This window comes from Monodon monoceros, unplaced genomic scaffold, assembly GCF_005190385.1.
Source record: "Monodon monoceros isolate NGI ecotype Baffin Bay Population unplaced genomic scaffold, NGI_Narwhal_1 Super_Scaffold_21, whole genome shotgun sequence".
Taxonomy (NCBI): Eukaryota; Metazoa; Chordata; class Mammalia; order Artiodactyla; family Monodontidae; genus Monodon; species Monodon monoceros.
The window spans coordinates 74,408,498-74,465,304 of NW_021703778.1; the positions used below are offsets into that span (position 1 = coordinate 74,408,498).

Genomic DNA, 56,807 nt, shown 5'->3' on the forward strand with positions numbered 1-56,807 from the left:
GAGAGAGAGAGAGAGAGAGAGAGAGAGAGAGAGAGAGAGAGAGAGAGTGTGTGTGTGTGTGTGTGTGTGTGTGTGATTAAACTACTAGGCAAGAACTAGTTGGACCCCAAAGAGCCTAATGTCTGCCTGTCTGTCAATAATGGCACCTGGAAAACTACAAATCTGGGTTTGTATTTGCCTTTGGGAAGATCAGAAGGCACCAGGGGGGATAAATGTAGGCCTAGGATCAAAGAATTGGGCAATATTTATTTCCAGAACCTAATAAATCAATGTGCCCTTCCATAAGAGCAAGGACTTGGGGCCTATTAGCTCTGACTCTGCCTCCTTAGGATAGGGAATAAGGATAAGTGTCGAAGAAAGTAAAGATGGAGAGATTAGCATACATTTCTCCAAACATGTACCATGCGCTAGGTACTGTGTTTTACATAAAGGATGAGATATGACTACTGGGTCAGGAGTAGAAGGGTAAAGACACATAGGGGACAGGACCATGTGGGTGGTATTAGTAGTTAAAGGTACAGAATTTAGAGGACCTAGGAAGAGGATAGAATAATTTACATAATCAAGAAAGTGGGGTGGAGGCTTAGTTGAGATTACAGTGATTAGAGATAATCAGCTCATGGAGAAACTTACTTGGGGATGGGTGAGAAGATGCTGAGGCCAGCTCGGAACTTCTTGATGGTACCACTTGCCTTGAACCAGCTGTGCCTCTTCTCCTGCTGGGTCTTTAAGAAATCGTTGCTGAGATGTTTCCATTGTTGGGATGTAAACATACCCAGGATCCTAAAGAATTAAAGAGCGACAGGCTTAGAGAAGCTCAGGCAGGGGAAGCCCAGGTCAAGAAATAGGACTATGAAAGGCAACTAATCTAAAATTCAGACCCAGGGACTGCAAAGCTAGTTGTTGTAGGGGAAGGTGTGTCTCAAGACCCCATTGATAATAATCTTAGCACCTGGAAATGTACTGTCCTAAAGTACCTCTTTACCTTCGTGGGTAAATTCCCACTCCCTTACCTAGTCTAATGGACCAGAAAAATTCTTAGATGCTTTGCCTTTAGAGGGCGTTCTCAAAGGTGAGTCTTCAAAGGCTGTGAACCTGGCAATTTACTGCCAAGAAGAGCTATACTGAAAGTGGAACAGAAGTGGTGAGTACCACCCTCTGCCTTATGAATAGTGAAGAAAAGGACAAGGGACACGAAGGGTATGACATTGTTAGGCAAAACATTACATCCCCAAATTTATGGTTTCCAACTTGGGCTGGGCCCTCAGCTAGTCTTGTCAGTCCTTTCACTTGTCCTTGATCAGTTCTCTCTAGTATCACTCTACCTTATTATTCTAAATCCTTATCACCTTCTTTAAGCTCCTAACTTCACCTACAACTGATAATCTCTCTTCTCAATAGAAAAAACTGAAGGCATGAGATATCATCTTCCATAATTTTGCAACCCTACTACAGAATCCATTTCCATTTCTACCCTTACTTGATCCCTCCATTCTCTGGAGACAAGGTGACCTTCCTATTAAGGATCAATTGCTCTATTTGTCCTCTAGATCTCAGCCCCTGATGGGACCTTGATCTGTCAATCATCCCCCTCTCCTGTCAGTTCCTTTACTGAAGTCTACAAAAAGTTTCAAGTTTCTTTACCTCAGCCTAGCTACCTCTCCCTCTTCCCCTTATATCCTCATCCAAATTTCTTAATCCACACTTATTGTTTCTATTTTGTTGCCAATCACTCACTTCTCCAGAATACTTACTGTATTCTGGTTTCTACCCTCACCACTCCACTACAATTGCTCTCACCCTGATGCTAAATCCAACATAAACTCCTAAGTTCTCCTCTTACTCATCCTCTCTGGCATCTGGCCCTCCTTGTAGAAACGCTCCTCCTTGCCTTCTCTGACTCTATTCTCTTCCCATTGTTCTCCAATTTCTCTGACCTACCTTCAGTGTTTCTTCTTCCTCTACCTACTCCTGCTGTTTTGTCTGGGTTAAAGGGTGTTCTGCCCTTGATTTTATTTTCTTCTCATTCTATCATGCTCTCCTTTAGCAATCTCATATTCTACACTGGGTGCAAGTCTCACCCATACACTGCTATATAACTTCAACCTGAACCTCTCTTGGAAGTATCAAATCTACACATCTAACTCTGTATTGAGCATCTCCACTGGAATATCCTAAAGTTAACTTTAAACAACATGTTTAAAATGGAACTAACTATCTGTCCTCATCCCACAAACGTGCTCTTCTTCCAAATCCCTATATAAATGAGCGGTATTATAATTTACCCAGACATCTAGGCTGGAAACCTAAGAGTAATATTCCACTATTCCTTGGCTCTTATCATATACAACATACCCAAATCATTCTTCAAGTCTTATTGATTTTAAACCCTGCAAATTTCTCTAGTCTATCTCTCATCTCTAATCCTACTACAGTTGTACTTTGGTTCAGGCTTTCATCATCTCATGTATGGACTTCTACAAATGCCTCCTATTAAAACAGTTCTGGTCTCTTATCTCATCCCTCCTACCTATTTTGCACAGTGCTACCAGAATGGTTTTTTTTTTTGCAGTACACGGGCCTCTCACTGTTGTGGCCTCTCCCGTTGCGGAGCACAGGCTCTGGATGCGCAGGCTCAGCGGCCATGGCTCACGGGCCCAGCCGCTCCGCGTCATGTGGGATCTTCCCAGACCGGGGCACGAACCCGTGTCCCCTGCATTGGCAGGCGGACTCTCAACCACTGTGCCACCAGGGAAGCCCTAGAATGTTTTTTTAAAAACGAAATCTGACCATGTCCTTTCTCTGCCTAAAACCTTTCAGTGCTCCCAAAAGCCCAATATCCTCTCTGATTTGGACTCCTTCCTGCTTCTCTGGCTTTAACTTTAGTTCCTACCATTCTCCCCTTGCATTTTACTAGCAATACATAACTACTTGAAGCTTCCTACACACATGCTGCTTCACATAACTATGCCCTTGCAAATGTTATTTACTCCATTGTCTACAGGGGCAACTCTTATCCATCCTTGAAAACCAGTAATCATCTCCCTTTCATCTTTCATTCATCCACCTGCCACCAGACTGAGTTACACCTACATCTTCCTCTGTGTTCTTTCTAAATCTTACATATTCACTTGTATTAGAACATGTATCCACTGGACTCTATTTGGAACTTGACAGAGTTTACTTCTCAGTATTGTATACCAAATACTTAGCAAGGTGCTCAACACATTCAATAAATTAAAACTGTCTGAAATCCTAGAGCCCCACTCTGAGGAAATGTGATGAGCATGACTCTAATTCCAGGGTTGCACCTTTCCTTAAATGCTAAGTACTGATGAGTTTCACCTCTCACCTCCAGGAAGCCTCAAGGCCAGATACCCCAGAAACACAAGCTCCCTTACCTAACCATAAATTTGGCTCCCCAAATTTATTTTAGTCTTTCTTGGGCATATCTCAGAAATACACTTTTGGAAGGAAACATTCAAGAGTCTGCCTGTCCATCCACATGTCCATTTCTCTTTCCCTCAATGTTCATAACCAGAAAGATCAAAGTTCTTACTTTTTCAACTGAAGACCCAGCCCAAATCCTTCCTTATTTGATGGCTGGAAAACCTCAATTGATGGTTCTGCAAAGAGAAGAGAAAGCTCCTACTATGTATCCATGTCTATCCTCCTGGGAGTCTAAAGCCCCAGTTCAGTGGATTAGCTTCCTCAGATTCTAAGGGTACTCTAAACAATAATGATGGACAAGGGAAATATCTGAGGCAGAGGGTAGATTCTGGGAACTGTCTGACCAATTTCAGATAGCCTCAACTTATACTGGAAGTTGAGGGGAAGGGGAGGAATAAGTAATATCTGGGAACAGAAAGGCCTTTAAGGCATGACTATCAGGCAATAGGGTATGAAGACACCAGTGAGAAGAGACTGAAAAGCTCCTACCAATGGCCTACAGATTACACCAACAGGTCTTCCTCCTAGTTTTTCTCTACCTCAGTTAACTTAGGACTTTGGAAGAGACCACACACAGAGCACCCACATGCCCAAAGTCACTGCCTTTACCCGGTCCATCAAGGTACTGGGAGAGCGAAAATCGCAGCCTCAACACAATAGGTTCTGTCCGGAGGACCTTCCAGGCTGTAGAAACTTCCTCCTACAAGAGTAAGGTCAATAGTTTCTAGTTTAGCAACAGAGAGGAATGGACTTGAAGTTTTCGCTATATGATACACACATGCACACAGCACTGTCTGCTGAGGATCTAGGAAAAACAGGCATGAATGATATGTGCTTCAAATACAGCAGTCAGGAACAAGACTCCAGGACTACATGGCAAAATCCACAAGCCCCACTAGACATGCTGTTGGCAGGTACCAGCACCACTTACATCGAGGAAGCTGATGTTGATGTGCAGGTCGATGTCCACGTCATCAATAGTTCCATATTCTCTATAGAGATACAGGCAACCATAAGTGAGACTCATTAAGGGAGAAAGAAGGGAACAGAGACTGAGGTGGAGGGAGAACTGAGCCTGGGGATAAGGGAGAGGGAAGGGTGGAAGGCAGCTCTGTATTTAGGTTCTTAGCTACAGCCTGAAGCCACTTTTATGATCTGGGCCTTTGCCAGGCCAGAAGCCCTTCTTACCTCAAAGGTGAAACTATCAGCCTAGAGGAGTCTAGGATACGAGGGAACTTCTAAGAAAAGTGGCTCTACTCTCCTACTTACTCCTGTCAGCCAACCTCAAGTATTCCCAACAACTCCCACCATCATTAAGCTCAAAACTTATCAAGGTCCACTGACCACCCGCGTCCCTATCATACCATAAAGAAAAAACCTCTATCCTTTTAACAACTCAGAAAGAAGTGGCTGAGTCCCCTGCCGTCCCTGAAGTAGAGTCCCACCTGATGGATACAGAGTTTTCACTGTAGATCTCCTTCACTGCTTCAATGTCTGCATCAAGCTGTGGGTGTCGATATAAGTCAGCTGCACAGCTCCCCTAAGTCAGGAGGAAAAATGGTGGAGGGGAAAGACAGAGGGGAAGAGATGAAAAACAGAACATGACGAAACATCCAGAACAGGGATATCAAACTACAGCAATACATACAAGCAAAAGTTGCTTATGTGAAGGGGCTTTTGGTGGTGGCCATAGTTGGGCCGACAGACAAGTCTCCCTCCATCACCACTCTAGGAAGTTTTAGGAGACCAACTGCAGGCTTTGCTTAAGGAGTTCACATCCTTAAGCCTCAGCTTCTTCTCTCAACCCTGACCAGGACACTTAGGGATCCCTTCTGTAAGAACTCAGAACAGACTGAAGAGTACAGAATTTAACTCAGATTGGTTCTGTCTAGAGTCCAACATTCCTGCTCAGGATCATGCCCTAGGCAGTGATAGCATTAAACAATCATTGGCAGAATAATCTTTTAAAATTTTGACCCTAATGAATGAAACGACCCCTGCTGGCTAGTGAGGGAATAGCCAGAAAATAATGTTTTACAACTAAGAACATATGGGTCAGCGGTCCCCAACCTTTCTGGCACCATGGACCAGTTTCCTGGAAGACAATTTTTCCACAGACCAGGGTGGCGGGGGTGGAGGGTGGGGGTGGGAATGGGGATGGTTCGGGCAGTAAGGCGGGCAATGGGGAGCGATGGGGAGCAGCAGATGAAGCTTTGCTGGCCTGCCGCTCACCTCCTGCTGTGCAGCCTGGTTCCTAACAGGCCGCGGACCACAGACCCCTGATATGGGTAACCTCCATGTACAGAGGGTGTAGTTTACACTGGGAAAGATATGAGTTCCAGGCAAGAGCAAAGATATGAAATCAGCATTGACAAGACAATCCTCAGATTACACTGACGTTGTATCTTCATCTCTACTCCAAAATAATCTTTCATTCTTGATGTATCCAGAGAAAAGCACACATTTAGACCATCCAACACGGGTTTTGGGGGCTGTAATCTCACCTGAACTCCATAGAGAAATTCCTCTGATTCATTATCTCCCTCCGAATCATCATCATTCCAGAACTGGCCTTTGATGTCCTAATGATGAGAAATAAGGATACAACCCTTTGTTGTGTCCCTGTTATCCCACGGAACAGAGTGGGGTTAGGATGGGAAACAGGTTTCCACAAAGAATGGGAGGTCCCTTGGGATAGAATAACTGAGGCCCTAATCCCTTTGCTCCCTTCCCCTCACCCTTTGGGAGCGTCTCACTCTCTTCCTGAATCTGGTCGTATCCATGGTCTAGCACTGACTTGGTGTCATGGAGGAAAGCAGTAGGGAATTTTAGCCTTCTTAGGTATGGGGTATGATGATTGAGGCTCTGGTAGCCAGTGGGGGAGGCATGAGGAAGATTTCAATGTCAAGGTTGATTCCTAGGCATATCTAAGTTCTAGTACAAGCTGGCCTCTTCTGGATCATTACCCAAGGTGGCTCTCAAGCATACCTAGCTCTTTTGTCTCATAACTCCTTTTCTAACCCTTATTTAACTCTCCCCTTCCTTCCCAAGAAAACTCCCTATACACACACCAAGTAATACTGTTTCCATGCCCCTTCTCCTTCCTTTAACTTCAAATAGCCACTCTATTTACCAAAAGGGTAGGAGGGAAAACACCGGGAAAACGTGAGGTCTGCACTTTGTTCCATCTACCCCTGGATGATCAGTTGGAGAGTTGGGCAGTCAGTTCTCACCATTGGGTCAGTGGGTCACACACACTCCCAGGTCAGTGCTAGGCAGCACCCCTCCATACCACCAGTTGAACCCAGGCCAACGAGATGGGCATTTAGGAGGCCACAAAGGGAGACAAGGGAGGGAGGGGGAGATGTCAGGGGCTGACTGGAGATCTGCTGAGGAAGGCAGGCTCTACTGTTGTGGTGGTAACAAGTCACTGTCCTGTAGAAAGTAGACAACAATTGATCTCATCACCACTTAATAACTGGGTGGCATATACACAAGCACACATTTATGGGTACACTTTTATTATACATATGTACAGACACTTGCACACAGAGACATACTTGCATGCATGTACACACACTTGTACACACAGTTCTTTAAAAATAATGAACCGTGAAAGCACTATACAAACATAAGACATTATTGTTCTCCAGCTGGAGAGTTGTGATTGAAGCAAGTTCTTGCTCTAGTTCATAATGCTATATCAACCCCGAAGCCAAAAATGATGACAGTGGGACCAGATGCTTATGCTACTCAGTCTAGTCAGTTCATTTTAGAATATTCTTCATAGCGCCAACCACCATCAGAAGCAGACTCTTTTTCTGGATTCTTTACCTCTAGTTACTTCTCCAAATTGAGTCATTATCTCTTTTAACACTAGTATCCATAAAAGCCTTTATATAACAACCATAGCTACGTTTAAAAGTCCTCAACAACACTGATCATTCTCCGGTAGACACAGTCTGAGTTGTCACAGCCAAAATAATGCCCTGGATTCCTCCTGGAACCTACTCCCCAAATAATGTAATAATGATCCTTAGAAATGCTCAGAAAAACACTAACCCCTACCCCTTTCACAAGATTAAAAGCCACTGTCCTAGGCCTTCTTGGCTCTGCATTTATCTCAGTTTCATCCACTCCAACCTTACACAGAGGTGTTCTTGGTCTTTAACATGGTTCTATTTAATCTTAGGTTTCTAGATCAGTGGTTCTCCAGTAAGGTCTGTGGATGTGCAGCATCAATATCACCTGGGAACTCGTTAAAAATGTAAAGTCTCAGACCCCCTACTGAGACCTACTAATTAGAAACTCCAGAGGTCTAGTAACCTGTTTTAACAAGCCCTCCAAGTTATTCTGAGAACCACTGTTCTAAATCCTTGCGTGTTCCAAGGGCCTATGGTCTGTTCCTCAGATAACAACTTAAACTTGGTAACTGACGCAGAATGGAGTTATAAAGCACAATGCCAGGGCAAACAGCACAGCAGTCCTCCAGCTGGCAGTGCTGACTGACCCATCAAAAACAATATGCAGGAAAAAAAAAATGCAAAAGGAAACTGCAACTGAAGTTTAGAGGTGAAATGGCCTGATATCTGAGATTTGCTTTAAAATACAACTCCAGCACAAAAAGTTGGGGGGTGGGGGGGAGATGAAATAAACATGGCAAAATGTTGATTACTGACGAAGCTGAATGATGAGTACATAACGGTTTCTTACACTCTCTACTTCTGTATATAGTTGGAAAGTTTCATAAAAAGGAAAAAAAATCAGAGTCTACTCTTGTACTCTTGTAAGGGCTCTCTCTAAAAAGTTAACTCTAAATGTGAACAGGAAGATTATCACTAAGACTCCATAAATGTCTTCTTGCTGTTCTTCAAACATATCAAGCATATTCCCACCACAGAGCCTTTGCCCCTGCTGGCCACCCTTCTTGGAATGCTTTTCAACCAGATACCCACATGGCTTACTCCTTTACCCTTTCAGATCTCTGCTTGAAGGTCACCTTGACTATCCTATATAAAACAGCAAAACCCCAACACACAACATACTAGCACTCTCCATCCCCCTTCCTTGCTTTTTTTCCACATCACCTACCACGCTCTGACGTACAAAATGTTTGTTTATTGCATTTATCTCCCACCAGAATGTAAGCTCTATGATGGTAGAGGCTTTGACTCTTTTGTCTATAATGTCAGCCCCTCAACACACATTTATTGAATGAGTGAATGAATGAATGAACTGTCTTCTGGAGACATAAGCCAAAGGGGAGAGACATACAAGAACTTAAACACATCTACGCAGACAAAAATCATACAAAAATGATTTTAAAAAGCAAGGCTCCATTCACCTTCAAGAGCAGCCGAGAACCAGAATATGAAGATCTGGCTGCTGTGTTTGTGAGATTTGAAAATAAACAGTCAGGTGCTGATCTGGATGATCACAGAGGAATAAAGAGGGAGGCACTAATGTCCAGCCTGGGCTGTCTTGGGTTGGGTGGTAGGATGATGACAGCGTAGGCCAGAAGTACCAACTTTCACAAGCTCTCTGTCACTGTGGAAGTCAAGAAAACTTAGTCTCTCTCCAAGGGCTGTTGCTGCTTGGTTTCTGTTGTTATCACAAGAAGAAAAAGGTAGTTCAGAGGAAATTTTTCCTGTCCAGGCAAAAGACAATTCAGAAACTACCACCTTTTTCAAACCAGGCTGTTTCAGTGAAAGGGACTCCCACCTTCTAATCTCAAGGCTCATTTCTCTGGAGAGATGGAGAATGGGTTTAAACAGTGAAGAGTGGGAAAAGGGGAATGGTGGGTAGTTATGGAATTCATGGAATCACAGACATTTTAAAGAGAAATAAGCCTGAAAGATGGTCTATTTCAAAGCTTTCATGTTATGTACAGAATAATCAGGTGTAGGGAGGTCAAGCTACTTGCTTAGGGTCAGGAGTAAAGTGGAACTGGGACTTACGCACATCTGACAGGTTCTAATTACAGCCACTCCTCCTGTGATTTGGTTACAACCACTTAAGGGAGTTGTTAATGAATTAAGCAAGAGAGACCTATCTAACTTATCCAAATGAGGTAAAGCAGGGAACCTTTCAAGAAAGGCCAGGCCAAATACAGACTGTGTGAAGAATGCCCAGAGAAGGGTGTCTGTTGTTCAGTGCTTTGGATGATGGCAGCTAACGGAGAATTTGCACGGGGACAGGCCAAATGTAAATAAGCCTCAAGTCCGGATGACAAAGGTCCTGGCCTAGGCCCAAGGGCGCTTCCCCGGTGTGACAACTTTACATCTAGTCAAAGCCTCCGATCTCAACGTTTGTACTCTGGGTTTGACTCCCAGCTTTGTGGTACTGGGCAAGCAGGTTACTCCGCTCTACAGCGAATGCTCCTCTCAGAAAGCCTAGGCCACGTAACAAAGAGTGCGGGGGAGAAGCCACAGACCTGCGATTCCCGCTATCCAGGGTACCCGGCGGAGGCAGAGGCCGGCGTGAGCCTCTGAACACTGGCTGCCACCGCGCTCTCAGGACAGGCCGAGGCCTCCTTTAGAGGAGCAATTAAAAGCTCTTCTCCGGTTTCCTCCGGAGACCCCAAAGACACCCAACACCTGCCTCCCGGGGAAGAAGCTCTGTGCCCGATCTGTGTCGCCAGCAGCCTAGCAGCCCAGCCTTCAGCGAAGCCTGTCAAGGCCAGGAGGGCCCCTCAGAGCCACCCGGCGCAAGGCCCTCACTTTATCCACCCCGGCCGAGGCGGGGCGGGCCCCGCACCCTTCCCGCGGCCCGGCCGCCCCGCCCCGTCCCCGTGGCGGCCGCCTCACAGGCTGGCCTCGTGAGTACTCACGGCGACCCCGGGCCGCGCGCGGCCGCCGCCGAGGAAACTAGCGGCCCGGGACGCCCCGCGGGGGCGGAGCGGCAAACCAAGGGGCGGGGGCCGGGCCGGGCGGACGAGGTCGCGCAACTCCACGCCTCGTCGTTCCGTCACGGCCGCGCTCAGCCACTCTGCGCACGCTCGCGCGGCGGCACCGTGACCACGTGGCCCGCTTCGGACCAACTGCCACGCGACCTGCCCCTAGGCCCACCACCTCCCCCGACGCCTGGTTGGGGCGCCTGCGCAGTGATCGCTGGTTGCGAGCGGGGTGCGGAGCGGAGGGTGGCGCCTGCGCCATGGGGCTGGGCGGGTGCGTGGAGAAAGAAGAGAGGCCCGGCGGGTGCACGGAGGGCCCCCTGAGCAAAGCTGTTGGCGTTTGGCGCCCCTTATGGTTGGGAGGAAGGAGAGGGGAAGGCAGTTCCGGCTACCTCTCTACTTTAGAACCCGGGTGGCGGATAAAGATTGAGACGGTCCCCCTGAGACCCTGCTGACTCCAAGAATCTCTAGTTTGTAACACCTTAGGGTCTTTTAATTCTTCTTTTGTTTTTAATTTTTTTTTCTTTTTTGGCTGCACCACTCAGCATGTGGTATCTTAGTTCCCCTACCAGGGATTGAACCTGAGCCCCCTGCACTGGGAGCACAGAGTATTAACCATCGGACCGACAGGGAAGTTCCAGCGTTTTTTAATTCTTAACTCTTTTGCTCCCCTGGTAGCTGTGGTGTGCTGGAAAGCACTCTGGCCTTCTATTGGGACAATCTGGGTTCAAAGCTTGGTTTCAGCACTTACTGTTTGTTCAGCCTTAAACCAAGACTTTCACTTTCTGAGTCTTAGTTTTCTCATCTGTAAAGTGGGGACAATGATATCTGTTTAATGGGGCTGTTGTGGTGAGGATGAAATGAGATGGTATGTCGAACCCTATGAATGTGCAGGTATTTGACTCTTTGTATTTTACAAAACAGAAATTTCATATGGTTCAACCTAACACATATAAAGTAACCAGCAGAATACCTGGGACTAGGAAGTCGTCCATAAATGGAAGCTGTTAATCGTGGTTATTATGGTTATTCCCCTGAGACGTGGCCAGCGCTCCCTTCATCCTTATCAGAATTGGGTGTCTTGGAGCTCCCATGTGCCCCTCTTTTCCATCAGCACTAATGGGGAAAAGTTTATCTTATATCTACTTACCTTCCTCATTCCCTCTTTTTAGCTAGACACAGCGTACACAAGGAAGGCTTTGGCTCTGAGTGATGTAAACACGTGACATATCTATCCCTCCGGAGCTGGCCTCAGTCAGAATTTTTGCAGTGAGGGACTTCCCTGGTGGCGCAGTGGATAAGACCCCGTGCTCCCAATGCAGGGGGCCTGGGTTTGATCCCTGGTCAGGGAACTAGATCTAGATCCCACATGCATGCCACAACTAAGAGTTCACATGACCCGGCACAACCAAATAAATAAGTAAATATATATATATATATATATATATGTATATAAAATTTCACAGTGATTTTTTTACACTTGGATAACCTCAGCATCTCCCTTCTCACTCTCCCTCCTTTTGATATGCCTGCTCTTCTCACCTGGCCTCTGAGCCTGGGCTTCAACACTGTCTTAATATTAGTTTGTTACACCCATTGTGTATAATAACTGAAAAAAGTGAGGTATATAAAATAACAGGACTTGGAGTCTTAGTGGCAGAATGTAGAAGTTCAGAGTCATTGGGGAAGGAGTTGGCTCTGCTCCCTCAAACAACTCACCAGCAAGGGCCCCATAGCAGCTTTGGAGAGCCAAGCATGTGTGGAAGTGTTCGAACAGAAGCACTTTGGGTAAGCACGGGAGGTCTGTCCCCATGAGTGAAATGTCAAAGTCCAGTATTCCATAACCTTTCAGGATTTCCCCTCCTCACTTCCCCCCAACTCACACCACCAGCTCTTCTACTCATTATGAATCCCATAAATCTCAACTGCCTCATAGTTGATCAGTATTTTCCTGGCTTCACTTTTTCCATCCAGTCTAGATCCTATGGTCAGTTACTTTAACCACATTTTTGCTAATATGCTTGCCCTTAAAATCATAACCACAGACATTCCAGCCATCTACCTTCTCTATTCTCCTATCCTAAACCAGGATAACGGAAATCACCCAGTCCCGCAGAATTGAGCTTGTGAGTGGACACTGTTTTATGTTAGTCCAGCCCACGAGCCCTATTCTTTGGGAATTAAGTTTTCCACACTCTCTCTCTAGATCTATAGGCTCCAGGGCCATGTTTGTCTTCTGTGACCCCTGGCATTCTGGCTGCAGTTTATCAAACTGTGAGTGGATTCCTAATGTGAGCTGAGCTAAGCAAATGTTCTCTCCTGGGAATCTTGGATTAGGGCTGAGAGATTATGATTCTAACTGGACTGGTTTCTTGAGCAGAAGAGTTATATAAACTCAGGAGCTACGGTGCATCCACCTTCCAGATACTATGAGGAATGAGGAATGGAGAGAGTTTATTTGCAGAGAGAGAATGAAGCCTGGACGGGCAGAGACCAGAAATCATGAGACTGCTGTCTGATTCCTGAAAGTTTCCCAGACCATTTCTGAGGCCCTCTGACCTTAGAATCTATGAGTCACCCTTATCTAGAATAAATCGTTAAGAAAACTTACCCTGGACCCGATATAGAGCTACGACAAATTCACAGTCTCCTCAGCTAGGCCCTGAGTGTACCCAGCAATCCTTCTACACATCAGCTTCCGCCACCATCCCCTCTTCTGCTTCACAGAGAAAATAAAGGCAACGAGGAGGAAACAGCTTTAATGTTCAGCCCCCTCCAAACATTTGAATCTCTCCCTCCCTTTCTTTCTCAGAGGTAGTGAGGTCTCCCTTCAAATCCAAGCTTAATCGTTTCACTGCAATTTGTTTTTCACTCTCTTTGTCTCTTCAGGAAATTTGATCCTTTATTTTCATCTCTCTTTCATGGATAGTCAACTTTTTCCTCTCTCCTACTCTTCGATCTCCGCATATAAACTTGATCAACTAGCCCAACCTAAAAAAAAAAAATCCAATTTTAATCCCACACATTACTGATTATTACACACTTTTTCTTGCCTTCAACCAAGCTTCTAGGGAGTGGTTTACACTCTCCATCTCTACTTTCTTACCTCCCATGTGTTCCTTAAATCTAGTGCCATCTTACCTCTCCCCCAAATCTCTATTGAAAATACTTTCACCAAAGTAACAGATGACTTCCGAGCTGCCGAACCCACTGGAAAATTCCAGGCTCAACTGATTTGACCATTGATGTCAGTTGGCATCGTTGATCAGCAGTCCCTGCATCCCTTTCCTCTGTTGGCTCCTATGGGCTATGTTCTTCCAGTTTCTTCCTAAACCTCACAGGGCTCTTTCACAACTTCCTTAATAGACTCCTTTTCTGTCATTCATCATTTAAATAATAATAATTTTTAAAAAACAGTTCAGTCAACACCCATTTCTCATTTCATCACTCTTTCCAGTGACTTCCCAGAATCTGATTCACCTTCCTGTGTTACAGGTCTTGGAGGTAAGCAGAGCCCACCTTCCATGACAGATATTGAAAAGGTTGGGTCTTTGCTTTCCCAGCTTTTTGGCATCTAAGACAGAGGTAAGTGACCTAAGCTTGGCCAAGTAGCCCCCAGAAAAGTAGATTCTGGAGTAAATGATTCAGAGAAATAGGACCATGGAGAATTCATCTTGGTGGCAGTGGCCACAGTGCAATCAGCTCTATCCTGTGCTTGGGGGCTGTAGTGGTGTGGGTACTGGTGGTGGTGACATCCAGTGTCCAATGGTGATGACAGTGGCAATATTCTCACGGTGCTGGTCTGACATCTGATTTTGGCTTTTGCTCTGGTGGACTGGCCTCCCATTGTTCCCAGTTGTTTTTCAAGCTTGCATGTCCTGCTTGGCAATCCCGTGACCCACCCAGTGCCGTTTCAAGAGACGGCTTTTCTAGAATTTGAAGAATAGATACATGTATATGTTACCCAAAAAAACAAAAACAAAAAATAATAAGCCTGGGAAATCTTTTTCTTAAAATGAGAGAAGGGTAAGTGAGAACACTTACACAGCAAAAGTGTTTCTAGTTCTTTGCTAGCACTAAAAGAAAAAAGTGGCTTTTCTGTTTAAATCGTCCCGTGTGACACACTGACTGCAGGTGACTGGGACTCCCGAATATACATCTCCATCCTTTACCTCTTGCATTTCAAGTTGCCTTTTAGACAACTCCACTTGTATGTCTCACAGGCAAACTCTTCTTCTTCCTCTCAATCTGCATTTTTTTCATGACCCTAGCTTAGTAAATAGCACCTATGACTTGTTCAGCCGGAACCCTGAGAGGAAAACATCTTAGACTTCTCCCACCCTCGTGTGAACAGAACACATGTTACCTCTTATTACATCTTAAATCAATCCTTTTATATTCCTACTCTTCCTCACCAGAACCATTGTACTAGCCTCCCAACTAGCCCAGTATCAACTCTTCTGATCTCTTCTCCACTTAGCTGCCTAGGGGAATCTTTCTAGAACCCAAAGCTGATCATGTCATTCCTCTGTTAAAATTCTTCAATGGCTCCTTACCAGCTCCAGGATAAAATATGTACCCCTTCTATGGCTGTGGCTCCTACCTGGCTCTCAGCCCTCCCTCACCTGCATCCTACGCTCCAGCCAGGTCAAACTACATGTTTTTACAGACCATGCAGGACATGTCTTTACATTCTCTGACTACTTAGTGGGGCTGACAGTCACAGTGCCACCTCTGCTCCCTCCCGTTTTCCACCACCCAGAGGTGGATACATGACCCATCGGGCCAGGCAGGGGACTCCATGCCCCTGGCCAAAGTGATTAGTTCAGGTAAGGGTTTGTCACCTAAGCAGAGCCAATCATAACCTTCCCCTTAAACTCTCTTGCTTTTGAGGCCATGGTGCCAGGAGCATATGAGATTGAAGCTGCTCGCACCCAGCTCTCTATCACAGGGAGAAAGTATATTTATGGCAGGAAAGAGAAGGGAACAAGGAACGAAGAGAAGCAGAGCCCTGAGAGATGAAGTGAGAGAGGTCTGATGACATTTGTTTGAGCCCTTGAATTCAGCCCTGCCTGGTTGGTAATAGCACTACACTTCTCAGCTCCCTTCTTGCATAAGCTGGTTTGGGTTCGTGTCTGTCGCTTGTAATTAAACCAGACCTGATACACAAATGGAATGGTGTGTGCAATCAACAGACTCTAGAATGTATATCTGGTGGAACTGAAGTGAAGTGGAGGCAGTGTGGGGATCTGCCCATCCTTGAGTGGGAAGTTAGAAATCCCTGTTATGTGGTATCAGGTCAGGTGGTTACATGATCTTCTTTTTTTTTTGTGGTACGCGGGCCTCTCACTGTTGCCGCCTCTCCCATTGAGAGCACAGGCCCCGGACGCGCAGGCTCAGCGGCCATGGCCCACGGGCCCAGCCGCTCTGCGGCATGTGGGATCTTCCCGGACCGGGGCACGAACCCGTGTCCCCTGCATCGGCAGGCGGGCTCTCAACCACTGCGCCACCAGGGAAGCCCCATGATCTTCTATTTTATGTGGAGCTTTGGGTCAGGCATCCATCCTAGATGGAGACTCCAGGGACACACTGGACAAATGTCTAGATGTTGGCGTATGCTGGCCTCTCGCAAGATTTCTAGCAAGGAACTGCAGTTCAGCTTGCTTCCATGCTGGCAGAACCAGGCCATATGCAGCTTTGTTTAGAGTTGCCTTTATTGCCTTTGGCCTACTAGCTAGACTGCCAAGGGTCAGATAATCATGTGTCTTACAGATTATAAAAGCCAGACCCTCTACCCCAAACTAAAATGAGTGAGAACAAAGGCAGAGAGGTGGGACATCAAGCAGGAGATACTGAAGCTTAGGGCCTGGGAAGTTCTAGAGCAAAAGCCTGATCCTCCGAGCCACACCTGAATGCATCTTTTTTCTCCCAAATTAAATAATGTTTATTTTACTTAAAATTCAGACAGTCCTGGGGGGTTCTGGTGCCTGGGGACCCTGGCTGTGAATCCTGTGGGAGAGAGTGAAATGTATTGGTCACAACCCTCATGCACCTTTCTGGGCTTCCTGGGCCACCTCCGTCTTTCTTTCTCTTGGTTGGCACCCCACCCGTGCCAAGTAGCCCCTCCACTTCCACATTTGTCGTAGAAATGCCACACGGAAGGCATGGGATCTAACCTCCCAAGCAGCCACCCAGAGGGTGATGCAACTCAGAAATGCAGTGGAGTTAGCTCTCCGTGAGGTGCACCTTGGCCAGTAGAAAACAGGAGATGAGAGGGGAACAGATGGGAAAATTCCCTCTCAATTCTCCTCCTGGTGAACGGTTCTAAGGTGCAGTTTCTCCCTGCAAACACCATGTGCTTTAGCAAACAGTCCTGTTAAGTCACCTGTTCTCTCCTCACAGGTCATGTGAAACAGTGGCCACCACAGTAATATGTTGTCTTGCATTGCTTCACATCTTTCTCCCCTGCCACATGTCTCTTCTCCCCTCTCATTATCCTGGGCTTCCGTCTCCCCAAAGAGTGTGAGCACTTTAATCCTTGCCTCAGAGTCTGCTTTCTAGAGCACTTGCATTAAGATATGGAGCCGCAATCAAAGCCCCCATCCCAACACTGAGTCCCAACAGTGGGGTAGCAAGAAGGTCCTGAGGGCACAACTGATTTTTCCTGCTCACATGCAGGAAATCCAGCCCAGGCTGCTGGATTCCTGTCAGAGGCCCGGTGGCAAGGGTGCAGGGTCAGCCCATTTCTGGCATACTCCCTAGAAGAAGCTGAGGTTAATTTTCTCAGGCTCTTTCTGTGGTTCCCTGCATTTTCTCCTGGGTACCTAAGACTTACCTTTGGAAGAGTCAAACCCAGGCTTGCAGCTTGCTCTGCCTTCTGGGTCTCTGTGCTCTTAGGCCACTAGAGGGCAGCAGGCTAGAGCATGGAAGTTCAAAGTCCCCTCTACAGACGGCCAATGAAAGGCTCTGATCAGCCCAGGCTGCCATACTGTGATGGCAGTGTCTGAAGCGGGGTTGGGGAGAAAAAGAGTAGCTCTCCACCCTTTCTGAGTTTGCACTTGGCGCAGACTTGGTCAACTCTTTGTGGACCTCACGTGGCTCAAGCTCGAAGGGCAGCTACAGAATCCGCTTTGGCTCTGAGCTTCCTGAGCCCATGAGGTTTATTCCTTCATTGGTTCTCCCAAAGAACACAGGACTGTGTAACATGCTTGAGCAAATATACTGGCTGAGGGAGGCGCACAGGCCCAAGACAGCCTCTGAATCCCTGCTGGATTTGGCTGTGTCACAGTGAAGGCAGGTACAGTGAGGACAGTGGATGCCAAAGATTGCAAACAAAGCTGGAAAAGATAAAGAGAGATTCTGTGACCTCCCTGACCTTAGTACCCTCTTTTGGAGGGTATTACATGCATGTTCCGTTCCACTGAGGCAGAGGTGAGACCCCGGTCTGGTCAGAGCACACAGTAGATCCAGAGCTGCTCTGAGGTCAGAGGTTGTCAGTCCCATCTCAGACCAAAGGTCTTTTCTCTCTGTATCCAAGACACCCAGGTTGCATCCAGAGAGACAGAGAGAAATTCCGGGGGCCCTCCTGAAGGCTGAAGACTCTGCCCACAGTCCCCAAGTTAAACAAGTTCTCAGAGGGCCCCCCAATTCAATGTCCACTGACAGACTCTTCTCAGGAGTGCTTTGGTGATGTGGCCTTAGTGTAATAATGGACCATACCAGAGGGCGAGGAGTGGAGCAAGCTGAAGATTGTCCAGAGTGAGTGCTTGTGTGGTTGCCTCACTTCCGTCCTAAGCATTGCCTTGGGGCTGAGACCTAGGAGCCAGTACCACTTAGGGACTTTGACTATCTAGTCAGGGTCACTGGAGCGTGAGCCAGCCAAGTGTTATATAGGTAATCTCTCTCTGAGGGCACTGAGCAGATTAAGGTTGACTTATTATCACAGACAGGCTATTGTGGAAACCGTGAAGCTGAGGGGGAGGGGAATGGGCTAAGTGTGACCTGTTGCTAAGAGACAGAAACCACAAGGGCCAGATCCAGACTCAAGGACAAGAACTCAGCAAGATTCTTGACGATGGTTACTAGCTCACAGAGAGCCCAGGAATCAAATCACTTGGTTTGAAAGGAATTGTCCAGAGAATCCTCACCAGGCAATTGGGGATCTGGGAAGGCATAATCTCTAAGGCAATCTTTAGGTCCAAACCCATGTCTAAAGGGAGGGTGGATGATTCAATTCCAGAAGAGGTATCTTCTCAGGGCTGTCCATAAAGGAGGGAGATACTTCCCAGTGGAAAGGACCAAGAGCGATTAGTTTTGTTGATGAAGAAACTTGCTCCACTGTCCAGAAGGATGTGCTATATGCTATAGATTAGTGACTATTGTTTTCTCTTCTCCCCTATTCCAAATTGGAAGGGGTTTTTTTTTGTTTATTTTTAAATGGTTACCCTATTTCTCTCCATATTGGTTATGTAGGGGTAGCTAAATTTATCTTTAAGCCAGAGATTGCAAAATCACAAGAAATTATATCCAGACCTGATCAAGAATTGCACATCACCTTTGTCCCTTTGGACCCTGGACTGAGGGCTCAGTAAAGCAACTGGGCATGATTCTGTTTTGTCTCCTATTCAGAAGTGGGTGACTGTTTTTTGTTGAGCCTAGGAACATTGCATTGTTAGGCAGGCATATTTTTGAAAGTGTATGTTTGTCAGGAAAAGTATAGGTGGAAGGTGAACAATAAAGGGGAGGAATACTGAGGATGCAAATTGCTTATCTGCCCATCATCCCTTCTTTTGAAGACCCAGTTCTCCCCTCCACACAGTCCTTGTGAAGTTGTCAATTACGGTGGCCTACTCTTCCACCCTAGAGGTAGCCACATGTCCATTCTGGCCAAAGTCCTCCCAAGGTCTTTAGAGCTGGAACTAGCGAGGCCACTAAATAGAAGGGAGCAGAGCCGAGAGATGGAGACATCATCATTTGAACCCCTAGATCAAGCCATGCCTAAAGGTAGATACATCCTTTGATTTATCAATTAAGTAAGCCAACTAATTTCCTATTGGCTTAAACATGTTTGAGTTGGGTTTTTGACACTTGCGGCTGAAAGGATTTGGACTAACACATGCACACACAACAGAGACACAAACACCATTGTTGCTTAAACTCATTAGACATTATACACGTCTTCCATGAGCTTATAGGGATCAGCAAACATTTTATCTAAAGGACCAGGTAAATCTTTTAGGCTTTGTGGGCCACATATGGTCTCTGTCTCATATTCTTTTTTGTTTTATCTTTACAGCCCTTTAAAAATGTAAAAAAACATAATTTGTAGGCCATACAAAAGCAGGCTGTAGGCCAGATTTGCCCACAGGCCATAGTTTGCCGACCCCTGATCTAGATCCTGCCAACCTCTGCAGCATTTATACATGGTCTGCCAGCCCCTAACCATGAAACAAGATACTTCAAATGCCATTTTGGTTTGTGTCTTGACGTGACTTGATGAGTTAAGGTTCAGGGTAGAGTTAGAAATGGGAAAGGGTCTTATCTTGGTGCCCACTGTCTGCCCCATAATTGGCACTGAATAAACGGTAATCATTATGATTTCTTGCTAATAATTTATCAGCATGATGCGGCTGTCCAAATGGCTTTGTGCCTATGTGCCAGTTCATTCTCGAAGACCCTTCCCCTCCTTCATCTTCTTCAGTAAACCTTTCTCTGACCTGCCTTACCAGTCAAGTCTGAATTCGGTACCGTTCTTGCTATCACAGACTCTCTGGGGCCCTCCATTATAACTACATTATCGGACCGTCCTTCCCCCAACTCTGAGTGCTTAGCACCTAGCAGTGATGGGTCTCTATGCCTCCATGTGAACAGCTGTTTGAATGTGCAGGTGTTAACATTCCCATCTGTGTCCAGGGTGGTCAGTCTACGTGTCAGCCCTGTGAACTACCACACCTTACCTGGCAATGTTATTTTTCATTCCATTCCCTCCAAAAACGAGTCAAAGACAGAGGAACAGGTGGGAACAAATTTTCTTAGAAACTCTTATTAAGGAGGAACCCGCCGCCCCCGCCCCCACATGCTTTATTGTCTGATGTGATATCAGATCAGAGGCCTCCAGTCTCAGCAACATCTAGGGACCAGAGTGCCCACCACACAGCTGGGGCCCCAGACTAGTTTGATCCAGGTCTGTGGGGTAGAGGGAAAATTATCCTCCTAGGAAAAGTTATGTGCAAGGCCCTGCAGGCCCAGGAAAGGCTGACCAAGGCAAGTGAGTCATGGTGCTCTAAGCTGAATCTTTTGCCCATCTCACAGAAGCAGGCAGGAAGCACCACCATCGATCAGCTTTATATGGTACCCACTGTATACAACAGACAGACAAAGACAGACAGACAGAGCACACACCACTTCTAAGCTGAACACTGCTCACCATCTAGAAGCACCTTGGATAAGCACATTGAGACACTCTTGCATAGGAAAGATGTAGTTTTTAAAGGAATGATGAAGTATTTTGGCAAAACATCTACTTCCCTCCCAGGTCCTGGGTAAAGAGGGACCTCTAAATTCTGAAGCTTCTACATATTGAAAATTATCCCCTTCTCAATGGCAGTATATACAGTAGCGAACCTTCCAAGTCTGTTGTCACAGCCCTCTACATATATCCTGAATCTACTTCACCGGTGGGCAAACTTAGAGACAGAAGGTGGTCTAGAGCAAGGGGACACTGGGGCTGGCTCAAGGTGAGGGGAAACAGGAGGTGTCTCGGCTCAGCCAAAGGCAGGGCCTCTGTCTAACTGGATGGGGAAGGGAAAGGCTGGGGCAGTCCAAACTCCCTTTCTTCCTGCCTGAGGAAGCAGTGGTTCCACGGGAAAGGCTGTCAAGAAGGAAAGGCAGGTTCCCACCCCTGCTGGCTTAAGGGGTTTTTCGGGGTGGCAAAGAGCAGGGCAGGCCAGAGCTCCTCCTTGAGGCCTCTTCATGGATGCTCTCTGAGTTTGGGAACTGTGGGTTCACTGCTTCAATAACTCTCTTGTTACCTGCATATGAGCCCAGACCTCAAGTCCTTCATTATTTTTAAAAGGTGGTGAGGTGGAGGTGGGGGGCGTTAAGAGGGAATGAGACACAGAACAATCTTTCCACAGCCTTCCTCTGCCTAGGCTGGGGCCTTCAAGGGTCTCCTTCACCCTGCCTCCTAGGGATATTTAAAGGCAGCTTTTATTAGACTCTATACTGTCTTTTTTGTTTCTCTTGTGATTTTTTTCTTTGTTTTAATTTATATATATATATATATATATATATATATATATAAAATTCTTTAAAAAGCAATAGTCCTTTGGTCCCTAAACTCTAAGGAATGATATGATTTTGAAAGAAGTAAATCTGGGCTTCCCTTGTGGAGAAGCCCTTGGCACCCCCCAAGGCCCTCTGCTGGTTCCCCTAGACAGTCACTCCTCAGCCAGCCCCAGCTGCCTTGCCAGCCTGAGCTCTACATCACAGGCACAGAACAACCCACTTGGTGAAAACAATCCTTAAAGTGGCCTGAGCCCAGGCACTGGCCTTGGGTCCACCTCCATCTGTGGCTGCTCCTTCAGGAAGGGCTGCTCAAGCATTTCTGTGCTTTTCTTTTCCTTTCTTCTCACTCTTCAGTTTCCAATGTTGGGTATTAATTGATAAGGAGAGAGAAAGGGGAAAAAAAGGAAAAAATCACTCTGGAGGGCAAGACAAGAAGAGCAGCTTGCCCTATCCGTGACAGGTGAGTGGCTGGACCTCAGGCTCAGGTGAGTGGCTGGACCTCAGGCTTCCACTGAAGCCAGACCCTGGGTCCTGGGCAGATGACCTCAGCCCAGCACCCCCTCCAGAGTGCTCCCTGGGGGTAGTTCAAGTGAGGCAGGGTCCTGTGGATCTTCTGAGACAGCAATCTCTAAAAGTCGCAGGCAGCCGGCCCTGAGAGCTTGTCATAGCCCTCCCCATCACCACCACACCCTGTAGATCCTGCATCTTCAGTGTATTTGCTTCTCCCCTCATCTCCATGTTCACTGCCATTATCCCAGCCCTTACATCCTGTCCCTTCTTTGCTTAAACTCCTCAGTGGTCCTCTACCATCTTCAGGATAAAGTCCAAACTCATGGCCTTTAAGACCCTTCACAGCTAGCACAAACCTACTTTTCTAGTCTCGTTCTCCACCCCCCTGCCTTCCCCACACAGGAATTCTCTACTATGGTCCCCTGTGGCTATCTCTGGAGTGGAACGAACTGGTTGGATCTTACTGTAATTGTCTCTCCCAGACTGTGGGGGCAGGAATGTTGTCTAATTTATCTCAGTCCTTAGACTGAAGGAAAAACACAGCCTCAGACTGAGGATTCCTCCTAACTCCTGGCTCTTCTCTCCCAGACTTTTTCAGGGGTCAGTGCCCCCAGCATCCCAAAAGGAATATCAAAGCTGAGAGCGCCTCCATCACTCAGGCCCCATCTGCCGGGGGTCCACTAAGGACTCACCTTTCTGTGGCTGGTCAGTGAGAGTAGATCAGTAAGGCCGGTTGGCATCCTTGGGCCTCTTTAGCTGGACCTTGAGCCTCTTCATGCCAATCTGAAAGCCATTCATGGCCTGAATAGCTGTCTGGGCACTGGTTGGATTGTCAAAGCTAACAAACCCTGGAGGGTGTGTGCAGAGAGGTTAGCTGGGAACTCTGAGTGGCAGGGCCTCCTTTCTCTATGACCAGCCCCTTCTCCTTGCCCCCTCAGGCCAGTTCCATCAATCAGTACTCCTCCACCCTCCAGTGTTTGCACGTGTGCACACACACGGACACATGCTCGTACTTACACAGGCAAGTGGCCTGAGTTTCCTAAACGTGTGATTCTTGGAAGGACAGGAGGTAATTCTGAGTGTGTGTATTGGGGAGGCAGGTAGTGTGTTGATGGGGTGTTTCCCTGTCTTTCCCTGGTGTGGGAAAACTCTCTCTCTCCACAGCCCCCATTCTGGTCCTCTGAATTGCAGTTGGAGGGGATCTCTGGTCCCAGACCCAGACTCCACCTGCCCTGGCTAGACTCTAAAGCCTAACCTGGTTGAAGATCTACCAGACACCTGACCTTCCCAGGTGAACCTGAAATAGACTTGTCCCTTGTCTGGGCTTAGCCTCATCACTGGTCTGTGACTGTTGAGTGCTATACACTCAGTTTCTAGGAGTCACTGACTTCCGGAGGTACAGTCTTAGGGTCTGTAAGGAATCTCGAAGTTGGGAGTGGGAGAGGCCTAGCGATGGGGCTCAGCTCACCGAAACACTTGCTCTGGTTGGTGGCTCGATCCACAAAGACTTTGGCAGAGACAACGGCTCCAAAGGGCAGGAATGTCTGGATGAGTTCTGCATCACCAAACTCCTGAGGCAGGTGATAGATGAAGAGGTTACAGCCTTCGGGGCCTGCAGGAACAGGAGCAGGCTGGTTCAGGGGAGGAATCCTGAGTCCAGCCCCACCAGGCCCTGATCTCCAGACCCCTGTCCCTCACCTTCTCTTTGCTGCTGGGGCAGGCCTGAAGGCTGCTGGGGAAAGGTTGTGCTCACTGGGGCATAGGCCGACGGATAGGCTGCTGGAGACAGAGGTGGGAGTGGGCAGTGACCCCCAGGAGCCACCCCCAATCAGGGCCCCATCTGCCTGGCCACCTTTGACCAACTCAGCCAGTGCACAGTAACCCTCACCCCTAGAAAGGTCGTACTGGGTCCAAGGGTGGGCGAAAGGAGGGTCGGACTCCTTAGCACAGAGCCTAACCCCCCCACCCCCAAATCTCCCTATTACTTTCTGGGGCCCTTCAAACCCCCCAGGCCGCGTAGCGCCAAGTGAAACCTGCGTAGTGGTGCATCCCAGCGTAGGCCTGCTGCAGGGGGTCAGCCACGCCGGGACTCTGGGCTGGGGAGAGAGGGGCGCAAGGCCCACAGTGAAGGTGGGCTGGCGGGCGGGCAGGGTAAGGTGAGAACGCAGGGAGTGTAGAGGGAGGCTGTGAGAGGCAGCAGGGAAGGAGGAGGAGTCCCTTCTCAAGGAGACCAGGCCCTGCCACCCGCCCCCACCCCGACCCCCGCTCCCCACTCCATTTTGGGGGAGATTTGGGCGGAGCGGGTGGGGGGGGGCCCACCTGGGTAAGGAGAGAGCCCGTTATTGTAGAGACTGTCCGAGCCAGGTTGCCCGTTGGTCTGGGGGGTCAGGGGGCCGAATCCATTGACCCCGATGGGCGCCGGGAGACCCGGAAGCGTGCTAGGGCCGCCGCCCTGCGGGGAATTGGCTGCAGGTGTCGAGGAAGTGGAAGAGTCAGGCCGCAGCCCCGCCTCGCCCCGCCTCGCCCCGCCCCCGCCGCGGGCCCCGCCCCCTGCGCGCAGTACCTGCAGCCGGCAAAAGCGGCGCGGCTACCAGGCTGAAGGCCGCCACGTGCTGCATCTGTGCCGCCACTGCGGCCACCGGGCCGAGGCCCGGGCCCTGCGCCGCCGCCAGTAGGGCCGCCTGGTGCTGCAGGATCTTTGGAAGGGAAGAAGGCCGGGTGTGGAGGGCCCAGCGGCGGGCATCTGCCCCGGCGCCCCATCCCCCGTCACCCGCTGCCCGCTCGCGCCCGCCGGGCCAGGCGCTTACAGCGGTGGTGTAGGCTCCGCAGGCCCCCAGCGGCAGCGGCGCCGGCTGCAAAGCACTCAGCTGGCCCGCCATCTGCTGCATCCGCCGCAGCGCGCGCTCGCGGTCCGTGTCCGCCAGCTTGACCACGAGGCTGGACGAGGCGCCCTGGGTAAGGCAGGGAAGGCTGCAAGGACGGGTCTAGACCTCAGCCCGGGCCCTGGGCCGAGGGCCTTGCTCCTCAGGCCCTTTCCCCGGCATGTGGGGAAGAGGAGCCAGTCCCCAGACCCCTGGTCTCACCCCGGGCCCCGGCGCCCGCCCTCACCGCCATGGTCCTGCTGCCGTGCAGACTCTGGATGGCCGCCTGAGCTTCCCCTTGACTCCCGAACTTCACAAAGGCACAGCCTGGGGCAGGATAGAGGTGGCTCAGGTCACAGAGGCCAAAGGGTCATGTGGTCCGGAGTGAGGCGGGGTCATCAGGAAATCCAGGGGTCAGCTCAAGTCACCTTTACTGGTGCCATCGGGGCTCCGCAAGACGGTGCACTCCTCGATGTGGCCAAAGGGCTGGAACAGGCGTCTGACGTCCTCCTCACCCTGCTGCTTGCCCAGCATACCCACAAACAGTTTTCGGTCCTCTGGGGACAAATCCAGGAGTCACCTGGGAACCCTAAGGCCTCTTGGACTCCCCAGAGTAACATGAGGAGCCTAGGAAGGTAGTTAACCACGGTCTAGCTCTGGGAAGAGGTGAGTGAGCAGGCCCTACTCACTTGGGGCCACAAGGTTGGGTTTCTTTGAGGGGCAGGATGACCTACAGACAGATCTGGAGGAGAGAAACTCCAGATTTCCATCAGGAAAACCTGGGTCCTGGAACTCATTGTTGCTCTTGTGGGAAGTGATTCGGTCCATATTTTTGGTTGGATAGAGCCCTACATGCATCATTTTATATGTTTGACCTTTCTGTTCTTAGAGTCTGGGAAATGCTATTTTGGACCATTTCAGCCCTATTAAGGGAGGGGAGTCCTCAGAGGAGTCCTTGTATTCATACTGGGTCTGGAGAAGATAAGTACACCCTCCCGATAAGCCTGATGGCAGTGGCTAGAGTCCAGGATTCTGGGTCAAAAAAAAAAACAGCACAGAAAGCAGTGTCTCATTGCACTGCCTCAACCCCAGACCATGAGCACTGGAATGATGAATCCCCAACTCCAGCACCCAACTCAACCTGCGTGCCCCTCCCAAAGGCCTAAAGAGAACAGGAAGCTTGGGTTCCTGATCCTCTAACATTGGCATTTTGCCCACTATGCTTACTGAACTCATGACCCCTTTCCTTACCTCCCTTATTCCCTCACTGAGCTTCCAGGGCCCTCACTGAGCCCTGCTGCCTCCTCTCTGACTTCCCCTGTTTTCCTGCCTTGATCTCTCCCCAGGTGTTCATGCTATGGGAGAACAGGTTCTGCCTATAGACCTGGATGGCCACCTGAGGATCCTTCCCTGTGTCCACCCTTCCTATGGGAATGGTAGAGGTGCCCAGAGAGGGGCCGTAAGCTGGGCCCCATGACCTTGGAGAAAGCTGGAGAGCTGGGGCTGGAAACCAGGGCTTAGCTGTACATCCAGCAAGTCGAGCCTCAGGAGCACTATCCAGGAGTGTGTGATAGAGGAGCCCAGCCCACAGGTCCTGCTGTCAAAGCCTCTCTCATCTGCACCAAGGTAAGTCTCTGATTTTGAGATGGGGCTTCATCGGCGTAATAGAAGTTGGGAGAGAAAGAGTGGGTGGGAATCTGGCTTCAGACTTCACCTCTGAGATCCTGAAGCCCAAGAAAACCCATCCCAAACTCCTTCACTCTTTGACAAGCTTGGCCAGGCTGATGGGAGTCCTTGGATCCTGAGTGCAAAGGAAACAAGGCTGGTGAAGGTCATAGACTGAAGCCTGGGTGACAGTGAAAAGGAAAGTGAAAAGGCCAAAATTAGCGGTGGAGGGAATCTCCAACAAGGCTATGTGTGTGCGTCCATATTTCACCTGGATGGTGTGGGGTTCAGCTTAGGCTGCCCTGGGTACCTTGGTATCTGTCGCCTGCCTGTTAATGCTGTGTCTGTATGGAGAGCAGGAGCTGTGGCTTATATGGGACAGACAGAGTGTGTTTCAGCAGAATCCTGCCCTCTGTCCAGAGGATTACTGCCCAGAAATCCTGATGGGGAAAGGATAGATAATGTACTTGTGGCCAGAATTCCAGTAGAGGTACCAACCTTCTGTGGTGAGAGTACAAACCAGTGGGTATACTTCACTCCTGGGAGGGTTAGCCACAGAATAGTGCCCTTGGAATGGATCACTGGTTTCCTAACCTTTTAAAACAGCTGTGAAATCCATTGTTCTAACAAAAATATTAGGATGAAGCTCAAAAGGTAAGAGAAAAGTAGAACTGCTTGGAAAAGCCAGAAAAGTAGGAGGAGGGCTGGAGTTCCTCTTGCTTCATCTTCCCCTGGTACTCCCTAGAGGGGGCTCCAAGGAAAGTCCTTTGTAAACCACTGACCTAAAAGATAGAAAATAGAATTCCACATGGTGTATGAAGAGGCATCTGAGATCATTCTCTTCAGGAACCTGAGAAGTCAGGAAAGGTCTTTCATGATTCTCTTGACTAATCTGATGGTGGCTTTGCCTTGACATTGGAAGACAGGCCCTATTTGGTCAGGGAATCAAACTCTCTGAGATTGTTATTGTTCTGAGCTATGAAACTAAATTATGCCCATGCGTCTACAAGAGGCCCAGGAGGGGCTGGAGAAGATCCTAGGGTCTCCAGAGTCTCAGAGCTTCATGATGCCCTAATTTATAGTGCAGCTGTGACATTGGGTAGGGTCTGCAAGATGATGACAGCACCTAGGTAAGCTGTCATGCCACATGGAACAGCATCCAGGTAGCCCTAGTTAGGAAGAGAGAGGTCATGGCTGAGATGGAGCCCCCAGGACAGTAAAGAGGTTTGTGTGAACAGTGGTCCGATCCTTCATCTGCTCTTCCTCTTTCTGCTCTTTTCTGATGATGGTGGTCAGTCACAGCTCATGTCACAGACCATGAAATTCTCTGATCCTTCTGTTCCAGTGAGAGTCTCCCAAATTAAGAATTTCCATTTCCATGATAGGGCACTGACTCTATGGTTCTAGATTACTGGGCTGTACAGAATTTGAAATTGAAATGAGGTTGGGCTATGGGCTAATCTCTATGCTGCCCATTTCACAGCTGTCACCTTGAATCCTGGTGTCCTCTTTGCCACTTTACAGGGACCTTCATGGTGTTTGACAGGAGGATGATCTGGGTCACAGTGAATATAAGCATCAGATGATCCTGAAATGGTGGGATAAGTTTCTTAAGAGACCTGGTCAAAGAGAATTACAGGCTAGACTCCTGAGAGTAGCCCGCAAATCCACACCCCTGAAGATTTTCAGGGCCGATGCATGCTCCCAGAGAGATGGAGATGATGGGATTTAGCCCAGAAAATGCAATATCCTCTAGGTCAAACTATACCAGTTTGGTAGAAAAGGATTCTGTAAGAGGTAGGTCAGAAATGTCTGAATAAAATCATTCCATGAGTGGTGGGTGGGTCCCTAGAAAGATGGAAATTCAAACTGGGAGGCTTAACTTTCCTGGAGTGGATGAAATTGGAAGATAGCATCAGTGTGGAGTTGAGACATAGTTGGAAAGACACACAGTTGAACGGTGTAACTGCATTTTCATGATGGCCACTTGTGTATACTCCTTGCTCTTCTACCAAATGCTTTTTGGAACCCCAATCAAGTTGTTTGGACCCTAGAGGTTCATCTCCATAAAGCTGTCTTGCGCAGCTGATCATACAGGGATTCTAAGGCAGCAAATGATGGGGTTGGAAGCCCAGAGTCAGAGTCAGTCCACTCCATCTTCCTCAGGAAAGGTATCAAGATGCTGTTCTAGAAAGAAGGCTCTGCCCAAGTTGACCCAAAGGAGTCCCAAGCTTCTGGCTTCTAAGCCCCCCCACAACCACTCACTTCCATGTTGGTGGGATATCATGATTGTAGAAACAGTGCAGGGACAAGAAATCGCATTGGGGTACCAACCATCAGACACATCTTAAAATTACCAGTCCACCTTTCCATCCAAATATCAACCCAGGAGATCCTATTGATGGCAGCATTTGATGCTCTGACATGCTCAGTGATGACTGCAGCATAAGGATCCAAGGAAGACTAGGAAATGAGTGAAGGAAATATCCAGGGGAAACAAAGTCTCCTGATCAGATCTGATGAGTATCAAGTAGGGCTTTTTTTTTTTTTTTTTTTTTTTTTTGTGGTATGCGGGCCTCTCACTGTTGTGGCCTTTCCCGTTGCGGAGCACAGGCTCCAGACGCGCAGGCTCGGCGGCCATGGCTCACGGGCCCAGCTGCTCCGCGGCATGTGGGATCTTCCCGGACCGGGGCACGAACCTGCGTCCCCTGCATTGGCAGGCGGACTCTCAACCACTGCGCCACCAGGGAAGCCCAAGTATGGCTTTAATTCCAAAAGAAAACTATTAGAACTAAGAAACAAATTCAGCAAAGTTCTCCTATTAAAAAAATCAACAGGAACTTCCCTGGTGGCGCAGTGGTTAAGAATCCGCCTGCCAATGCAGGGGACATGGGTTCAAGCCTTGGCCCAGGAAGATTCCATGTGCCTCAGAGCAACTAAGCCTGTGTGCCACAGCTACTGAGCTTGCACTCTAGACCTCACGAGCCACAACTGCTGAAGCTCGTGCATGTAGAGCCCATGCTCCTCAACAAGAGAAGCCACCGCAATGAGAAGCCCGCACACCACAACAAAGAGTAGCCCCCACTCGCCGCAACTAGAAAAGCCTGCGCGCAGCAACGAAGACCCAATGCAGCCAAAAATTAAAAATATAAATAAATAAATAAATTTATTTTTTAAAAAAAGAATCTGCCTGCTAATGCAGGGGACATGGGTTTGAGCCCTGGTCTGGGAAGATCCCACATGCCGTGGAGCAGCTAAGCCTGTGTGCCACAACTACTGAGCCTGCACTCTAGAGCCCACGAGCCACAACTACTGAGCCCGCATGCCAGAACTACTGAAGCCTGCGGGCCTAGAGCCGTGCTCCACAGCAAGAGAAGCCACTGTAATGAGAAGCCCGCATACCATAACAAAGAGTAGCCCCCGCTCACTGCAACTAGGGAAAGCCCGCACACAGCAACAGAGACCCAACGCAGCCAAAAATAAATAAATAAATAAATTTATTTATTTTTAAAAATCAACAAAAAAATCAGTTGTGTTTCTATAGACTAGCAATGAACAATCTGAAAATGAAATTAAGAAAACTATTTCACTTAGCATCAAAAAGAATAAAATACTTAGGAATAAATTTAAACAAGGCTGCAAAAGACTTGTATCCTGAAAACTACAAAATATTGCTGAAGAAAACTGAAGAAGACGCAAATAAATGGAAGACATCCTATGTTCATGAATTGAAAGACTTAATGTTGTTAGATGTCAGTACTACCCAAAGCAATCTACAGATTTAATGCAATACCTATCAAAATTTCAGTGGCATTTTCTTAAGAAACAGAAAAATCGATCCTAAAATTCATACGGGATCTCAAGAGATCCTGAATAGCCAAATAATCTTGGGGGGGAAAAAGAATTTTGGAGGTCTCAGTCTAACTGATTTCAAAACTTATTACAAAGCTACAGTAATCAAAGTGTGGTACTGGCATAAAGAGAGACATTTAGACCAATGGAGTAGACTAGAAAGGCCAGAAATAAGCCCTCACATATGTGGTCAATTGATTTTCGACAAGAGTGCCAGTCTTTTAAACAAATGTTGCTAAGAAAGCTGGACATCTACATACAAAAGAATGAAGTTGGACCCTTACATTGTACTGTATACAAAAATTAAATGAAAATGGATCAAATGTAAACATAAATGCTAAAACTATAAAACTCCTAGAAGAAACAGGGGGAAAGCTTCATGACCTTGCATTTGGCAGTGATTCCTTGGATATGACACCAAAAGCACAGGCAACAAAAGTAAGAATAGAAATTTTGGACTACATCAAATTTTAAAACTACTGTGCATCAAAGGACACAACCAGAGTGAAAAGGCAACCTACAGAATGGGAGAAAATATTTGCAAACCATATATCTGATAAAAGTTTAATATCCAGAATATATAAAGAGCTCCTATGACTCAACAATAAAAATAATTCAATTTTTAAAAATGAGCAAAAGATCTGAATAGATAGTTCTCCAAAGAAGATATACAATGACCAACAAATATATGAAAAGATGCTCAAAATCACTAATAATTAAGAAAGTGCAAATCAGAACTACGAGATATCAACTGACACCCATTAGGATGACTGCTATTTTAAAAAAGTGGGGGGGAAATAAGTGCTGGCAAGGATGTGGAGAAATTATGTATGTATGTGCACTAATGTTGAATGGTACAAGCCGCTATGGAAAACAGTACGGCGGTTCCTCAAAAAATTAAAAATAGAATTACCATATTATCCAGCCATACCAGTTCTGGGTATATATCCAAAAGAATTGAAAGCAGAGTCTCAAAGAGATATTTGTACACTCACGTTCACCTTAGTATTATCCACAATAGTCAAAAGGTAGAAGCAACCTAAATGTCTTATCAACCAATGAATGGATAAACAAAATATGGTATATATGTACAATGGAATATCATTTGGCTTTTAAAAGGAAGGAAAAATCTAAAAAAAAAAAATGTTCTGAAGAACCTGGGGTAGGACAGGGATAAAGAGGCAGACGTAGAGAATGGACTTGAGGACACGGGTAGGGGGAAGGGTAAGCTGGGACAAAGTGAGAGAGTGGCATGGACATATATACACTACCAAACGTAAAATAGATAGCTAGTGGGAATACATAGCACAGGGAGATCAGCTCGGTGCTTTGTGACGACCTAGAGGGGTGGGATAGGGAGGGTGGGAGGGAGACACAAGAGGGAGGAGATATGGGGATATATGTATATGTATAGCTGATTCACTTTGTTATAAAGCAGAAACTAACACACCATTGTAAAGCAATTATACTCCAGTAAAGACGTTAAAAAAAAAAAAAAAGGAAGGAGATTCTGACACATGCTGCAACATGGATGAAACTTGAGGACATTATGCTAAGTGATATAAGCCAGTCACAAAAAGACGGTTGCCAGGGGCTGGAGGGAGGGAGAAATGGAGAGTTATTGGTTAATGGGTACAGACTTTGAGTTTTGTAAGATGAAAAAGTTCTGGAGGTTGCACAGCAATGTGAGTATTGCTAACAGTATTGAACTGTACTCTTAAAAATGGTAAAGATAGCAAAGATGATGTTATGTCTGTTTTACCCCAATTAAAAAAAAATACAGTGAAGGAGGAGGCCTGAAAAATAGGGACTTAGATTAAGAAAGAACAGAGACTCCACTGTTCCTTCATCCTGATCCAGGAGAGCCAGGAGGTGAGTAAGAAAGGTAGACCAAGCCTGGGCTTTCAGGTTCCCTTAAGAGAGAAGATCTCAGCCTCCGGAGATGCATTTTTCTTTTGTGGGCTACACACTTGTACCTGAAGGGCTTGTCGGAGGTTCAGCCACAGCCATGGCCTAAAAGTGTTACAACAATTAGCTTTGGGTGATCCACTCTGAGTCAAACTGAAGGAAAGCACCACTCTTTTCCTTCGAAGGTAGAATGCATTTCAGGAAGTGAAACATTAACTTGACATTACCAGGTCTTATGCAGTACTGTGAGCCTTATCCAGTCAGGTTTTAGTTGGAAGAATACTTTTTAGAATTAAATCAGTGTGAGGATCAAAGACAGATATGAGTGTCAACTGACTAATAGAACAGTTGTTGCTAAGATCCGTGTCTGATTTAGGCCAGAGAATATGTCCCAGTATTAAGAAATTCTGAAAATTCTAGCTCAAAATTTAACTTTAACTTAAAGTCTGGTTGTTAAACACTGAATAGAATAGAATCCTAGAAAAAAAATTGGAAAAGATGGCTTACTTAGTTAGATAGTAATATATGTTTATTACTCAAAATCCAGGCTGATATTTAAACAAACCCTTGCAAATTCAGGCAGAAATTAAACAATTATAGAATGGTTATAGGAGGGTTGATGTGATGACAGATAATTGGCTTTTGAGTTAAACCAAATGTGAAGATTAAAAAACAGAGGCATTACCTCAGAGAAAGTTTTACATTTTAAAGTAAAAAAAAAAAAAAACCCTTAAAGTGAAAAGATTGCATGGATTTATTACTTAAACTATTTCTGTACCGTAGGCATCTTGGATCTGTAAATATTTGCTAAGTAAAAAATACAGCCAAGTTGGGGAAAGAGCAATCACAATTGTGACTTATGAATTTATTGATTTTATGTTATAAAATTTGAAAGATAGGAAAGAAAATACAGGAGTTCAGTGATTTTGAAGATTTTGCCTTAGAACTAAAAGATACGTTCCCTATATGATTGGTACTTACAGTTCAACTTATTTTTAGTGTTTCCATAGTAGAGATAATCTAAGTTAGGAAAAATCAACCACAGTCTCCATGCTGAAGAGCAGATAAAATAGATCTATTTAGTTACCATTGTCTGAGGGATTTAGGGATCCCTAGCTCTGGCCTCATGTAATTTGAGGTTAATTTAACATTTTGAAATACATGAACTTTGAATTTTCATTCAGGCAAACATTTTAATGTTCACATTCAATTAAACACAAATGCTGAGGGAAAAGTTTTTGGCACTATGTATATTTAATTAGAAATGGGTGCCATGGGCTTCCCTGGTGGCGCAGTGGTTAAGGATCCACCTGCCAATGCAGGGGACATGGGTTCAAGCCACGTGCCACGTGCCACGTGCCACGGAGCAGCTAAGCCCGTGAGCCACAACTACTGAAGCCCGCGTGTCTGCAACAAGAGAAGAGCCCGTGGTCTGCAACAAGAGAAGCCACCGCAGTGAAAAGCCCGCACACCGCAACGAAGAGTGGCCCCCACTCACCACAACCAGAGAAAGCCCGCGCACAGCAACAAAGACCCAATGCAGCCAAAAATAAATAAATAAATAAAATAAACAAATTTATATATAAAAAAAGAAATGGGCGCCTTTAGTATATTATGAGATAATTTCACTTTGGAAAATTAGATTAATTTTCCTTTAAGAGTGTACTGTTCAAAGGACTTCCCTTGGTGGTGCGGTGGTTAAGAATTCGCCTGCCAATGCAGGGGACACGGGTTCGAGCCCTGGTCGGGGAAGATAGCACATGCCACGGAGCAACTAAGCCCGTGCGCCACAACTACTGAGCCTGCGCTCTAGAGCCCACATGCCATAACTACTGAGCCCACGTGCCACAACTACTGACGCCTGCGTCCCTAAATCCCACGCTCCGCAACAAGAGAAGCCACCTCAATGAGAAGCCCGTGCACCGCAACGAAGAGTAGCCCCCACTCGCCATGACTAGAGAAAGCCCGTGCTCAGCAACGAAGACACAACACAGCCAAAAATAAAGAAATTTATTGAAAAAATTAAAAAGTGTACTGTTCAATGCCACAGGATGTAAAATATAGGCACAGAGCATGGAGTATATGAACAGTGTGGGACTTGACTGCAGAATTTATGGGAACTGGAATACATTAAACATATGTATAAATAGGTATGTATAAACATACACATAGGGCTGGCATACATTAAAAGGCTACTATAATATAGTCCATGAAGACTTGGATGCACTCTGAGTGCCACCAAGGCTGCAAGGGATGACCATGAAAGAAGAGGGCCCCAGACCTTCTATCGGGCAGATCTTGTGTTGCTATTATTGCATTGTAAGCATTGAATGTGCAAGTGTTACCAGTAACTTCTAAAAGTAATGCAACATACAGTGTGTTTAAAATATAGGTTATTTCGAAGTGCCTATGAGGGGACTCCTAGTCAGACGGGGAAAGTCAGAGATGGCTTTGCCCTCAGAGCCTCTGTTTCCTTATTTGGAAGCTTGGAGGAAATAGCTCTTCCTGCCCTACCTATTCTAGAAGCTTGTGGGGGGAATCAAGTTCATGAGACTATCTGTGACCTGTAGAGCATGGTTATACAGAGAGTCTTATGATCTTTCAGATTTAGGAGGAGCTGTTTGGTCTCCTCCTAGGAACAAATGGGTGGTTTTAAGAACAATGATGTTGTAGGTAATGTTATAGCGGGAAGAAGACAGGATGTCTCTGTACCTTTCCAAGGTGTTATGAAAAATATTTTTATAAATTTGCTTTAAACATTTTTTTTCAATGAAAACAATTTTACTTCTATTCAGGCTCTCCCCTGCTGTGCTAACACTTTGATTTCTACAACATTGGCTGGAAGTGAAAATAAAACAGACCTATAATAGAAGTTATAAGAAAATAAAATATAGGTCATTTCAACCACAAACCTCATGTCTAGTGATTAAAAATAAGAGTAATACTACTCTGTTGCATTGGCATGAAAATTCAAGAGATAGAATGTAAAGTAACTATTTTTGTCAAAAAGCTCATGCATGTGTACATAATATAATACTCCTGTATGGCAGATGGGAAAGAAAATGGCAGTCTTTGGACCGAAGAAGCAAACCTGATAGGTTTAGTTAGGCTGTCACAATGCTGGCCCACTTTTAAAAATTGAATTAGTTGCCAACATTTAATATAATTTAATATAATTAAAACAGAAACTTTCATTATGTCATGACAGTCTCACCCATTTAGGGTTCCTTACCTGGCTCCTATAGCATTTGAGTTAGTGATCCCTGTTTTATGGGAAGAAAAATCTAATAATCCCTTCCAGAAAAAAAATGGCAAAATTTTGGAAGATTACGTTTGCCTTGATACCCCCTTGATTATGTCTGCATTGATACCAGTATTTTTGTCAGATGTAAAAATCATTATTAATCAACTGTAAACAAAGGATTTAATTTCAGGAATAATTTTAAAATATGCAAGCTCAAAGGCTTAACTGTATCAGGGCAGGTGTGACCATTAACTCTGAAGGTTTATAGAATGGGATAACAGAGATAAGACTTGGATGAGACAAGCTGTCCTATATTGGTGTCAAATGTTACATTTCAAAACCAAATTCAATACCATTTTAAAAGTTGAGTTTCTAAAGCATTAATTTGTGTTACAATTCAGCAGAGAGCTGAACTCACTTTTTTTTTTTTTTTTTTTGCTGTACACGGGCCTCTCACTGTTGTGGCCTCTCCCATTGCGGAGCACAGGCTCCGGACGCGCAGGCTCAGCGGCCATGGCTCACGGGCCCAGCCGCTCCGTGGCATGTGGGATCTTCCCGGACCGGGTCACGAACCCGTGTCCCCTGCATCGGCAGGCGGACTCTCAACCACTGCGCCACCAGGGAAGCCCTGAACTCACTTTTGAAGAGATATATAATAGCATTGAAGAGAAGAAACACCTTTTGATTAGTATCTAACACAGATCAGTTGGTAGTAAAATACTTGTAAATTGTAAAGACCCAACTGTTTTGCAAGACTTAGTACATATGCCTCCTGTCTCCCAAATGTGTATCAGGGAACATTTGGTGATTTTGAGTGGGAACACAAAAGAATTGAGAGATCTGGTCATCCAAAACTGCAAGAAGGATTATCCACAGATGCCTTTGGAGTATATGCTCTTTAAAAGCCATCACTTAAGCAATGTAAAGCAATTATACTCCAATAAAGATGTTAAGAAAGAAAAAAGCCATCACTTGTCAAGAAATAGCTATGTTATACATAACTACTAAAATTATGAATTCTACTGCCAGGCAGACCTCTTTTCAGCTAGATTTTCTTTTCCTGCTCTCTTGAGCTGCTCGGAATCTGAACAGGTGTAGAGGTGAAATGCCATATGTACAGAATATGTCAATGATGTTACACCTGAAAAACCTGTACAAAAACGGGGAGGCAAATGATAAAACTCATGCTGATGCCACTGCTGGGAGCCCAGATGACCAAGACATCTGGACTACTCTAAGCAGAAGCATAATCAACGTGGAGGCCTCCTTTGGGCAGTGGCCCTCACCCTGGCAAGAGGTGTTGGACTCCAAGCAGCAAGTGTGCCCCCAGCATCCTGGATTTAGTTCCTGAACCAGACTCCAAGTTGCATTATGTTCTTCTGAGCTCTGTACATGCTCTTCCCTCCACCTGAAATACTTGCTCCCTTGCTCCTCCTTTTTCTATTTGACTACTTCTTGTTCATCCTTGAGATCTCAGCTTAAATATTACCACCTCTGGGAGCCCACCTTGACCTCCCAGACTAAGGTGCCCCATGTTTTCCCCAATGCTTTTCAATCCCCCAGGACTTGAAAAGCATTGATCACACTGGATGATAGCTTTGTTTTACTGTTTATATCCCCTTATAGCTCCAGAGCTCCATGAGGCCAGGTGCCAGGTCTGCCTTGCATTCCTAATGTGGAGTAAGTTGCTCAAAAGATATTGGTTGGATGGTTGAACAAACTACAGCCCAATCTATCTGCTTCTTAGCTCACTCAAGTACTCTCAGGTGACCTCTCAGCTGTCTAGTGTTCGTGGGCAGGGCTGAGAAGTTGGCCAACATTGGCCCTGATGCCTAACAGTTTCCCAAGAAGCAGAAATTCTTGGGACAAGTGAACCAGAGGTTTGGTATGCATCCTGGAACTTCTCAAAAACCAGTCTGGAAAGAATGAGATGGAAAAGGAGGATTTGTGTTTGGAGGAGAGGGAGGAAGCTTGGAAATATCTCCTTAAGACAAAGTGGGATGATAACATCTTGACCAGAAGTGGAGAATCAAAGAGACCAAAATCAGAAAATCTAAAAGGAGGAAGAATGGATTTCTTGGAGGGAAGAACTCCACAATGGAGCTATGAAGCTACTAGAGTCCCTTGTAGGTGTGGACACTGAGCCTGAAGTCTGAGAGGATGTGCAGAATTACTAGGAGTCAATAAATGTCTGTCAATTGGGTTCCATTCTCTCCCTGATCTTGGGCAGCTTCTTTTACCTAATAAAAAGCCATGGCTGACCTCCCTAAGGTGGGGAGAAAGTCTTTTTTTTTTTTTAACATCTTTATTGGGGTATAATTGCTTTACAATGGTGTGTTAGTTTCTGCTTTATAACAAAGTGAATCAGTTATACATATACATATGTCCCCATATCTCTTCCCTCTTGCGTCTCCCTCAGGAGAAAGTCTTATTTAAGAGGGAGTCCGCAAATGTCAGGGAGGGCTCCAGGCAGATTTCTTGGAATGATTTAACACCCAAGGGCAAGAAAGACACCAAGAACTGACACCAGAAGCTAGTATTGCTTTTCCAGTATGGAAGCTGGCCAGAACTCAGCTGGTTGTCAAAAAGCACAGGCTCGGATGGACCTAGAGTCTGTCATACAGAGTGAAGTAAGTCAGAAAGAGAAAAATAAATACCGTATGCTAACGCATATATATGGAATCTAAAAAAATTGTACTGATGAACCTAGTGGCAGGGCAGGAATAAAGACGCAGACATAGAGAATTGACTGAGGACATGGGGAGGGGGAAGGGTAAGCTGGGACAAAGTGAGAGAGTGGCATGGACTTATATACACTACCAAATGTAAAACAGATAGCTAGTGGGAAGCAGCCGCATAGCACAGGGAGATCAGCTCGGTGCTTTGTGACCACCTAGAGGGGTGGGATAGGGAGGATGGGAGGGAGACGCAAGAGGGAGGGGATATGGGGATATAGGTATACATATAACTGATTCACTTTGTTGTACAGCAGAAACTGACACAACATTGTAAAGCAATTATACTCTAATAAAGATTAAAAAAAAAAAAAAGCACAGGCTCTCAAACCCTCCTGTTCTTAAGGAGCATTAGTCTTTCTGCATTAGGAAACAGTGCAGCTAAAAAAAAAAAACTTTTGAAGACTTTCCATGGTCCTCAGCATAGAGTTCAGTTCCTTAATATGGCCTACAAAATCTGTCTTACGAGCCTCATCTTTTTCCCAAGGCAACTGAAATGAAGGAATGAATGGCTCCAACCCAGACTGGACTGAGTTCTCTGTAATCAGAAGATCTGGAAAAGGAGAATAACTCTAACCTGGTTCTTCAAACAAACCTGGAAGTTCCACCTGTTAAAACAGGAATGAACTCTCTCCAGGGGCAAGGTGGCAAGAACTCCCTTCCTCTATGTCCAGCCTCTATCTCCTGCCTCTTCTGGGTCTGGGGATGCTGGGACCCCATCCCTCTTCAGTCTGACCTGGGATGGCTGAGCTGTCTGGTGCTAAATAATCTGGTCCCTCCCTAGTTGCCCCCCTTACCCAGGGAGGCTCTAGTAATAAACCCTAGGTAGGCCTGACTCCAGAAGTGGGCCCACCATCCCCGACATGGATGATACCCTGAGATTCGGCAGGCAGGCAAGTTACCTCCTCGGCCCTCACTGGCAGCCGGCTTCACTTGGATGGGACGATTCATCTGAAAGACATCGGACCAACACACCCAGTCAGCGTGACTGCCTGGCCCTGCCCCGGCTTCTCCACCCCTGGACTCCTCAGGATCTAATCCCTCACCCCTTTGAACTCTACACCCCACCACTCTCACACAGGGATTATAGATTTTCTCCAAGATTCATCCCTTAAAGGCAGGAATTTAGAAGGTGCTGAAGCCTGAAGGATTAGGCGATAGGAAGCTCAGGGGCAAGCAGAGGAGGGACCGTGGAGGTCAAAAAGATTCTCCTGCCTTGGCTCTGTGTAGGGACCATGTGCGGCCTGTCCCTCTGGCTCCTGGACTTCCTTAAAGGCTTTGGGTGCGAGGAATTGGGTAGGAGGGCAGATGTGTGTTCTGTGTCTAAAACTGAGAATATACTTCTATGTGTCACTTAGATTAAATAATCTGGGAATCAGATTTAGGGCCATCTACCCCCAACTCTGCCATTTAATGGTTGTATGACTTCGAGTAAGCCATCCTCTCTCAGATTCAACTTGTCAAATGAGAAAAACCTTCCCCAAGCTTCTATGTCACCATAGTTTCTACCCTCACCCTCTCAGTCCCCTCCCTGGGACCCCTTCCCCTGAGGATGCTGGAGTTCTCCAGGGCACCATCCTTGGCCCTACTCATCCCACTCTTCCCTTTTTTCCTGGCTAATCTCATCCAAACCGACAGCCTCAGCTCCTGTCCCCACAGTGATGACTCAGAGCTCTGCGTCTCCAGCCTTTACCTCCCTCCTGAGCTTCAGACCCATGTGCCCAGCTTCTTGCCGGACACCCCACCTAGAAAGTCCACTGGCACCTTCCACTCAACACACCCAAACCAGAGCTCATCTTTTTGCCCAAACCTGATCCAGTCATCCAGGCTATAAACCTGGAAAGCAGCTTGACTCCTCCCTCCATACCCTCCCCCACCAACCAATTTCACCTTCTAATTCAGGGGTTCCCTGATCAGGGGTAGATAAGAATCACCTGGGAACCATATCAGACTCTTAAGTTGGGGGATTGTATAATTTGTAAACGCTCCTAGGTGATTTCCGTATATACCCCACCCACTCCCATCCCCCAACCACCCTGAGAGAATTCACGATTGAATCCCCATCTCACCTTCCTCTCATGGGTGTTGTGGGGATCACATGACATAATGGGGACGCAAAAGGTCTTTGTAAACAGCCAAGAGCTGGATGCGTAGGACGTGAGGAATTATTGTTGGGGGGCAGACAGCTGAGTGCCGGAAGGAAAGAAGAGCAGCCTTCCTGTTCATGGAGGAAGGGGTACTGATGGCCATCTGGCCTGAGAAGGTGATGATCTGACCCCCTCCCCTCAGGAAATGCAATGCTTCTGCACCAATCAGGGGCCACTCCATCCCCTACCAGTGTGCTCGTTGCCGAGACAACAGGCAGCTTCCTGTTACCATAGCCACAAGTGCTACCAAGTAACCATAGTAACGCCCTGGCAGTCACAGTTGAGCAATTTCCTTTGGATCAAATTTGGGGGAGGGGTGGGGGGAGGGCTTAAAAAAAAAGGAAAGGAAAGGAAAACAGGCCAAGCCTGAACCAGAGCAATCCCCCTCCCACCCAGGGCTCAGGTTCTTACGCGCTCTTACACACCCACCCGCTGGTGGTGGAGCACCTGCAGTGTACCAGGCTGTGGGTGAGGGCTGAGACACCGACAGGACTCGGGCTGCAGTCTAGAGGGGTGACAGATCAATCCAAGGAGATCAGGGCGAGCTGGACAGGTCTGGATGGCCTGCACCAGGGACCAGGAGGACAGGACCCGTCCCTGGGCATGGCCACCTGTGACTGTGGAGGAGAGACCAAGAGACAGAGCCGGGCTTCCCTGGTGGCGCAGTGGTTGAGACTGTGCCTGCTGATGCAGGGGACACGGATTCGTGCCCAGGTCCGGGAAGATCCCACATGCCGCCAAGCGGCTGGGCCCGCGATCCATGGCCGCTGAGGCTGCGCGTCCGGAGCCTGTGCTCCGCAACAGGAGAGGCCACAGCAGTGAGAGGCCCACGTACCGCAAAAAAGAAAAAAAAAAAAAGAGACAGAGCCATGGAGAGCAGAGACACAGGGAGAGATGAAGAGACACAGGAAGACAGAAATGATGAGAGAATAAGACAGACCTACACAGGGCAAGGAAAGAGAGAAATACTGGGGGAGATGGGAAGGAAATGAGGGGATAAGGGGTCAGGAAGGGGGGGTGCAGGAAAGGTAGGGAGGAGTGTGGCAGAAGGGTAGAAGCCTGGGGTGGGGGGCAGTGAGGGTGAGCAAGACCATCCTTATTTTATTAGTTCTTAAATAGATCCTACGAATTTCTCACTGGAGCCTAGAGTGACGAGCACATGTAACAGCAGTGGTTTCCGTGGCGGCTGCCTCCCCGGCTGGGTTTCTGGGGAGGTGGAGCTCATCGGTGCTCTGGAGGATGTCCCTTTTCCCCCTCCCCCTCTCCACCACTGTTTGATGGAGAGTGGGCATTAGGTGGTACATAAATGTCCCACGTGGACCTGGCAGAGTCCAGGTCTCGGAGGCTGGGCACCTAGACTTTCCACCACTCGGGCATGTTGCCAGTATGTCCAGAACTCTGTGAAGAGCCCTGGGCTGGGCCCTTCAGGGGAGACAGCGATGACCCTAGGACCCTGTCCTCAAAGGCGTATAAGAGGGGAAGATAATGCCACCATTTCCAGAGAGCCCACTATGTGCCAGGCCCTTCCTGGGGCATTTTACATACATTGTCTCTAAATTCCTTCCAACCACTCTGCAAGATAGTGCCATTGTTCCCATAGTATAGATGAGAAAGCTGAGGCTGAGGGGGGTTAAATCACTTGTCCAAGATCACATGGTGGGTAAGTGGTTGAGCTGGGATTTGCCTCCAGGTCTGCCTGACACTGAAGTCCATGATTTTTGCATTGTGTCACTCAGCTCCATTCTTAAGACATGAACACAAATAACGAGGCACAGAGGGACCAGGACCTTGGGAGGCGTGCAAGGTAAAGTGCTGTGGGAGAGGCTGACTCCAGCTGGAGAGGCTGGCTCAGGGAAAGTTTCATGGGGGAGGCAGGGTTTGAGCTGGGTCTTGCAGCACTGGGGTCATTTGGGCCATGTGGAGATCGTGGGAGAGGTGGGGCTGGAGGCTGAACACTCCAGGTGTTTGGGGTACGGAGAGGGAGATGCAAGTCTGAAGGAGCAAGGGTTTTCTGGTGGGCACCTGACACCGAGGGAGCTAGGGTAGTACAGATTGCTGCCAAGTCCGATAGACGTGGGTTTAAATCCTGGCTCCATCACTGACAACTTCCTTAAGGTCTCTGAGCCTCAGTATCCACACTAGTAAAAGGGCACTCAGGATCCCACCTTGAAGGGGTGTGGTGAAAATGACAAAGGCAAGATCTTAGTAGGTGCACCAGATGTAATAAATTTTTCGTTTGTTTGTTTTTGTTTGTGTGGGTTTTAAATGGAAGGATATGGAATTGAAGGGTAGGCAGGGGCCAGATCAGGGCAGGTTGTGAAAACCATGACAAGGAACTTTGACTTTGTTGTATTTCAAAGGCAATAGGGATCCAGGGAAGGATATTAAGTGGGGGAGGGATCTGTCTTATGAAGGATCCCATGAGCTGTCATTATGCAGAGAAAGGATTGGAAAGGGAAAGATTAGAGGCAGGAGGATCAGTGATACAAGTGAGGGTGAGGGTGACCTGGACTAGGGCAGAAGGAAATGGACAGATTCAGGGGATGTTCAGGAAGAATGAACTGGACTAAAGTTCTATTGGATGTGGGGACTGAGGGAGAGGAGGGAATTTTGGCTGACTCTCAAGCTTATGGTTTAGGTGTTGGGGAAGTTGGTAATTTGGGAGTTAGGAGGTGCAGGGGAAGTCCTCAGGGGAGGAGCCCAAGATGGTGATGACAGAGTTGAGAAGAGTAATGGTCCCCAGGCTCTGGGCCTTCAGTCTCCACTGGGAAGTGGTTAGGGAGGACACCCGGTTTTTAGGTATGTTCTGTGTGGCTAAAGGAGAAAGAGAGCTGCCCACATGAGCTACCTGGGCAGCCCTACCCTGCCTCGTTCCTGTCATAGCCAGGGGAGGGATGTGGAAGCGGGGTCAAGTAATCACTGTTCCCCTTTGAAGAAAAGAGGGCATTGCTTCCTTGGCCAAGAACTTGTCATGGGACCTCACGGGAGCTGTTGCCCTTGGCTGAGCACCTATTCCCCTGAGACTTTCCCAAGTCCAGGCACATTTCTGCTTCAGGGCCCAGCCCTGGAGGGGAAATCAAGGGAGAGTATGTCAGAAAGAGGAGAGGACAACCTACTCCAAGCAGTGGAGTGGAGAAGGTCGGGGGCAGGACAGACACGTATGGGGTCCTAGGCCTTCTGCCCCTGTAAGCAGCAGGGAAGGCAAGATCTTACCCCTTCTCTCTGCTTGACTTGCCAAAAATTCCTGCCTTTGGGGTCCACATTGCCCTCTTCACACTCTTCTGTCCTGATCACAGCTCTTCCCTCCACTCAGCACTCATGCCCTCAGCCCCTTCCCCTCACCATGGGAAGAATGCTTATTGGAACCTCCCCAAAGAAGGGACTACTGATGGGTCTAAGAGAGGTGTCATGGGTGCAAGAAAGAGTGGAGCAGATAAAAAGGAAACCACCATTTTCAGTACTTTGTTCTACCTCACCCCCTTCCTCTAATTCAACCCACTGCCAAGTCCCATTCGTTCTAGAATCTATATGGATTTCCTAAATAGTTCTCAAGTCCATCCTCTCCTCTCCGTTCCTACCCTAACCCCAGCTCCAGGCCAGTATCATCACTCACATGCCCTCAGCAAGTGTTTCCAGAGGGTCATCTGCCTCCAGCATTGCATCCTCTCCACCCCAGCATTCACGCTGTAGCCAAAGTGATCTTTCAGTACCAGTCCCTCACTCTTCCCTGCTCAAAATCCACCCACAGTTCCCCATTGCAAGCTGCCCAGTAAAACCCGAGATCCTAAGACTGGGAGCCAAAACCTGTTAGTCCTGCCTCCCGTGCTGCCCAACATGCATGATACTCTCCATTCACTTGGAGCCTTAGACATCTTTGCTGGGCACTTTCCCTGACTGTCCCCAGAATTCCAGAAGACACTTTTGTCTTTTAGGTTTCTAGGCCTTCAAACATGATGAAGTATGATCATGATTCAGCTCAGACAGCGTCTCGCCTGTGAAGCATCTCCTCCTTCTCCACCCCTGATGCTTCTTCTACGTGCCCAGAGGTTAAACCCCACTGAGGTGCAACAAGTTATTTCTGGGCTGGAAGCTCCTTGAGGGCAAAGGCGCCAGCTCATGCACTGGGCAGCTGCTAGCACATACAGTGCCTTTGTGTGAGTTACAAAGAGGCAACCCTGTGGGCAAATTAGGAAAAATGTGACCCTTCCTCTGGGCTTACACAGTCCTGTGATAATGTGCATGGCTTGGTCAATAGAGCATGGCTGGATTTCAGGCCCTGTTTGCCTTTTCCACTCAAGCTGTTTTGTGCAGGGCACAACCTGCAAAAGCAAATGTACTCAGTTATGTCTGTCTCCTTCATGGTGTTTGAAGGGATGGATGCCCAGGGGAAAGGAGAACATGAACATGGAGGGAGACAAGTGCGGGGGCAGGAGGGAACCTTCTGAATCCCAGAAGGTGGGGCTGAGGTTGGGCCTCACTTTCTTCAGGTGGATTCTGGAGCCTAAAGTGAGGCTGAAAGAAGTAACTCTAGCTTCATGGGGAAGAAGCTGTAGAAGATGGGACAGACCACTGAGGTTTGAAGGAAGTCCTGAGTAGGGAGTCAAGCTTTGATAGGTGACAGAAATTAGCAGGGAGCTCGTGGAGGGGGGCCGAGGGGAGGTCCCAGTCCAGCAGATAACATGAAATTTCTCCTAGCGGTTCAGGCTTTCTCTTTAGGTTTGACACAGCCTTTCCTAGTCCCACAGCGACAGTCCTGCCTGCCTCCAGTCAGAGTCCAGATTGAAGTGTTGTCCCTGCTTCTCCAGCAGATGGCAGGTGTGCCCAGGACCCAGTGCCTACAGAGAGCTGGGCACCCACCTCTCCATGCTGGTGGGCCTGAGGCCAGGTGACTAAAGCTACTGCTGCCCCTGGCAGGCCCAGAGGAAAGATTGATGACTCGGCCATTGCTGGGGCTGGCCAACAGGGCCATCGATTTTCATTTAGGAGAATAATTAAATATTAATTTTCACTTTGTTAAGCTGAGGAGGGTGAATAAGCCAATCCTGGCAGTACAAGAGGAAGTCAGGCCATGTTGGAAGCCTGTAGATGAAAGGGTGAGAGGGGGCAGATGTACCCAGTCACCATCCCCTCCAGAACTTTAGACCCCTATCTGCCACCAGCTTGGCTCAGGTAACAGTGCAGTGGTTAAGTGAATGAGTTCTGGAGCCAGACTACTTGCATTCAAAGCCCACATCTTCCCATTAGTAGCTACATGACCTTGGGCAAGTCACTTGTTTTCTATGACTCAGTTTCCTCACCTGTAAAATGGGAATGCCAATAACAATACCTTCTTCATAGAGGATTAAATGAATTTGAACCTGTAAAGTGCTAGGAACACTGTCTGGTATCAATATATGTTAGTTATTATTATTTCTCTTTTTTCTCCCAGAAATTGTCCCAGTAGTATAGGGCTTCACTGTCCTTATCTCAGGTGCCCTCAGCCTCATAGAGTACCCCAGGTACCCCATCTCTTGTGGAGCCCTGTGGCTGGTTGAGGAGGGGATTTTTTTTTTTTTTTTAACATTTATTGGCTGCATCAGGTCTTAGTTGGCGGCACACGGGATCTTTCGTTGCAGTGCACAGGCTCTTTGTTCTGGTGCACGGGCTTCTCTCTAGCTGTGGCGTGCAGCTTAGTTGCCCCGCGGCATGTGGGATCTTAGTTCCCCGACCAGGGATTGAACTGGCATCCCCTGCATTGCAAGACGGATTCTTTACCACTGGACCACCAGGGAAGTCCCTAAGGAGGGGATTTGTTCTCCCAAAGTTCATATTAATTTTTTCAGTGCCTTTCATTTGCTTTCAGGATAAAGTCCAAACCCCTCAGCCTGGAGTTCAAAGTTTCCTCTTCAGCCACTGCCCTCTGTGGATCTTCTTTCTGGTCTGGCCCCTGCTCACATGAGGGCCCCCTCCTCTACACTCCCAGCCTCATTTCACACCCATCTGTTCCTCTTGTCTCTGCACCTCTACCATGATGTTTCCCACGTGGAGTGTTACTGTTCGTATCATTGACTCAATTCTAGTGACAGAAGTCATTTACTCCCAAGGTTGGATGAGTAATGACTTCTACTATTACTCCTAGTAATGCTGCTGTTACTACTACTACTACTACTACTACCACCAGCTAACCTGTATTGAGTACTGATTGTCTGCCAAGATCTGTGTTAAGCACTTTACATGACTTAGTTCATTTAATTATGATAACAACCCTACAAGTTCAATTTCACAGATGAGGAAGCTTAGGCTTAGAGAGGTAAAGACTTGCTCAAGGTCATAGAGTCAGTGAGTGGTGGGGCCTGGATCGACACCCAGGTCTGTCTGACTCCAGAGCCTGCATACAGAGGATTGGCGAGGGTGATAAGTTAGTGTTAACTTGACACTGAGTCTTCAAGAGCGAGGCTCAAGTTCCTTCAATTACAAGGATTGGTTCTAGGATCTGACACCCCGATAACAGCCTGATCGGCTCTAAGTAAAGCCTGCGTTATTGCTGGAGAGCTCCAATGCAGAGAAATGACTTCTTTACACGGAGCTGAAATTAGCGCATCTGCTCTTTATACCCCACTGCTCTGTGAGGCCACCCATAGGAAACCAAATCCCTCTTCAGGATGTGAAAGCGGTTACCCGCCCCAACAGTAATATGTATCAAGATCTTACTCTGTGCCAGGCACTTGCTAAGCCTCAGTGAATCCTCACAATAGCCCAGAGAGCTAAGTGTTAGTATAACCTACTCCTTATAGATGAGGAAATTTTCTAGTAATGTATCTGAAGACACAGAAGTGGTAAATGGCAGAGCTGGGATTCAAATCCAGTCTGTGAATCTCAAAAAACTGGTATTCTTAATTATTATGTTATGATGCCTCCCTATTGCAGCCCCCACTAAACCCTATTTTCTCCAGCTAAATATCCCCAATTCTTCAAATTATCATTCCATGATATATTTTATGTTCCCATCCCATCCTAGTATCTTTATGGTAGGCTAATGACCCTCTTAAATCTGACGCCTGGAAGTGGATATGTGTCCCATGTTTGGCCTGCCTGGGACATTTGAATAGCATTCTTGTTCTAGACATATCACTCCTTGGACAAGAAAGAATGAGGCTGTGTAGTATGACTTGCTCTTGGTGAACCCACACTAGTTCCTAACAATCACCACTTTCTTCCTTCCACAGTAGGTCCCACTTTGCCTTTTGTCCAGTGATTAGCCATTAGCCAAGGCCATATCAAGTGCCACTGATACACAGTAGCCTAGCTGCCTGTGGAATCAGATCTCTCTTAACTTTAGCTACGTGTTTGGGGTGTGGAGGGAAAGCAATCTTGGTGAGTCAAGACACCCCAAAAAACATTACAGGAAGAGGACCAGAGGGAAGTGCCATCAAGGACCCTAGAACTGGAGGAAGTGGGATTCCAGACCAGCAGAGCCTCTCCTCCATGTATCTGCATATATGCTCACACCAGTGACAAATGACACCTAAAAATCATGATCTTAGCCAACATGGACAAACTCTAGCATAGCTCACAACAGTAATGCCTTCCCTAATTATGGGCATGGTACACTTAGCCCAAGAGTCTTGAGCCCGTTTCTTTGGACCAGAACACTGAACATAACACATAACCTGTAGCTGTTAAGGGTACAGGTAAGTCCTCTCCTGGAAAGATGACTCTTCTTCTAGTTCCTGGTCCCAGCCCAGCCCCTATATGCTGCTTTGGCATGCACATAGGGCCTATGTCCCCAGCCTGAGGTGATTCCCCCCGCCCACCAACCCTGGTGGACTTACCCCTGGCAGGGTCTTCTGCTCGTGCAGTGCACTCTGGGCCTTGAGAGCAGAGTCCCGGGCGCAGTAGGTGAGGAAGGCACAGCCTGGGGAGGAAGAGGCTGGCTCAGGGGGTTTCCTGAAACCCCCAGATACTCTTCCTGGAAAGACCCCATTAAGTTGACAAACTCAAAGCCACTCTCCTTTAAACAAGGACACTACTTCTGAGAAGGCTTCTCTGCCTCCCACCTTCTCTGAAGGGAGGGGCTTCGTGTGCCTGTGTCCCAGGCTCTGGCTCCTTCTCAATTGCTCGTGGCCTCTTGCCTACGGAACATGTGTACCCACACCCAGTCACATGCTAATACAATCCCACATCTCCCCTCCCCACTCCAGCCGTAAATCCTGTTAGGGTTAGACCTCCCTAAGCAGCTTTGCCTTCAGCTTTAACCCCAGCCTCCCCTTTCCTTTTTGGATTCATACTCCCAAAGTCTCTCAGAATCAGCCTCAATTCCTTCCCAACTCAGTTTCAGATGGGAGGAGACAGAAGAGGAGGAGAAAGGTTGGGACCCCAGGACCCCAGAACTCCTTGCTAACACCTCCTCCTAGTTTGAGTCTGAGGAAGGGATAATTTTGAGGCTTGGAAGATGGGACTGGTTTAAGGGTGTCCTATGGGTAGGAGCTTCTAGGGACTTCCAATCCTATCCAAGGAACTTGATCTGTCAGCTCTCCCAGGACTTCAAGATAGGGCCTCTTAAATAGTTATTGTGCCCCAAATTTGACTTCTCTAAAAGAACCAGTAGATACAGGGGAGAGAAGGAGTCGGGGTTGAGCCAAAGGATCAGTCCTACCCTCTTTTTGTCCAGCCTCAGAACCTGTAGCCTGCTAAGAAGCACAGGGCCAAGATTTCTTCCTTTCCAAAAGTCATTGAGCACTCACTCATTCAGAAAAGATTTATTGAATACTTATTATGGTGGGACATTTTGAGGGCTTGAAGGTAAAATGGCAACAAGACAGATACATTTCCTGCCTTAAGGGGGATCATGTAAAGGATCATGAGGGGGATGTATCTAACTCCACAAGGTTGAGGAATGTCTCAAAGAACACACTGAATTCTCAATAACAAACGGGTGTTAATGAGGTAACAAAAAGTGTGGCGATTATTTCAAGCAGAGAGAATAGTACGTATGATGACTGAGTGAAGAATTCAGTGTGTTGGGGAAATGAATGGAAGGCTAGTATGGTTGGAGATTGGTAACTTAGGGGCAGAGTGGCCAGTGGGGTGTGCAGGGATCAGCTCATCTATAACCTCAGTCTGGATTTTGAACTTTTTCCTAAGAACAGTGGAGAGCCACTAAAGGGTTGTGACATTAGGTCTGTGTTTTCAAAAACAGCCTTCTGAGTGTAGGAAGGAGAAAGACTGAAGGAAGAGAAAGTGGATGTGGGAAGCCATTAGGAGTGTGGTGCAGTTTTCCACTTAGACTTCAGCAGACTTCAAAGGCAAATGGGAACATTTTCTCCAGTGTCTCCTATGTGGTTGCCCTCTTAAGGTGGGCGGATATCTGCCATTCATTGGGTTAAAGTGACCTTAGAGAACTCCTGGGACAAACTCTTATCATATCAATAGGGAAACTGAAGCCCAGAGAGTATACAAGTGGCAGGATAGGGTTTGGAATCTCCAAACTCCTAGGCTGAGCTTGTTTTAAAAGCACTGTGGCTGCCCCCCGTGGTACTCAGCCATCAAAAAGAAAACGAGTCACTCTGGCTTTTGGACATCACTGTTGCTGGGGAGAAGGTGGAGAATATGTTGACTTGGAGACCCCCCTCAGTGATCTTGCAAGGCAACCCTGCCTTCAAGAGCTGTGGGTTGGTTTGGGGATAAATCACCAAACACCTGATTCCGCTTACATCTCTGTTCCATCTACTGCCACCAAGCCATATTAGCTGATGTCAGAACTGGGCAGGGCTGGGGGCCTCTCAGAAAGGCTCGAGGGCCTAGTTGCTGCCTAAAGGAGCCCTGTGTGACTACCTGGGAAAGGGAGTGGAAGAATGAGGGATAAAAAGACAGAGAAGCATGGCTTGAAGGACAGATGAATGAAAAAAAACAGGAAGAATTAGAACTAAGTGTAGAGAGAAAGAGAGAAAGGATGAGGGAACAGTTCAGAGACTCCGACGGTGTTTGAGTGAGAATTAAAGGTATTCTATACACTTCCCTTACTGTACAGATGGCTCAGAAAGATTAGCTTGTACTTTCATACTGAAATAAATGTCTAGAAAATAAGAAAATAAATTGGTATGGATGGATGTACAGCTGGGCAGCTGGACTGTGTTAGAAGGAATCTGGATGGTATGGTCTTGTCATTTCATGCCCCTCTAAAAATGACCCCACCCAGGAGGGTGGAAGATGCACTGCTTCATAGCTGCTCCCAAATCTTCTATGGGCATTTTCCTGGAGTCTCTATGTTAGTGTGCCTAGGAACTCTCCAAAGCCTCTGAGTTGAAAAGGTGGCAGCCTGTTTCCAGCTCTTAGCCCTTAGGAAAGTACATTTAACTGTTACCCAGGACCCACCACTTCTCTCCTGGAAAGATCACGGAGGATAGTTGGGGACCCTCCCCCACTCCCCAAACCCTGAAACTGCAGCATGGTGAAGGTGGGGAGAGAAAAAGGTGTTTCTTCTCAAATAATTTCCTTCCCCTGCCCATGTATGAATGTGTTTCTGGCTCTCTTACTCCAGCCCAGCCTGGACAGACTTTTCTGCATGTAAACAAGCCTCCTCCCTATTCCTACAGGAGGAAAGGGGTGTGGCTGGATAGGACCTGGTGCGTCTCTCTCTAGCAAGGGCAGGGAGAAGACCCCTTTCTACCTCTTCAACCTGACCCACCCTGAGGCTCTGGTCCACAGGCTCTGGTCCAGGACCACCCTGTAAGGGAGGGAAAGCAGGAGGCCATAAAGAGGATTGGGAAGGGACAAATATGTGTCACAGGAGTGGGAAGATTAGAGGGTAAAAGAAGTGTAGGTTCAGCTGAGAAGAAGCCTGAGATGAGGGGGCACAAGGTGGCTGGAGTTCCCAGCTGAGATCAGAGTTCTGGACTCAAATCAGAAAAGGAAGACAGTGGTGGGATTCTGGATGGGAGTAGGAGAGATTGGGGCTATTGTTAAGCATGAAGGTGGAATTTGGTGCTGAGAGCCTCCTGGGAGGGGAATTGGATTTTGTGACTTAGACAGGCATGGGTTCTGAAGAAGCGGAGAGTTTGTGTCTGTGAGATTTTAGGTTGGCAGTGTGAATCAAAAGAAGGTTCTGGGGGTTGACTGGTCTTGGATGCCAGAATGAGGGGTGCAAGCCCAAAATGTGTGTGAAGGTGGTTAGGCCTGAGTGGGGTGGCCCCAGATGGGGGTGGAGGGATGGTGGTTCAGGAATGATTGGGTCCAGGGTTTGGGAGATTGAAGGTGTCAGAGACCTAGAAGGTGGAATAAGTTTCCAAATTCCAGGATTTGAGATGTCTGATGGGAGAGATAGAGGGAAGTCCAGCTGAAAGGCGAGGAGTGTTGCGATGTGAGACGTGAAGGGAAGGGAGTTGGAGGTTAAAGTGGAGTACATGTCGGGACCAGAGTGATGATCAGAGGGAGGATGTCAGAGAGAAAATTCTGGGTTGGGGGTTCTGTGATCTGGGAAGAAGACTGGGCTGAAGTGGGCTGGTATTAGACTGGTGTTGGACTGGCTCTAGATAGGGCTAGGGTTGGGGCTGGGGTTGAGGCTGGGATTTGGGCTGGGCCGCACTCTAATCGGAATGGGGCTGGGCAGGGCTGGGCAGGGCTGGGCTGGGCTGGGCTGGGCTGACCCCGCGCACCTTTGTGGAGGCCGGTGAGCCGGTCCTTCAGCACCGTCAGCTCGTAGATGCGGCCGAACTCCTCGAACAGCGGCTTGAGGTCCTGCTCGTCCAAGCCCCTCGGGATCTGCCCCACGAAGAGCTTGATGGCGTCGTGGTCCTTCATGGGCACGGCAGGACCCGGGTTTAGCCCGCTCATACCGACCCCGCTGTCCGCGGTGCTGAAACCCAGGCGCGGGCCGGGGCCGGCGGGCGGCGCAGACCCTCCGGGCGCCGCGGCCATATCCCCGCCCGGTCCGCCCTCCCGCCGGTCCCGCCGGTCCCGCCTGTCCCGCCGTCCCCTCCCTGGACCGGTGGCGAGGGCCAGGGGGGGAGGGGCGGGACACGGGCAGCGAGGGCGGGGGGCTGCACCGGGGGCGGCGTCCGGATGGAGGGGCGTAGAAAGGGTGGGGCGGGCTGGAAAAGGGCGGGGCAGGGGGCGGGGCAGGCCCGGGCCGAAGCGGCGGGATGCTGGGGTCTAGCTTCAGGTCCCCGCGCCTCGCTCTCTGGGCTCCCGCCCGAGCTCTCCCGGAACTGAGCCCCGAGCCCCAGCCCCCGTGTTTGATGACGTAAGGCAGCTGGCCGCCGGGTCTACGCAAATGATTTGCATAATGAGGAAGCAGCGGCCAATCAGAGATGGAGTTGACCGGGCTCGGCCGGGGGCGGGCGGGGCGGCAGGGCTCTCGCGCTCCTGCTCGCCATGGCAACCGGACCCTCGGTTACCCTGTGTGTGTCGAGTGTGTGCAGGCGTGGCCGTGGATCGCGCGTGTGCGCCTTGGACCGCGTGAGGGGAAGTAGCTTCGTCATGCGTGGTGATGTCTGCGGGAGTCAGAGCTAACCCCCTCCTCACACACCGGCACACACAAGCACACACACCTCCAATCACTGGAGCGTTTCCTGCGGGGGCGGATGGGGATTCCTCTTCTCCATTCCCACTACCAAAGCCAGTTCCTCGGAGCCGATCCCACCCCGCCCTATCACACAACTCTCCCTTCGGTGTTTTCAACCACTTCCTTACCCACGAGACTCCCTTGCATACCCCAAAAAATAAAAATAAAATTTTAAAGAAAACCAAAACAAAGACTCCAAAACACTCCTAGAACATGAATTCCTCCTCAGGAGAGTGAGGGAACTTACATTAGCCATATTTGCTCAGGTGCCTAGTTCATCCGAATTCGTGAGCTCAGGGGTGTTATTCTCCTTTTCCGGAAAAGGAAGCTGAGGGTCTGAGGGTCAAGGAGGTTAGGATCAGGCCCACCCCCTAACATCTGCTGGGCCCAGGGCAAGAGAAGAAATGAAAAACATACTGTGTATTTAAATATTTAAAAGATATAAATCAAGTTACAATTTGTTAAATAAAATATGTTCACTTCTTATTTCCACAAATACACTTTCATAATAAAAATGAAAAATATGTGTAAAGGGCTTCCCTGGTGGCGCAGTGGTTGGGGGTCCGCCTGCCGATGCAGGGGACGCGGTTTCGTGTCCCGGTCCGGGAGGATCCCACGTGCCGCAGAGCGGCTGGGCCCGTGAGCCATGGCTGCTGAGCCTGCGCGTCCGGAGCCTGTGCTCCGAAACGGGAGAGGCCGCAAGGCCCGCGTACCGCAAAAAAAAAAAAAAAAAAATGTGTAAAGCTGTTTTTATATGACTGAAAGTTGGCAAAATATCAGACCTGATAGAATTTTATTACTCTTGCTCATGTCTGAGTATTCTCTTGATGGGTCAGTGATGTTCAGAGAAGTAATACAATAAATTATATGTTTATTTCATTAATTTTTTCTTGCCTTCTTTCAGTAAAATTGCTAACCTGTCAATTCCATTGACTATTCTAAGAAACTGCTCAAGAGCAGCAGTAGCAACTGGAATCAATAAAATGTTCTTACAACAATTCAAATTCAAAAATAAACTGTGATTTTTTAAAATTCTTTTTTGACTTTTAATAAAAGTTACTTCTTGTAATTACCTGATTATGGAATGGGTTGCCAGAACATTTCATTTTCACTGAGCTTGATGTATTTTTAAAAATTTCTTTGAAACGTCCTCATTTTATTTATAAGTGTATTGTTTAGTATCCAAGTGTTTGGAGATTTTCCTGTTATCTTTCTGTTCCTGATTTTTTGAGTCCATTGTGGTCAGAGAACTTACTCTGTATGATTTCAATTTTTTTTACATTTGTTGAGGTTTTGTGATCCTCAGAATATGATCTATCTTGGTAAATGTGGGTTTTTTGGTGATTGAAAAGAATGTATATTCTGCTGTTGCTGGGTGCATTGTTCTATAAATGATGATTAGATCCTGTTGGTTGATGGTGCTGTGGAGTTCTGTATCTTTTCTGACTTTATGGCTACTTGTTTTATCACCTGTTGAGAGATGCGTATTGAAGTCTACAACTGTAATTATTAATTTATCTATTTCTCCTTTCAGTTCTATTAGTTTTTGCTTCACATATTTTGCAACTCTGTTGATTGGTGCATACATATTTAAGATTGACTTTTATCATTATGTAATATCATTCTCTGTTCTTGACAAATTTCTTGCTCTGAGATCTACTTTATCTGATATTAATATAGCCACTCCTGATTTCTTTTGGTTAATGTTTGCCTAGTATATCTTTTTCCATCCTTTTATTTTCAACCTACCTATACTGTTATATTTGAAGTGACAAGATATAGTTGGGTCACTTTTTAAATTCAGGCCATCAATCTTTGTCCTTTAATTGTTGTATTTAGACCATTTACATTTAATGTAATTATCAATAATGTTAGGGCTTAAATCTGCCACTTAATTTTCTGTCTTCTTTTTGTTCCCTCTGTCCTTCATATCTCTGTTTTGTTTTTTTTTTTTACTATCTTCCTAAGGATTACTTGTTCCTTATTCTAGGTACATTATACATACACATCAAAGTTTATTGGTGTTGACATTTTACCAGTTCAAGTGAAGTATAGAAAGTGTACCTACCTTAAGTCCCTTTATCTTCCCTCATTTATAATATAATTGTCTTAACTATGTCTTCTACATACTTTGAGAACCACATCAATATTATTCAAAAACAACTTGGAAAACTCAAGAAGACCCATAAAGCCTATTATATTTACCCATATTTTCATCATTTTTAAAAATCTCATTTAAAAAAAATTTTTGGCTGTGCTGTGCGGCATGCAGGATCTTAGTTCCCTGATCAGGGACTGAACCCATGCCCCCTGCATTGGGAGCATGGAATCTTAACCACTGGACAACCAAGGAAGTCCCCCCATATTTTCATCTTTCCATTGTTTTTTCCTCCTTCCAGATAGTCTAAAATTCCTTCTTTTATCATTTCCTTTATATTTTAATAACTTCTTTAGCCATCCTTTTAACATAGTTTTTCTGGTGACAAATTCGCTAAGTTTTCCTTCATCTGAAAATATCGATATCTTGATTTCCCCTTCATTCCTGAAGGTTATTTTTGCTGAATACAGGATTACAGCTTTTTAAAAAAAAACATTTACTTATTTGGCTGCGCTGGGTCTTAGTTGCGACACACGGGACCTTTGTTGCAGCATGCAGGATCTTTGCAGCATACGGGCTCTTTTAGTTGTGGTATGCAAACTCTTATTTTTTTACATTTATTTATTTATTTATTTTGGGCTGCATTGTGTCTTTGCTGTTGAATGCGGGCTTTCTCTAGTTGTGGAGAGCAGGGGCCACTCTTCGTTGTGGTGCGCGGGCATCTCACTGTGGTGGCTTCTCTTGTTGCAGACCATGGGCTCTGGCATGCGGGCTGCAGTAGTTGTGGCACACGGGCTCAGTAGTAGTGGCTCATGGGCTCTAGAGCACAGGCTCAGTAGTTGTGGTGCATGGGCTTAGCTGCTCCGTGGCATGTGGGATCTTCCTGGACCAGGGCTTGAGCCCGTGTCCCCTGCATTGGCAGGGAGATTCTTAACCACTGCACCACCAGGGAAGTCCCATGGGCTCTTTTAATTGCATCATGTGGGCTCTTTTAGTTGCAGCATGTGAACTTTTAGTTGCAGCATGTGGGATCTAGTTCCCTAACCAGGGATCAAAACCGGGCCCCCTGCATTGGAAGAGTGGCATCTTAGCCACTGGACCACCAGGAAAGTCCCAGGATTCTGGCTTGACAGTTATTTTCTTTCAGCACATAAAAAAATGTGCCACTTCTTTATGGCTTCCACAGTTTCTGAGGAGAAATCTATTATCATTCAAATTGTTTTTCTCTGATAGGCAAGATGTCATTTCTTTCTCACTGCTTTTGCAATTCTACTCTTTGTCTTTAGTTTCAGAAGTTTGACTATGAGGTGTCTTGAAGTGGATTTCTTTGCCTTTATCCTGTTTGGGGTTTGCTAAATTTGGGTAGTGTTCAGCCATTCAAGTACTTTTTCATCTCTTTTACCTTTTTCTCCAGGACTATGATGACAAGAATGTTAGATCTTTTGTTAGAATCCCATAGGTCCCTGAGGCTCTGTTAAATTTTTCTTTTTAGATTTTTATTCATTTATTTATTTTTTGGATGAATTGGGTCTTCATTGCTGCGTGCAGGCTTTCTCTAGTTGCAGAGAGTGGGGGCTACTCTTCATTGCGGTGCACAGGCTTCTCATTGCAGTGGCTT

At 47.2% G+C, this 56,807-nt stretch overlaps 2 protein-coding genes across 8 annotated transcripts in view; both read right to left on the reverse strand.

Annotated features, from left to right (window-relative positions):
• Positions 1-10,392, reverse strand: part of PARP6 (poly(ADP-ribose) polymerase family member 6) — a 28,266-nt gene extending 17,874 nt beyond the window's left edge. For 2 of the 7 annotated variants that reach the window (XR_003795946.1, XM_029238265.1), the window contains exons 1-8: positions 8,795-10,388; positions 6,684-6,885; positions 5,955-6,032; positions 4,896-4,990; positions 4,382-4,442; positions 4,060-4,150; positions 3,560-3,626; positions 634-783 (exon numbers count right to left, since the gene is read on the reverse strand). Coding sequence is in view for 1 of the 7 variants with exons in the window: in XM_029238265.1 (XP_029094098.1) it covers positions 634-783; positions 3,560-3,626; positions 4,060-4,150; positions 4,382-4,442; positions 4,896-4,990; positions 5,955-6,032; positions 6,684-6,686 (545 nt within the window). In the remaining 6 variants the exon portion in view is untranslated. Of the gene's footprint in view, positions 1-633; positions 784-3,559; positions 3,627-4,059; positions 4,151-4,381; positions 4,443-4,895; positions 4,991-5,954; positions 6,033-6,683; positions 6,886-8,794 lie in introns of all 7 variants that reach the window. The other 5 variants (XR_003795943.1, XR_003795944.1, XR_003795948.1 and 2 more) reach the window with 5 other exon arrangements.
• Positions 10,393-21,588: 11,196 nt separating this feature from the next.
• On the reverse strand, positions 21,589-52,445 carry CELF6 (CUGBP Elav-like family member 6). The gene is made up of 13 exons (XM_029239460.1): positions 52,184-52,445; positions 48,362-48,444; positions 39,306-39,354; positions 25,428-25,556; positions 25,247-25,326; positions 24,946-25,089; positions 24,702-24,834; positions 24,458-24,604; positions 24,172-24,234; positions 23,837-23,917; positions 23,607-23,750; positions 22,831-22,986; positions 21,589-21,976 (listed from the first exon to the last, which is right to left on the reverse strand). The coding sequence occupies exons 1-12, from the start codon at positions 52,443-52,445 to the stop codon at positions 22,859-22,861; spliced, it is 1,443 nt and encodes a 480-aa protein (XP_029095293.1). The 3' UTR covers positions 21,589-21,976; positions 22,831-22,858.
• Positions 52,446-56,807: the final 4,362 nt, after the last annotated feature.

Coding starts and splice junctions, on each gene's coding strand:
- CELF6 (XM_029239460.1), bottom strand. CDS start 52,445: ATGGCCGCGGCGCCCGGAGGGTCTGCGCCGCCCGCCGGCCCCGGCCCG. Junction 48,445..52,183: donor GCTCACCGGCCTCCACAAAG/GTGCGCGGGGTC, acceptor CTTCCTCCCCAG/GCTGTGCCTTCCTCACCTAC. Junction 25,557..39,305: donor TGCCAGTGAGGGCCGAGGAG/GTAACTTGCCTG, acceptor ATTTGTCCCCAG/AGGACCGAAAACTGTTTGTG.